This window comes from Diceros bicornis, chromosome 34 (assembly GCF_020826845.1).
Source record: "Diceros bicornis minor isolate mBicDic1 chromosome 34, mDicBic1.mat.cur, whole genome shotgun sequence".
NCBI lineage: Eukaryota > Metazoa > Chordata > Mammalia > Perissodactyla > Rhinocerotidae > Diceros > Diceros bicornis.
Genome location: NC_080773.1, coordinates 18,647,025 through 18,717,192, shown reverse-complemented (window position 1 = coordinate 18,717,192; position 70,168 = coordinate 18,647,025). Strand labels below are relative to the sequence as shown.

Here is a 70,168-nt window from a genome sequence, read left to right as displayed (position 1 = left end):
AACAGAATTAAAAAAAATAAAGACCAAAAATTTGCTAAATTTGGTGAAAGATATAAATTTACAGATTCAAGAAGCTTCTTGGATATGTAAGGACAGGGAAACCAGACCTACATACATTGTAGTCAAACTAATGAAAAATCAAATCATCAAAGCAGCTAAAGAAAAACGATATTGCAGAGAGAAACCAGGATTCCAATGATAGGTGACACTTAAAAAAATGTCACATTACAAAAACATCTAGGGCAGAAAAAAGAGCAATATCTTTAAACTGCTAGAAGAAGAAAAATCAACACAATTCTATATTCAAAGAAAATGTCCTTTCAGAATAAAGGCAAAACAAAGATTTTCAGATAAAGGAAAACAGAGAATTCACCGCCAGCAGAACTGCACTAGAAGAAATGCTCAAGGAGTTCTTCAGGCTGAACAGAAATGACACCAGAAACAGATCCCCAGAAGTAAGGAGGAACACCAGAAATGGTAAATATGTGGATAAATATGAAATACTATTTTTCTTCCTAATATACATATGACTGATGATGCAAAATATATAATGTATATAGATGCAATACATATAAAAATACATTATTCATTTTACCTGAAATGACACAATATTAACTCTAAGATGACTGTGAAAAGTTAAGGAAGAACATTATAATCATTAAAACAACTTTTAGTTACATAATGCAAAGAGGTACTGCTAAAAATGCCAACAGATAATTAAAATCGAATGCTTAAAAATATTTAATTAGTCCAAAAGATAGCAGGAAAGGAGGGTCAGAGGAACAAAACACAGGGGAAAAGGTAACAAATAGTAAAATGGTAGCCCTAAATATAACCACATAAAAATTACATTAAATGTTAATTGACTTTACAAAGGCAAAGACTGAATGAATTAAAAAGTAACTATGCTCTCTTCAGGAAACATACCTTAAACATCGAGAGAGAGGTGGGTTCAAGTCCATGGATGGAAAAGTCCACATGAACAAGAGAAAGCTAGAGCGGTTATGTTAATATTAGATAAAGTAGACTTCCTCACAGACTCTTATAGAGCTAAAACAGGGAATTTTTACAATGATAGATCAATACAGCAGTAACACATAATTTTTAAGTGTTTACGTGACAAATCACAAAGTTTTAAAAAACATGAAGCAAAACTTATAAAATTAAAGGGAAAAAATAGGAAAATCCACAATCAGAGGTCAAGATTTTAACCTCTGTCTCAGAAACTGTTAGCATTACTAGGCAAAATCAGTGAAGAGAGAGACGAACAACATCAACCACCTTGAACTAATATTTATAGAACATCACACCCAAGAACAACAGAACACACTGTTGACTGTTAATGGAGGGTTTAACAGAATAACTTTGTGACAAAAAAGGAAACTCTATTAATCTGGGCATGAATTACCTGAGTCATTTGACATAAAAAGACCCAAATTGTAGTTATAGTCCTTTGGTACATTATTCATGTAATAATTTGAAGATTAATAACGTTTGTTTCTTTTAAATCATTTTGACAGTTTATCTTGACTAGATATTCCCAGAGTGTGTGAATTGCAACTGAACGATATTTTTGATAATCAATCTCAAAAGTTTCACAAGAGAGGGGAAAAAAAGAGGAAACGGAACAAAAATAGGGAGGGGGGTGTTCCAGCTTCAGACAATTATGCAATTATACTGTAAAAGGCTAATAATGTTCTCTCTGAGAGGAGAGGGAAGAAAGTTTAGATGTAGAAAAAGATTTGGACATAGACCCACTCAAAAGAGGGTGACATACAGCTGGTTTTGAGAAAGCACGGGCCCCTGATAATTTTGTCAATCCATACAATGAAAAATCTAGCAATTATTAATTTCTGAAATACAGAAACAAAGGAGCAGATGTCTTCCACGTTAAACAAAATGCTCTCACTTCCAGGCAGAAAAATCTCATGAGTATATCTTTCCTTCACTTTGTTCTAAGGTGTCTCTCAAATGAACAATCTTATTCATGGTAAAAAGTTTCCCAAGGTGGCCACTGCAATTCCCAATTGTCCCTCATGAAATGGTGCCAGTTAGATGAGAGTACAAGTTAGCGTTATAGTGAGGAAACAATAGAGGGGGCAGGTGGTGAGCCTGGGTGAGCAAGTTTACATGGAAAAGACCCCATGAGATTTGACCAGTCTGTAAGCATGGTACTTATGTAACTTCGTGTCTCTGGAGCTTAGCCCAGGGCCAGTTACCACCAATCAGGGCAGATAAAACTAAACAAAGCAGTTCTCAGGGACACAAAGACCAGACAAAGGAAGAAGTTATTACAAGGTTGTGATGGAGTGACCTGAAGCAAAGTTTGTGTCCAAAGGACTTTGGTCTGAGACCTTCTGAACTTCCCAGTCTCTAGCGCAGCTTGAGAAAATGTATTGGACCTGTGTTCATTCTCTGTGAACTAGCAGACAGACCACAGGAGCAGATGTTAGAAAAGTAGAAAATTTCAGCAAGGAACAATTCCAATGTTATCAGATAACTACAGCAAAAAACTCCAAGGGACCTTAATCCTAGAAAAGCAAAATAGACCCAATGCAAAGGGTCAATGAAATCTCAGAGCCAAGTTCTGCATGAACTTGCCTTCCAGGCATAGAAAGGGCAGCACCTTGAACACCTAGGAAGAGACACAAGGGCCTCATATACACACACTATTATTGAGTAAAGAGTCCTGGTCCAAGACAGTGGGGCTTCAGTGGAATTACAGTGACTCTCCATTTCTGTCAGTGCCCCCTAGCCAAAGACCACCAGGAACACTCTTGCTGTGTAGCTGAGCAAGTTAGTTTTATTGCTCGCTGCAGCAACGTAGAGCAAACACCACAACCACAGGGTACCTCAGGAAGAGATGTGGATTTTGTTAGGTGATGTCGGGCAGGGGGTGTAATTCTGTGATTGGGTGTATTAATAAATCTTATGTAGAAGGAGGGAAAACTAGACCCAGGCTAACACTGTAATTGGTAAAGAAGCCGCAGTCACTCAGATCAGCCAGGAGAGGGGGCTGGTTGGTCATTTTTGTTGCTGGGATAATCATGTTTTATCCCTGTTGAGACATGATTGCAGAGTGGTCTTGTTTTTGCCTTGACATGGCATGGTAACAAAGTGGCCTTGTACGATGTTGATTTTCTGTGAAATTGTTTATGTCCAAAAGATGGGAGGAAAAGGCAAACAGAGGGAACAAACAGAAATAAAATGGTAGACCTAATTATAAACGTGAAGGAAATCCCAAATATTTCAATAAATATAAACAGTCTAAAAACACAACAATTAAAAGACAGAGATTGCCAAAATCAATTTTTTTAAATGACACAACTATATATTGTTTACAAGAGAAGCACTGCAATTATAATGATACAGGAAGGTTAAGGAAATGCAAATTAAAGCCACAACAAGACTCCTCTACACACCTAGCCGAATGTATAAAATGAAAAACACTGACAATATCAAGTGCTAATGAGGATGGGGAGGAACTGGATCTCTGATTAAAAATTGCTGGCAGGAATGTAAAATGGTACAGTCACTCTAGAAAAGAGAGTTTGGCAGTTTCTTTAAAAACTAAACATACAACTACCATATGACCTGGAAATTATGCTCCTGGGAACTCATCCTGGAGCAATGAAAATGTATCCACATGAAACCCTAAATACAAATGTTCATAGCAGCTCTATTTATAATAGCCAAAATTCTAGTAAGAGAGAACATATTAGGGGTTGGGGTTGGAGGCAGTGTCTGACTATAAGAGGATACCACAAGGTGGGGTTTTTTTTTTTTTTTTTTGCTGGGAAAGATTCACTCTGAGCTAACATCTGTTGCCAATCTCTCTCTCTTTTTTTTTTTCTCCCCAGAGCCCCAGTACATAGTTGTATATTTTCAGTTGTAAGTCCTTCTAGTTCTTCTATGTGAGCTGCTGCCACAGCATGGCTACTGACAGACAGGTGGTGGTGTTCCATGCCTGGGAACCAAACCCAGGCCACCAAAGTGGAGTGCACCAAACTTTAACCACTAGGCCATCAGGGCTGGCTCCAGTTCTGTATACTGCTTGTGGTGATGGTCACCAAAATCTATACATGGTGTAAAATTTCATAGTAACACACACACATGGTGCATGCAAACGCTGATGAAAATATGCAACTCCCATCTGACCCAGAAATTGCACTTCTGAGCATTTATCCCAGAGAAAATAAAACTTGTGTTCACACAAAAACCTGTATACAAATGCTCACAGTAGCTTTATTCATGATAGCCAAAAAATGTAGTCAGTGCCAATGTCCTTCAGCAGGTGAATGGCTAATCAAACTAAAAAAAAAAAAAAAACATGGTATGTGCATACCATGGAATGCTGCTCAGTAATAAAATGGGTGAACTGCTAACACACACAACTTGGATGAATCTCGTGGGAATTTTGATGAGTGAAAAAAAGCCAAATCCAAAAGGTTACATGCTGTAAGATTCTGTTTATATCACATTCCCGAAATGACCAAATTATAGAGATGGACAACAGATTAATGGTTGTCAGAGGTTAGGGATGAGGTCAGGGAATGGGAGGAAGGTAAGAGTGGTTATAAAAGGGCAAGAATTGTCAATATCTTGACTATAGTGGTGGATACATGAATCTACACAGGTGATAGAAATGTATAGCACTTAATTCACACACAAATGAGTACAAGTAAAATTGAGGAAATTGATTAAGATCAATGGATTGTATCAATGTCACTATCTTTCATGTAATTTATATACCACAGTTTTGCAAAATGTTACCATTTGGGGAAAGTGGGCAAAGTGTACAAGGAATCTGTCTGTATTATTTTCTACAACTGCAACTCAATAGAAGTTTCAATTAAAAAATAGATGAAAACCAAAAAAAGGTCTGTAGTTTAGTTAATAATATTGTATCAATTCCAATTTCCTGGTTTTTAAAGCCAGGAAAGTACAATGGTTATATAAGATGTTGTCATCATGAAAAGCTGTGTGAAGTGTACTTGGGAACACTTTTTTCAATTTCTTGTGTCAAAGTATTACAAAATTAAAAGTTTAAAAAATTACGAAAATTCAAAGTGATAATATCAATATAAGACACACTAGACTTAAGAGTAAAGAAAATTACCAAGGATATAAAGGGACATTATGTAGAATAAAAGGATCAATTCATTAAGTAAACATAATCCTAAATATATAAGCATCTCACAATAGAATTTCAAAATACTTAAAGAAAAATCTGACATAACTGAAATAGATAAATCTACAGTTATATATAGAGGCCTCAATATTCTTCGTTCAGTAATAGATAGAATTACTAGACAGAAAATCAGCAAAGATACAGAAGAACTGAACAATGCCATCAACCAACTGGATATAATCCATATTTGTGGAACATTCCAGCCAAAGACAACAACAGAGCAGATATTCTTTTGAAGGATGCATGGAACTTTCACCAAGATAGATCATATTCTTGGGTCATAAACAAATCTTAATAAATTTAAAATAATTGAAATCATACAAAATATATTCTCAGACCATAAAGGAATTAAACTAGAAACAAATAATGGAAAGAAAACAGAAACATGTCCAAACGTTGGAAATGAAACAATATGCCTCTAAATAATCCATGGGTTAAAGAAGACTCCAGAGAAATTAGAAAATGTTTGAATATTTTAAATATTTATGCAATGCAGCTAAGCAGTGGCTTATAGCATTAGATGCTTATATTATAAAACAAGAAAGGTCTCAAGAAAAATCAATAAAACCAAAAGATGTTTTTTCAAAAAGATCAGTGAACTTGATAAACCTCTAGCAAGAATGACACAGAAAAAAAGAAAACGAAAATAAATACCAGGAATGAAAGAGAGGCTATCATAACAGACACTGCAGACATTCAAAGGATAAAAATGTAATAATATGAAAAAATCCACACACATAAATCAATGACTTAGATTAAAGGGATCAATTCCTCCAAAACCACAAACCAAAATTTACCCAAGATGAAATAGGTAATCTACATATCCCTATAAGTATGAAATAAATTGAAATCATAGTTTTAAAAAGACTCTTCCAAAAAAGAAATATGCATGCTCAGATGATTTTACTGGGGAACTCTACGAAACACTTAAATAAGAAATAACACTAATTCTATACAATCTTTTCCTGAAAATAGAAGAGGACACTTCCCAATTCATTTTATGAGGCCAGCATTAGCCTGATACCAAAATCAGACAATGACAGTATAAAAACTAAACTGCAGATCAATATCCCTCATGAACAAAATTAGTAAATCAAATCCAGCAATATATAAAAATCATAATATACCATAACCAACTAGGGCTTATCTTGTGAATGCAAGGCTAGTTCAATATTTGGAAATCAATCAATTTACTAGTCCACTATATTAATAGTCTAAAGCTGGAGTTGGCAAACTATAGCCTGTTGACCAAATTCAGTCAACTGTTTCTTTAATCCCTGCAGGCCCTGTTTGAGGGGTCTAACACTCTGAGCCATGGAGACCAAGCCAGGGCATCTTTCTCCATCCTTGTCCTCTCTACTCCCAGAGCCTGCCTCCCTGATTGGCAGTTGTGCCTCAGCAATTCCCAAGGCCTGTGCTGTTCGCCATCTGCACATCAGGGACTCGGCTGTTTTCAGTGACTAAGTACCAAGCAGTGGCGTCACAGTCTAGGAGTCAGAGAGAAAGTGAGGTGCCTTGCCTCCAGTCAGCCACCCAAGTGGAGATGGCTGGGTTCTCTGGTAAGAAAGAAGGGAATGAAAAAATCTGGATGTCACAGGGGCAGAAAGTGAAACTGACTCCAGTCGCTGCCCAGCCAGGCCCCTTCTTCTCAGGCCAGATGCTCTACATCCTGATAATGTCTCCAACTGACGTCAACTAGGAACAAAGTGTGCCCCCTACCAGGGAAGCCCACCCAGGCAAATGGGGTGGGTTAAGGCAGGAATTTTCTTGTTTGTTATTTAAGTACTTGCATAATATCTTCCATTTTGCCTCTTGACCCTAAAATGTTTACTATCTGGTCCTTTTCAGAAAAAGTTTTCTAATACTGGTCTAAAGAAGAAAAAACACTTTATCATCTTGTGTCAATTGATACAGAAAAAGCATTTGCAAAAATAAAACATCCGGTAATGATAAAAACTCTCAGTAAACTAGGAAAGGAGGAGAACTTCCTCTACTTGATAAAAAGCACCTACTGAAAACCATCAGGTAATATCATAGTAAAGACTGAATCCTTTCCCCATGTGACTGGGAACAAAGCAAGGGTGTCCACTCTCACCACTTCTATTCGAAATTGTACTGGAAGTCTTAGCCAGTGCACCAAGGCAAGCAAAAGAAATAAAAGGTATACAGATTGCAAAGGGAGAAATAATTATCTACCCAGAAAATTCTAAGGCATCTACAAAAACCTAAAATTTGTAAGTAGATTATCAAGGTCATTCAATATAAGGTCAACACACAAAAAAATCAATATTTCTATATCCTAAGCAATGTAGTAATGTACAGTATTTCTATGCTCTAGCAATGTACAAAATTTAAAAACAATGTCATTTACCATCTCACCAAAGAATGAAATGCTCAGATATAAATCTAACAACATGTATAGAATTTGTGTGCCAAACATTACGAAGTATTGAGAGCAAGAAACCAAAGAACACCTAAATAACTGAAGAGACATACACTGTTCATGAATTAGAATATTCACAGTAAATATATCAATTATCCCCAAACTGATTTACAGATTTAATGCAATATTAATCAAAGTTCTAGCAGTATTTTTGTAGACATAGACTAGCTCATTCTAAAATTTAAATGGAAAAGCAAAAAAATTTAAATAGACCAAATTTTATTTTAAAAGAATCATACCGCTTGATGTTAAGAGATACTCTAAAGCTACAGTAATCAAGAATATGGTAATCGTGAAGGGACAGACAAATAGACTGATGGAACACAAATAGAAAGTCCAGAAATGTGTGCATATAAATATGGCAAATTGATTTTGACAAAGATGCAAAAGTAATTCAATGGAGGAAGGGCATTCTTTCAACAAATGGTGTTTGAACAATTGGCCTTCTGTGTGCAAAAGAATGAGCCTCAACCTAAACATAACACCTTATGCAAAAATTAACAATGATTTATAGGTCTGACTACAAAATGTAAAACAAGAAAATTTTAAAAAGAAAACATAAGAGAAAATCTTCGTGACCTGGAGTTAAGCAAAAAGTTCTTAGACTTGACACGAAAAGCACAATCCTCAGAAAAATACATTAATAAATTGGACCTTATCAAATTTAAAAACTTCTGTTCTGTAAAAGACAATGTTAAGAGAATAAAAAGATGAGCTATAGACTGGAAGAAAACGTTTGCAAATCACATATTCAAAAAATAACTTTTTTCCATAATATATAAAGAACTTTCAAAATTCAACAATAAGAACATTAAAGTTCACCAATAACAAATGACCCAATTAAAAAAGACATCAACAGACACTTCACCAATGCAGATATGATGATGGCAAATAAGCACGTGAAAATATGTACCTCATTAGCAATTAAGGACATGAAAACTTAAACCACAATTAGACTCCACTGTGCCCCTATTAAAATGGCTTAAATAAGAAATAGGGACAATATCAAGTTCTCATGAGGTCCCAGAGCAACTGGAACTCTCATATATTGCTGAGGGGAATGCAAGAGTACAGACACTTTGGTGGAAAACAATTTAAAATTTTATAACAACATTAAAAATACTCTTGTATGCTCTTCTCAGCAGTCTTCCCTACAGAAATGAGAACTTATGCTCCACTAAAACCTGTACACGAATGTTTATACCAGACCTATTCATAATTGTCAATAAGTGCAAACAACTCAAATGCTCTTCAGTGGGCGAATGGATAAGAAAACTGCAGTACATTCACACAATGGAATACCACACAGCAATAAAAAGGAACCAATTACTGCTATACACAACAACTTTGATGAATCTTAAAGGCATTATCTTAAATGAAAGAAGCCAGCCACATAACGTTATGTACTATATGATTTCACTCATACGGCATTCTCGAAACGACAATACTGTAGTAATAGAGAACATATTGGTTTCCACTGTGGTGAAGGGGACCATAAAGAGATAGCCTAAGGAAGTTTTTTGAGGTGAAGGAACTGTTTTGTATCCTGAGTATGCATACATGTGTTAAAATTCACAGACTTAGACACCAAAATAAAAAAGGTCATTTTCATTGTGTTATAATTTTTAAGTAAACCTTGAAGGGATAAATTGACTATTGGAAGCACAAATATTTTCTGAAGTTTATTGCATATGTAGAGTAAAATGTATAATGATAGCACAAAGGACAGAAGGGGGGAGCCAGAAGTGTACTGTTGTTAACAATCTGACACGACACTTAAAGCCATATGGTATTACTTTAAGGTAGATTATGATATTGGATATTGTAATGGTTATTATAAAAGCAAAAGAAAGGGGTACAGCTAATAAGTCAGTAATGGAGATAAAATGGAATAAAAAAAAAATACTCAATCCAACCTAGCAGGAGAAGAGGAATAAAGAACATATGAAACATAAAACAAATAGGAAGATGCTAGATTTTAATCCAAACGTGTCAATAGTCATATTAAGTGTAACTGGTCTAAACATCTGAATTAAAAGGCAGAGATGCTAATATTGTATTTTTGTTTTTAATTTCAATTCGTTTTTTGGTTTTTCTAAATATTTATTTATTTATTTATTTAATTTTCCCCCACAGCCCCAGTAGATAGTTGTACGTCATAGTTGTACAACCTTCTGGTTGCTGTATGTGGGACGCGGCCTCAGCATGGCGGGAGAAGCGGTGCGTTGGTGCGCGCCCGGGATCCGAACCCGGGCCGCCAGCAGCGGAGCGCACGCACTTAACCGCTAAGCCACGGGGCCGGCCCCGCTAATATTGTATTTAAAAAGTAAGACCCAACTATATGTTGTATACAAAAACCTATTTTAAATATAAAAATACAGATAGGAAAAATAAAAGGATGGAAAGAGATATATCATGTAAAAACTAGTCAAAAGAAAGCTAGAGTGTCTACATTATTATGAGGAAAAGTAGGCTTTAGAACAAGAAATATTAACCAGCATAAATGAAGACATCCTACAGTGATAAAGGGGTAGATTTATCAAGAAGATATAACAATTGTAAATGTGTGTACATCTGATTAAGGTGCTTCAAACTATGTGAAACATGCCCAAGTTGAAATCACAGCCATGCTACCACCTGGTCAGATAACTTTGGTTTAAGTTCATTCTGTCTTCTGCAAATTGAAGACAATAGCGCCCACCTCATAGGGTAGTTGTGAGGATTAAACATGTGGGTAGAAGAAAAGCTGTGATAACTCTCCCAGGGGCAGGGAGACCCCATTTCCTGGCAGCTGCAGAGAAGTGGATGCTGTTCTGCATCATAGAGCCATCGTCACAAAGGTGCTCATGAGGCAGCCAAACATCAGAGACTCTAATCTTTGAAAAGTGTGACATTCTGGCTGGCAGCCTTACTCACTTGTTGCCTAGTAATTTTTTTTAACATTCATATTGGGTTTTATAAAAAGGAATCATTGCTGGTGAATTTTCTTCCTGAAGCCAGAAGAAACTCAAAGGCACATCCCTCTTCCCCTATGTCCATGGACTAAGGAAAGCTGTGACTTTTCTTAATTCGTCACGTTAAATGAGAACTTTGTGAGTCTCTGGTTCATTTAACAATACATGAGTAGTGATGACAAAACCCAACCCAGAGAGCTGTTTTGGGGATTTTGTGAGCATCTCCATGTCAGGCCACAGCACAGGGCCTGGGACATTAGGTAAATTCTCAACAAATAACGATGATTATGATGACTGTTGCTCCCATTTAACAGATAGGAAGGCTGAGGCTCAGTGAGAATAAGTAAGTTACCTGGTCAGAGAGCTGGCAAGTGGCAGTGGATGGACCTGAATCCAGCTCTGACTCTAGGGCCATGCACTTCATTTTGTCACTGGGCTGCTCTAATGACAAACACAGATGGGGGGAGGATTCTCGTGGGATCATGAAATGACCATCAAGGAGTGTGTTAGTTTCCTATGGCTGCTGTGAAAAATTAGCACCAACTTAGCTTAAAACAACACCGATTTATTCTCTTACAGTTCTGGAGGTCAGAAGGCCAAAGCCAGACCTACAGGGCTAAAATTAAGTTGTCAGCAGAGCTGATTCCTTCTGGAGGTTCCGGGGGAAATCCCCTCCTTGCCTCCTCCAGCTTCTGGAGGCTGCTCGTGGCCTCTGCCTCCACCTTCAGAGCCAGCTGCAGAGCATCTTCTCTTCTCTCCACCCTGCTGCCTCCCTCTTATAAGACCCTGTGATTCCATTGTGCCCACCTGGATAATCCAGGCTGCTCTCTCCAGCTCAAGAGCCTTAACTTCATCACACCTGCAAAGTCCCTTTTGCCAGAGAAGGGAACGTATTCACAGGTTCTGGCAAAAGGACATGGACATCTTTGGAGGGGCACACTTCACCCCACACAAGGAGTAAAGGAGGGACACAGAAAAGAAGGAGAAGGCTCCTGTTGCCCAATGATCTGCTGGCGAGATAACGTCAGGTGGGGAAGGGTGTGGTTTCTGGGGCTGCATCTCTGTGGTTCTCACGCTGACTTGCTCCCTCTCTGTGCCTCATCGCCTCGTCTATGTAAAAGGAATGTAATCGTAACTTCCTCACAGGGTTGTTGTGAGTCTTAATGCAGTCAATACCCATAAACCCCACAGGACGGTGCCAGGCACACGGTCAGCATTCGAGACGTTACCTGTTACTGTTAGCTTCTCTTCCCGCTTGGAGAAGCGTCCCCTCACAGCCCCTCGGTTCCTCTCTCTGGCCCCAGCGTCGTCAGATGCCCTCTGCTCCGTAACCGGGAGTTGCACGGAGATCTGACAATCCCAGGGGTTCAGTGGGAAACACCCACTGACCAAATAAGGGCTGGTGCACCGGGCTCGGTTGTGTCTGTGACATCCAGCAGGGTCCCTTTTCTAGACCCGACTTGGCAGACGCGGCTTTTGCTGAGCCCTCAAGTCCTCTCACCCTTGTTCAGGCCTCTGCCTCCACCCGGAAGACCCTCTTTCCCTGTAGCTTCCTGGATGACTGCCACGTGCCCTTCAAAACCCTACTCTGTCTTGCCTCTGGGAAGCCTTCCATTCCCCCTCCCTGGATAGTTCATTAATTAACCTGCTGTGTTGCCTGAGAGGCGGTTAATTCTTACTCAGCTTCACATGGCCAGTCCCTGAAACATATGAAGGGCGAAACACACCATGAAGGAACCCACAGTTGGACGGGGGAGGTGTGGACGAGGCCATAGTTGAGGTTCCCGGGTCAGGGGATTTGAGAGCAGCAGTTTCATCGTCCAGGGGCATCTTCTGGGTCTCTCACCCTATCCACTGTTCTCCAGCATCTTGAGGACATCTGTGGCATGTCTTTGAAGACATTAAACATTTCCTGTCAGAGCCTTGATTTGGCCACCTGCTCATGCCCTCCTTCTCCCCGACGCTGTTCCCGCCAGCCCTTCTTACCCCACCTTATCAGAGAAAAGCCCTTTTCTGTTTAAATTTGAGACACTTGCAGATTCCTGAAATTGGAGCATTCTCCCCATTGCACGTCTTTTTTTTTTTTAACAACTGAAGCAATTTATTATTATTATTATTATTTTATTATTATTTGAGGAAGATTGGCCCGGAGTTAACATCTGTTGCCAATCTTCCTCCTTTTTCCCTTTTTTCTCCCCAAAGCCCCAGTAGATAGTTGTATGTCATAGTTGTACATCCTTCTAGTTGCTGTATGTGGGACGCTGCCTCAGCATGGCTTGATGAGCAGTGCGTAGGTCCACGCCCAGGATCCGAACCGGCGAACCCCCGGCCGCCAAAGTGGAGCACTGTGAACTTAACTGCTGCTCCACCAGGCCAGCCCCTTGCAAGTCTTTTTGAATGAAATCTCTCCTTGTTGGAGTCCAGATGTGTTTCCATCTGACAGACAGGATTCATGGTCAGGAATGCACTCAGTCTCTGCGTTAGACAGAGAGCCTGTCAGCGGCTTGGTTTCAGATGGTCCCATCAGACAATAAGCCCTTTTCTGGGAGCGTTTCCATGTGTCCCAGAGGGTCCAGCAGCATCCATGATGGGTTTTTTTCACCTTTTTTTTGTTGAGATGTATTGTATATACAACGTTGTATAAGTTTAAGGTGCACAGCATACTGACTTGAAACATTTATATTGCAATATGATTGCCATCATAGTGTTAGTTAACACCTCTATCGTGTCACATGATTATCATTTCTTCTAGTGTTGGGAAAAATTAAGATCTAGTCTCTTAGCAAGTTTAACGTTTATAGTGCAGTTTTGTGGTCTATAATCACTATACTGTGCATTAGATCTCCAGAACTTATTTATCTACTAGTTGCGAGAAAGAACTCTTAAACAACATCTCTCCCATTCCCCAACTTCCAGCCCCTGGTAACCACTGCTTTGACTCTGCTTTTACGATTTCAGTTTTTTTAGATTCCACATATAAGAGATAATCATACAGTATTTGTCTTTCTCTGTCTGACTTATCTCACTTAGCATAACGTGCTCAAGCTCCATGTTGTACCAAATGGCAGGATGTGCTTCTTTCTCATGGCTGAGTAATATTCCACTGTGTACATGTACCACATCTCCTTTATCCATTCATGCACTGATGGACACTCAGGTTGTTTCCGTATCTTGGCCATTGTGAATAATGCTGCAATAAGCATGGGAGTGCATGTGTCTCTTCAGCAACCTGTTTTCATTATTTCCTTTGGATATATACCCGGAAGTGGGAGCACCCAGGATGTTTTGTCACAGTTTAGGGTCCCCCTAGAAGGGCGTCTTGAGTCTGCAATAGTCGCGTGCTTTCTTGATGGAAGCAGTTCCATCCCATTTCAATTCCGCGCAGCACGTGCTGGGGCTGAAAGAGCTCAAGCAGACAGTATCAGGTTTCAGCTCAGAGCCAGATCCAAGTAATTAGGATCTGTGATTTCAGGATCCCAAAAGGCCAGCTGCGTTTCTTTGGCAGCAGCAAAGCCGAGACTCTACAGGGCCAGACGGCTGTGCTCCAAGTCCAGGGAAGGCCTTCTGCAGCCCTCTTCATCTTCTTATTCTCACAAGTCCACACTGACCCTCTCAAGACCCTGCACAGAAGCTGCAGAAGCACTGGCCTCTCAGGGTCAGACACCTGATTTTCCAAGAGCTCATTAGCAACTAAAAACTGCTTTTGAAAACTCCAAAATTGTATCTCCAGCTAGAGACTGCCTCTTTTCATGTCATCTCCCTTTTTTTCCCAGAGGGTCCAAGAGGCAAGACTCAGAGCAAAAATAACCAGTTATGGAGACTTGTTCTGTTCTCAGAGTCTAAATTTCAACCCACCCGCCGGCAGGTTGAATGAATAGATTAGAAATCCAGGAGTCTATGTTGATACTAATAGATCAATTAATGAGGGTTTAATGAAGAGCAGATATTTACATGAACTCAAAGTGCCACTCCATAAAATTCTTCTTAATTATGGTGGAGACGATTGAATTTAAGGGCCTAAGCACTGATTAAAGTTCTTTTATTTAATTCTGATTAATAAATCAGATTTATCAATCTGACAAATTCAAATCAAATAAGTCACCACACTTTTATTTACATTCTGAATACACTCTCTGATAACTTGTATGACCTTACTACATTTAGGTTATTTTTCTAATACGGTCTTTTTAATAAATCTGAAGACTCATCCCAATTACGATTTTCTTCCTGTGTAGATGGTAGGATAGCAGTTTGAGCTCTGATGATAGCCATGGCTACAACCATCACACTTATAGTTTTTGTTCTGCATAGATGTTTAATGATTGGGAAGACCAGAAGTACCACTTGAATCCTTGCCATTTATGACACCAATAGGGTCGATCAACTGTGTTGCAAATTAGTCTTCAAAGACACCAGTGCTAACTGTAGCCCTTCCTCCAGCATCACATATATGGATTGAACACAAATCAGCATGGACTTTGGTGTTGACTAAGACTTGAGGTGCAAATGAAGCCCTGACAGCACTATGCTCGACTGTCTGTTGTTGACTTGGCGTCATCACTTCTTTATGACTGGCTTTTCTAAGGTCTCCTGTGCTGGAAGAGAAGACAGGAACAGCATATCTCAGAATCCCCTTCCCCAGATGTCTCTTGGTTACAGTTAGCCGTTGAGAAGGTGCTCACACGGGATTCAGAAAGCATAAGAAGAGAGGGCATTATTCTCTGAAGGCAATTGCAGGCAGAGGCATGGGCGGGCAAGAGCTTGGAGGCAGCATCCAGGAGAGCTTCTTGGTAATCACCCACATTGGTGTCCATGACTGAGGTAGTTTGGGGGGCCTTCTCGATCTTCAGTAGCTTCAGAGAAAGCCCTGGAGTATCACCCACTTTGCTGCTGTAGCCTGAGCTTCTTGAGATTGGCAGAAGCTCCTAAGAAAGCTCTTGGGAATCCACTTTGGTGATGCAGGCTGGCGTTTGCTTCAACGGTCACCATTCCCTTAGCCCTTCCAACAGCTGCATGTGCCTCTGACTGCTTGTTCTGAAAGCATTCATACTGGAATATACAGAGCAGCTTCTGTTTCCGTATTGAGCTCTGAAAGGTCAAGTACTGACCATATTTATAGGATCTGTCCTCCTGTGCAGACTTTGATGAGAAGGTCTGAACTGTTATTGAAAACAATGAACTCTTCACATGTATATGGATTTCTCTTCTTCATTCATCTCTGATGAGCAAAAAGATGGGAGTTTCAATTGAAGTCCTTAATACCTTTTTTACATTTATGGAGCCTTCTCTCCCATGTGGATTCTGAGATGAACACGAAGATCTGAATTTCCAAACAAAGCCCTTACTCCACTCCTCACATTCACGGTCTTTTTCATTCTTATCACCTTCGTTATAGCTATAGGATTGATCCCCTGAGAGAACTCTCTGATGAGTGTGGAAAACTCGGCTGTATGCAAAATCCTTTCTAAATACACAGATTTGTAGGGCTTCTCTTCCTTGTGGACTCGAATGAATGTGAAGGTGTTTGCTCTCTCTCAAGCTTTTTCTACCCTTATTCACAGTAAGTCCTCTCTCCTGAGTGCAAACTGAGTGGACTGAAGAATATCACTTCAACTGAAACACTTTCCCCTCTCACTGCATTTTAGGATTGCTCTCCAAGGTGCATCCTCTAGTGGACAAGATGGGCGCTCTGATTAAATCCCTCTCCACACTCTTACTTGTTTAGAATTTCTTTCCTATCCTCCCTGATGAACACAAAGAAGTGACCTAAAACCAAATCCCTCAGCATGTACATTACACCTGTAACACTATTCTTCCAGTGAGAATTCAGTGATGGCTGTAAGAGATGACTTCCTTCTAAATCCCTTACCATGTGTGATATTTATGTTGTTTTCTTCCTGAGGGAATAAATTGATGTCTGGGAATATATGAGCTGATCAAAATCATAACAAGTATGTTCTCTGACTGTAACGGAATTAAACTAGAAATGAAACTAAAAAACAAAACAAGTTAAAAAAAACAAAACACAGGAAAATCTCCAAACATTTGGAAATGGAATGAAAATGAAAATACAACATATTAAAATCAATGGGTACTGGGGCTGGCCCTGTGGCTTAGTGGTCAAGTGCACATGCTCTGCTACTGACAGCCCAGGTTCAGAACCCCGGGCACGCACCGATGCACCACTTGTCCAGCCATGCTGAGGCAGCATCCCACATAGAGCAACTAGAAGGATGTGCAACTATGACATACAATTATCTACTGGGGCTTTGGGGAGAAAAAGGGAAAAAAAGGAGGAGGATTGGCAATAGATGTTAGCTCAGGGCCGCTTTTCCTCAACAAAAAGAGGAGGATTGGCATGGATGTTAGCTCAGGGCTGATCTTCCTCACACAAAAAAGGGGGGGTTACTGAGAGGGAAATTTTTGTCACTAAATGCTTACATTAGAAAGAGGAAAGGTCTCAGAACAATAATTGAAGCTCCCACTCAAGGAATTAGAAAAAGAAAAGCAAAATAAATTGAAAGCAAGCACAAGAAAGGAAATAATAGAGAGCAGAAATAAATGTAACTGAAAACAGAAAAATCAATGAAACTAAAAGCTGATTCTTTGAAAAGATCAGTAAAATTGATAAGCTTCTAGCAAGGCTGACAAAGATAAGACAGCACACATTACCAATATCAAGAATAAAATGGGGGATATAACTACAGATCCTACAGCTAATAAAAACACAATAAAAGAATTCTGTGAAAAACTCTACCCATGTAAATTCAACAACTTAAATGAAATGGACCAATTCTTGAAAACAAACTATCAAAATTCACCCAACATGAAATAATCTGAATAGTTCTATAACTATTAAAGAAATGTAATCCATAATTTAAAAGTTTCCAAAAAAGAAATCTCTAAGCCCAGATGTTTCACTCGAGAATTCTGCCAAACATTTGAAGAAGAATCAGCACCAATTATACACAATCTCTTTCAGAAAATAGAAGAGGCCAATATTATCCTGATACCAAAACCAGAGAAAGGCAATACCCCAAAAAAGAAAGAACAAAGAAAACTACAGACTAAATAAACTGTAAAGTGAAAATTTGAATCAATCAAAGAAATTTGATTATTTATTATGTTAGGTATGATAATGGCCCTGTAGTTTTGTTAAAAAAAAAAAAAATAGCCTGCAGTTAAGAGATGCCTATTGAAGTAGGTAGGTGTGAAATGATATATGAGGGATTTGCTTTTAATTACATGAGCATATGAGGGAAAAAGGGATAGATTAAGCAAATGTGGCAAAATCTTGATCATTGTTGGATTTGGGTGATGAATATTGGGGGTCCATTACATTTTTTCTTTTTGAGTATTTTTGAAATTTTTCATAAGAATTAAAATCTTGAATTTTGAGAACTGTTCAAATCCTGCTACTTGTGTGGACTAAGGCGATGGTTTTAACCTCCCTGAGCCATTTCCTCACGTTACAATGGGAATAACATCACTTACCTCCCTGAGGCTTAAACACACCAAGAATGGTGCCCCTGTAGTATCCCTTAATGGATGCTAAACTCCGTTCATAAGAAAGACATATCTATTCTCTGAGGATGAACAAGGTATTTAACAAAGAAAGGAAATCTCACTTCCCTGGAATTTGTTGAACTGCACCTTTTGGAACAGAAGGCAAAAATGACAGACAAGGATTCATAATACCAGGTCTGCCTGACCCTCCCCAGCCAGGATGGCATCAGTGGGGCTGAGTGGAGAGCAGAATTTCCACCTCCCCACCTCACCCCCACCACCAACAGAAATGAGTCCATCCCAGTCAGTGCTCCAATTCCCCCCACTAGGGTGGTGTCAGCAGACTGAACAGGGACATCTGAGTGTTCATCCCCATCCAGCAGCGAGGAGGCAGTGCCAGTTGGCTCTCTGCATCTTATCCCCACCCCCTACACACACACACACACACACACACACTGTGTCAAGGGGGCCCAGAGGACAGTTGAACTTCCACCCCACTTGGACCTATGTACAAAACCTAAACAGGGTGAACGCCTGCTAAAAAAGATTAAATGGAATCCAAAGTCTTGCAACATAATACCCAAAATACCCAGGAAACAATAAAACAAAAAAATCAATCACCATACCAAGAACCAGAACAATCACAACTTGAATGAGACAATACACTCAACAGACATAAAGACCAAGATAACTTAGATGTTGGGATCATCTGACAGGGATTTTAAAGTAGTAATCCTCCTTTTTGTCTCAGCTGGTTTGAGTTGGGTTTTCTATTTCTTACAACTGAAGACATCCTAGCTGACATAAACAACCATGAGCTGTGGTACTCACCCTCACGTCTGGTAATGACAAAGCAGAGCATTATTGGCCCTGGATTTCTGACGGTAACATGAAACCTGAGATAACATGGAACTTGAGTATCCAGCGTTGTGGAAGGTAAGGTTCAGAAAAAAAATTGTGGGAAACTGCCCCCTACCTCCAGTCAATTTAGAGTAAACCAGTCAACCAAGCAAATCTGAAAACCACTGAGGCACCTGAGAAGTATGGAGTGGTCCAAGATGCTTGGTGCCTTAATCGCTTCATTCAACATCCAAAATGCACATTATATGTTCCCTTTTTTGTTGTTGTTGTTGAGGAAGATTCGCCCTGAGTTAACATCTCTTTTTGTATGTGAGCCACTGCAACGGCATGGCAATTCACAGACGAGTGGTGTGGGTCTGTGCCCGGGAGCCAAACCCAGGCCACCAAAGTGGAGTGCACCAAACTTAACCACTACGCCGCTGGGGCTGGCCCTGTTCCCTCTTTTTTGCACAGTCTCTTCTCATGAAGCTTCATAGAATTAAAAATGTTTCTCAGGGCGGCCCCATGGCTTAGAGGTTGGGTGCGCGCACTCCACTGCTGGCGGCCCGGGTTCGGATCCCGGGCACGCACAGACACACTGCTTCTCCAGCCATGCTGAGGCCACATCCCACGTACAGCAACTAGAAGGATGTGCAGCTATGCCATACAACTATCTACTGGGGCTTTGGGGAGAAATAAAATAAATAAAATCCTTAGAAAAAAAAATAAGTTTCTCTTTTTCCATTCAGTCTGTTCCTGTCACAAAAGACCCCCCCCCCCAAAAAAGATAGTAAAACTTATGTGACGCACAATTGATGGTACACTGCACAGAGAAAGTCTCAATGATAAGATAAGAACTTTAGCCCATGACTGCTTGAAAAAAGAAACTGAGCAGAGGACAGGATCTAACTGCAAAAACCTTACACTCAAACTGCAGATTGCCTGATTTTATATATTTTTATTAAATTATCATTTCCTTGAATTAAGTTTTAAGGCTTCCTACAAGAATCCTTTTCCTAGTACAATTTATTATGACTAACTGGGGTTGAGCTCACTAAAAATTTAAAATGTTTGTCCTATTTATAATAGGTTTTCCTCTCTATCAAGTTAGACAATTCCAGGGCACCTACTATTTGTTAGGCACTGGTTCAAGGACCTGGTCATACAGCAGTACACAGACTTCCTGCCCCCATGGAGCTCACATTCCAGGGGATATGGATTTTGTCACATCCATCATTATATTTTGCTAAAGTCCCGCTCTTCCTGATCATTTTTAAGGCCTCCCTCCAGTGTAGATTCTATGGAATGTGGAGGTTCTGACAAACTTATTGTACCACTCTTGCAGGCTTTCTCTGTTGTGCATTCTCTTAAGAACTGTGACATTTTCAGCTCTGTCGGAAACAACCGCAAATAGGTTTCCTCCAATGGCATTCAGCTGACTGTAAAAAACTCAGCTCAGTCCTGAATTCTTAAAACACAACAATTTTATAAGTATTCTCTGCTATGTGGGTTTTCTGATGAAAATGAGAAGCCTAAGTTCTGAAGAACACCTTTATCACACTCATCAGGTGTATTGGATTTATCACCATTATGGACCCTCTGATGAACCTGAAGACATGAACTCTTACTAAAGCCCTTACCACAGTCAAAACATTTGTAGGGCTTCTCTCCAGTATGGACTCTCCGATGGGCTTGAAGATGTGAGGTCTGACTGAAGCTCTTCCCACACATGCCACATTTATAGGGTTTCTCCCCCGTGTGGATCCTCTGATGGACATGCAGATATGAGTTCCAGATGAAGCCTTTCCCACATTCTTCACATTTGTAGGGTTTCTCTCCTGTATGGACCCTCTGATGGGCTTGAAGGTGTGAGCTCCAACTGAAGCCCTTCCCACACACATCACATTTGTAGGGTTTCTCTCCAGTGTGGACTCGCTGATGGTCTTGAAGGTGTGAGCTCTGACTAAAGCCCTTCCCACAGGTCTCACATTTGTATGGCTTCTCTCCTGTGTGGACTCTCTGATGGGCCTGAAGATGGGAAACCTGACTGAAGTCCTTCCCACATGTGTCACATTTGTAGGGTTTCTCTCCTGTGTGGACTCTCTGATGGGCCTGAAGATGGGAATTACGGCTGAAGGTCTTATCGCACACATCACATTTGTATGGTTTCTCTCCAGTGTGGATTCTCTGATGGGCTTGAAGATTTGAGGCCTTACTGAAGTCCTTACCACATACCTCACATTTATATGGTTTCTCTCCAGTGTGAACTCTCTGATGAGGGCCAGAATTCTGATTAAATATCCTGTCACAGGCCTCCCATTGGTAGGTTTTGTCTCTAGGGTGGGCACTCAGATGGGCTCGAAGTTGTGATTTCTGACTGAAGCCTTTATCACACATCTCACATTTCCAGGATTTCTCTCCAGTGTTGTCTACACAGTGAATGTTAAGATCTAAGCTAGGACTGGAGCCCTTCCCACACCTGTCACACCCATACAGATTCTCTCCTGGGAGAGTGGGCTCATGAGTGGGAAGAGGGGGGTTCTGATTGAAGTTCTCAGCACACCCCTGACACATGTAGGCTTTCTCTCCTGGGTTGACTCTCTGATGAGTTCGCAGATGTGAGCTCTGGCTGAAGCCCACACCACACTCCTCATTCCTACTGCATTTCTCTCCTGTGTGAACACTCTGATGAATGCGAAGCACTGAGCTGTAACTGACGCCCTTCGCACACTCACTACATACATGGAGCTTCTCTCCTACATGCAATTGATGATGAAGTTCAAGATTAGAGCCAAGGCTGAAGCCTTTTCCATTCTCATCAGAGGTTTGCTCTCCTGCGTGGATTATACTCTGCTGAGACGATTTCTTCACAAACTCTTTTCCACAATTATTGTGGCTGTAAGCCTTCTCTCTTTTGGGTACTTCCTGATCATCATGGTGATGAGAGATCCTTCTCGTAACACAATGATCACATTTACACAGTTTATTTTTTACGTCAATTTGCTGACACCTACTCTGATAATTTTGTGACTCTCTCAGATACATTCTCTTCCAGAAATTCCAAGTGGTTTTAACTGGAAACTCTTGGTTTTTGATACCACTGGAACTCTCCCCTTGAAGCTTTCTTCTGTACTTCTCATCTTCACAAACCTGAGTAGATTCTCCTGCCCACACCTGACAGAGGGAATCACCTTGTTTTGGCGACTTGGACTTCTTGCCTTGCCGATTTATTATAGAGTCTTGATTTCTGGTTAACTGACTTGTAAATTGTTCCCATATTTGCCAAAACATAAGATCTTCATGTAAAAGGTATCTTAATCCTACTTCTTGAAGAGTCTCTAGCTCATGGTGATTCTTGTGTCCTGGAAGGATAAAGAGAATTCAGAGATGAAAATGGGGACAAGTGAATGCTTCTTCAGAGAGAAAAATATTTCACAGGTCCACCACATTGGGAGAGTTTATTTAATCAGTAGAGAGCTCAGCTTGACTTTACCATTGGTTTTTTTAATGCCTATGGAAACAGATGTGAAAAGTAGGCTCCTATCCACTAAGGGTTAATGACAGTCATTTAGAACTACACCAAGACTTACGTATGAGGTCAAAATTAGAAATACGAGGCTACAGAGCAGGGGACATTCTCAGCAAAAGTGAAAAAAATATATTTGCATAGGGAAGTATCTCCTCTGTTCTGATAATGAACTCATGAGATGATATCTTTATTACCTTAATTTAGCCAGTAAACACACATTAATAAATAAGCTAGATTTGAGAAAATTCCCCTTTATTTCAATGAAGTCCTAGTACATAATATTCAACGTAAACATTATAACTGGAAAAAAACCTAGAAAACTTATTCCTATAACTGACACAACTTACGGGAGTAAAAATCCTATGATAACTCTTGCCACTTAATTTGGCTCAATTTTGTGATGAATCTGAATGGCTAAAATTATCTTCCCGGTAGGTATGCATCTGTACATACTAAAAGGTACTGTGGTAGCCAGCACACAAGATGGTCCCGATGAGCCCTGCCTCCTGGCATCCACACCCCACTAAAGCCCCTCCCACCACGTAGCAGGTTTGGTCTGGGAAGCCAATAAAATATGGCAGAAGTGATAGTAGGTCACTTCCAAGGTTAGGTCATAAAAGACACTGTGGTTTCTGTCTTCCACTCTCTTGGGTATAACCAGCTTGGGAAAACCAGCTGCCATGTTTTGAGGACGCTCAAGCAGCTCTAGGGAGAGGCCCACTTGGCAAGGATCTGAGGTTTCCTGCCAACACCCAGTGAAGGAGTCCATCTTGGAAGCAGGTCCTTCAGTCCCACCAAGCCTTCAGAGGCCTGCAGCTCTGGTGGAGGACTTGACAGCAACTTTATGATATCCTGACCCAGAATCACCAAGCTAAGCTGACTCTAGCTTCCTCACAGAAACTGTAAATAAATGTTTCTCGTTTTAAGCCAAGTTTATGAGTAATTTGTTACACAGCAATAGATAACTAATAGAAATATACCATAGAAATTACACCATAACTAATTAATTTACCATAGAAATTATAATTAGGTTAGATATTCACCAGAAGATTAACAATGTTCTGAAATAATCCTTCAGTCACACCAGCTTTTTCTCCACTTGTGAGTTATCTCCAGGAGGAGGGAAGACAGATCCACTTAGCACCCTTCTTAGGGAGCTTCTGTTTGTAAGGATCCTCAAGGAAGAAGAAACCCTTTCGTTTGTGCTTCTGTGCAGTGAAAACAGGCCTCAAGGATATTCTTTGAGATGGAGCAGGGCACCTAGGTGCAAAACCCTGGGATATTCTGACATTTGCCAAAAGAACTTTTAATAAGGAAGTGGAAGGCAGAAGATGCTGTCAGATTTGTTCAGCTCTCTGAGGGGTGTGAGTTACAAAGGTGCATCCATTTGTCAAAACTCATCAAATTGCATACTTAAGATGTGCACATTTAAAGTTTACCTCAATATAGAGAGAACTGTAAAACAAATAAGAAGTCATTTTACACCTTGAAAATTCATGGAGCTGTACGTTTTATAATTTTGCTCAGTTGTCTGCATATAAGATATATTTCAATAAAAAGTCACCCAAAATTGAAAGCTAAAAATAAAGATTTGTTCAAGGAGGTAAAGCAGTTGAAGAGCTACCTATTAAGAAAAAAACAGACAATGGTGATAACTGGGATCAGAATTCCCAAGGTTAGGTTTGTACAGAAAATTAAGGTAGCGAGTCAAATGGACCCAGCGCCCAACACGCCTGACTGCATGAAACCTTCACGCAGCAGGAAGGTACGAGAAAAGAAAGGATCAAAGGACTGGAAAGATTCCCCCCACTCCTCACAACAGCCAGGGCCTAATCCATCAGACTAGCAGCTAGACTGTCATGGGTTTTTTGTTGGTTTGATTTAGCTTTTAGTGCTTATATCCAGTAGGAATGACTGTAATTACTGTATTTTAGGCTGGGTTTACCTGAGGGATACACAAAGATAGATGAAGGAAGGAGGGAGTGAAGAAAAGGGGGACACGAAGGGAAGGCAGGAAGGAGAGGTGCAGGTAGGGCAGGGGGACATCACTGGGAATCTGGACGAGGAGGCACTTACCAATGGCCATGCAGACAACACAGGTTAGGACATGCTGTGGGGGAGCCTTAAATGGGACCACCTACCCATTCATCCATCTATCCATCCATCCAGCCAGCCAGCCAGCCATGCATGCATCCATCCATCCATTCATCCATTCATTCACTCATTCATTGAACCAGTATTTAATGAACATATACTACGTGCCAAGTCTATTTCAGGCACTGAATATACAGCAATAAAGAAAACAGGTCCAATCCCTCCTCTTGTGAAGCTACACTCTAATGGGGAGAGAAAGACCACAAACAAGTAAACAAAATGTAATACATTAATATGTCAGCTGATTAATGATTAGACAAGAAATAAGGCAGACGGGTATTTAAACAGGGTGGTCAGAGCAGGCTCTGTGATGAGAGGACATATGAGCAGGCATGAGTGAAGTCAGGTGGGGAGCTGGGAGGATGGACGGGGAAAGAACATCCCGGGCAGATGGGAGAGCAAGAGAACAGCTGGGAGTTCTGCAGCAGCACGCTCGGCACGTTGAAGATACAGTCCCACGTGGCTGGAAGAACGAGCAAATGGCGAAGGAGAGGAAATTAATCCAGAGAGAGGGTGGTGGCCAGATCACGTAGGACCCTGGAGGTCTCTGTAAGGATTCTGGATTGTACTGAGGGAGATGGGAAGTCACGGGAGGGTGACCACAGGGGTGACGGGATCTGACTTACGTGATCTGGCTGCTGTGTGGAGAATGGACTGCAGGAGTGCAGAGGCAGGGAGGCAGTGAGGAAGCTGTGGCAATAAAGCAGGGGACTCAGCTGGGGTGGCAGTCAGGGGGTGGCGGGAAGGAGGGCACCTGGGCTGTACCCTGCAAGGACTCAGAGCTGCAAGATGCTCACCTGAACACCCATCTCCTCGGGTTTCTGTCTCCATCACCCAAAGCTTCTCTTCCCTCCCCAACTGTGCTCTCACGTCTAATTTGAAGGGCTGATATCCTGTGAAAAAGAAATGGCACATGTATAAGGTGAATACATTCAAGGCAAAAATTTTAATTCCAATACTATAATCTTCATGTGCTCTAAGTAGTATTGTTTCAAATTCTGATCCTGACCTGTTGCAATAAAGACCTTTCATGCTGTGACCCAGTACACAAACACACAGATGTACATCACTGAATCAGGTGATCAAATGATCTGATCCTGCCCATTATCTACTTTTATCACGTCTTCTTTCCTATTTTTCACTCACAATTTTTGTTGTACTGTATGCAGTTCCTGAGAAGGAGATATGATATTTCTGTACTATTTTATTAAACACAATAATGATGTAACCCCCCAATTGATTTTAAATCCCACCAAGATGTCACAACTGCAATTTGAAAAAAACAGACAAGGTATGGACAAGATGTCCCACAGGAATTAGGAAATTCAGATCCCCAGGCTCAGGGAAGCATTTCAAGAGTCCCAAGTCTTAAACATTGGAAACCAAGACACTCTAGGGGCTGGCACAGAGTTAGAGAGGGCGCCTGTCCTCACCCACTGAGAGCAGGTTCCTGAAGTTCTCCAGCATCACGTCTCGGTACAGCTGCCTCTGGGTAGAATCCAGCAGACCCAGCTCCTCCTCAGTGAAGGTCACAGCCACGTCCTTGAACGTCACTGCCTCCTACAACATCAAGCACGTGTGACCTCAATCTTATGACCAATGGGCACTGGGCGAGGGGCACCACTGAGTGGGTGGAGAGGATGAGTGGGAAGTTGTTCTTGATTCTGAGGGTCTGCAATCTACCTTACATAGTTTCCTCCTCTTCTCCATCCTCCATGTCAATTCCATACACTAATTTTCCACAGTCACATCAAAAGTACATGCAATTAAAACATAATCCCTGTATATTTAACTTGGTGTCATTTGTGATTATTCCTACAGTAACCACTCTAGAACTATAACTCTTGAATCTTGGGGTATATACATTTTATAATTTAATTGATACTACCAAATTGTCCCAGAAATCTCAGGTCAATTTAGTCCCAACAGGGTCTGATAGTCCTTGTCTTTCCTTTCTTACTCATACATTCATTAAGCCTGGGTACTGTCACTTTGTTACAATGTGACAAACCAACAGGTCACCCTTCCTGGGGAGCTATGAAATCGGTCCTCTGTGCTCTCAAGGCACTATGACAGCATCAATGACACTATGACAGCATTTGAAGTGTCAAAGTGCACAATTTTTCATGCCAGGGTACCTCAGTTTAAATCTCAAAGCTCCGCCCCTCACAAGCTGCATGACCTTAGACACACAAATCTCTTAATTTATTTCCTCATCTGTGTGATGGTACCCATATCAGAAGATTCTTATATATATAAATGAATAAATATACACAAAGTTCTTGAACTGTACTGTCCAATTCAGTAGCCATTAGTCACGTTGCTATGTAAAATTAATTTGAAATTACATAAAATTAAAAATTCACTCCCTCAGTTGTACTAACCACATGTCAAGTGCTCAAGAGCCGCAGGTGGCTAGTGGCTACCATATTGAATAGCACAATACAGAACACTTCCATCATCACAGAAGTTCTACTGGACAGCAGTCTTAGAACAGATACACCTGGCACATAGTAGGTCCTCAATGTATGTTAGCTTTTATCAATATCATTATGATTGGTATGGTTAAGTGTGTGATTACATTTTTATAGTAATTTAGTCACTCTTGCTTTCTTTTGATTAATGTTTGCATGGTATATCTCTCTCCATCCTTTTATTTTCAACCTGCCTGTACCATTATATTTGAAGTGAGTTTCTTATAGATTGCATATAGTTGGGTCATGTTTTTTAATCCACAGTACCAATCTCTGTAATTTAATTGGTGTATTTAGACCGTTTACATTTAATGAATTATTCATATATTAGGATTTAAGTCTGCCATTTTTTTTCTCATTTTTTGTTTCTGTTTCCCTGCTTTCCTGTGTGTTACTTCAACATTTTTAGAATTACACTTTGATATTTCTATAGTGTCTTTGAGTGTATCTCTTTGTATAGTTTTTTAGTGGTTGCTGTAGGTATTACATTATATACACATAACTTATCAGTCTACTGTTGTTGATAAGTTACCAGTTGGAATGAAATGTCGAAACCTTTCCTCCCTTTAAGTCCCTTCACCCTACCCCATTTATAACCATCTTAAATATTTCTTCCATATACATTTAGAACTACATCAGACTGTTATGATTTTTGCTGCAACCATCAAGCATAATAGAAAACTCAAGGAGAGAGAGATAGTCTATTATATTTATCCTTATTTTTACCCATTCCATTGTTCTTTCTTCCTCCCTGAAACCCCAAACCTTTTTCTATTTTCTTTCTTTTCTGTTTAGAGAACTTCCTTCAGCTATTCTTTTAGAGCAGGTCTGCTGGCTATAAATACACTTAGTTTCTTCCATCTGAGAATGTCTTGATTTTCCTTTCATTCCCAAAGGATATTCTTCCTGGATACAGAATTCTGAGTTGATAGTTCTTTTCTTTCAGAACTTGAAAAATAGTGTGTCACTTCTTTCTGGCCTCCGTGGTTTCTGATGAGAAAGCCACTGTCATTTGAATTGTTCTTCCCTTATAGCTAAGGTGTCAATTCTCTCTGACTACTTTCAAGATTTTTTCTTCATTGCCTTCATTTCTAGTTTTCAGAAGTTTAACGATAACATGTCTTGGTGTGATTTCTTTGGGTTTACCCTGCTTGGGGTTCACTCAGTTTCTTGAATCTGTAGGTTTATGTTTCTTACCAAATTTGGGAAATACTCAACCATAGTTCTTTAAATACTTCTTCAGTCCCATCCTCTTCCTCCTTTCCTCCTGGGACCCCGATAACATGAACATTAGATATTTTGTTATATTCCCATGGGTCCCTGAGGCTCTGTTCTTTTTTGTCCAGTCTATTTTTTCTCTTTTAATCATGTTAAATAATTTCTGTTATTCTATCTTCAAGTTCTTTCCTCTGTCCTTTCATTCTGCTGTTGAGTCCATCCATTGAGAGTATTTTTTAAATTTCATTTACTGTATTTTTCAGTTCTAAAATTTCCATTCGGTTCTACTTTATATCTTCTATTTCTTTGCTAAGATTTTCTATTTTTTCTTCGGTTTCTAACATGTCTGTAATTGCTTATTGAAATATTTTTATGATAGCTGCTTTAAAATTCTTGTCAGATGGATGAATCTTGAAGACATTATGCTAAGTGAAATAAGCTAGTCACAAAAGGATTACATATTATGTATATGATTGTACTTATAAGAGGTACCTACAGCAGTCAAATACACAGAGACTGAAAGTAAAACGGTTGCTAGAGACTAGAGGGAGGGGAGAGTAGGGAGCTACTGTTTAACAGGTACAGAGTTTCAGTTTGGGAAGATGGTAAAAGTTGTGGAGATGTGTGGTGGTGATGGTTGCACAACATTGTGAATGTACTTAACGCCATTGAATGGTACACTTAAAAATGGTTGTAACGCCACTGAATGGTGCACTTAAAAATGGTTAAAACAGCAAATTTTATGTTACGTATACTTTACCACAATAAAAAAAAAAAGCCCTTGTCAGATAACTAATCTCTGTTTCATCTCACTGTGTCTGTTGATTGTCTTTCATATAAGTTGAGATTTTCCTGGTTCTTGCATAACAAGTGATTTTCCATTGAAACTTGGACATTTTGGGTATTATGGTATGAGACTTGGGATTTCATTTAAATCTTCTGTTTTACTAGGTCTCCTCTGACACCTGTCTGGAAGGGGAAGGGAGGCAGAGCTTTGTCACTGTCGGCTGGGGGAGGGAAGTCCGGATTCCCTGTTTGGCCTTGTAGACACTTGGTAGGGTGAGGAGTTCCTTACTCCTGGGCAGGGGGAGAGTTCTGGCTCTTTACTATGTCTATGCAGATATTATCCTGGCCAGAGTGGCTGAGGTGGTTTGTTACTGGCCCCCATTTGGCTTTTACTGGCATAGGGAATGGGGGTTTGGCCTCAATTCCACTTGGCAGTGATGGAAGTCTTGATTTTCCACTAGGCCCCCTCTGACACCCCCAAGATGGGACAGGAGAGGTGGCTCATTACCACCAGGTGGGGGTGGAAGTCTAGGCTCCCACATTGTCTCCACTGACACCATAGTGGTGGGGGATGCTCATTGCCCCCTGGCAGGGAGATTGCGTGGCTGGTTATCACCTGGTGAGGCAGGAAGTCTAGGCTCATTACAGCCTGGCAGGGGTGGGGGTAGGGCTGCAGGGGTTTTTTGTGTTATTTGACTGGAGAAGAGCAGTTACTATCTAAAAGTTTTCTGTCTTGCTAGGCTGCCCCTTTCCTGGCCTTCTGACTAGACAGAGAAGGCTTTTTTTGGTCTCTTTTGGTCTGCACCCATTGGTATATTCATGTTGCTGTCTTCTCCAGCACTCAGTCTGGGATATATGAGGCAAAAAGAAAACTCAGTAACTCATTGCCTTGTCATTCCTTGAGTCTTGAGGTCCCTGGCCAGTCTGCCTTCTCTCCATCTTTCAAGTTTGTTTTATATGCAACGTCCAGGATTTCTACTATACTTAGCAGGAAGACTAGGGAAAAGTACACCTCCTCCATCTTTCCAGAAGTGGCAGTCTCCAGAATTGCCTTTTGGGAACAGAGCTTATATGTAAGAAAACTGTTCTAGTAATGTTCTCTAAAACATTAAAAAAAAAAAAATCTTGAACTACCTAAATGTCTAGGAAAAGGGAATTTTTTAAAGGAACATCAATTCATTGAAACATGATATAGTTGTTAAAAATGCGGGTGATAGGGACCGGCCTGGTGGCATAGTGGTTAAGTTAACACGCTCCACTTCGGCGGCCTGGGGTTCATGAGTTTGGATCCCAGGTGTGGACCTACACCACTCATCAAGCCATGCTGTGGTGGAGACTCACGTACAAAATAGAGGAAGATGGGCACAGATGTTAGTTTAGGGTGAATCTTCCTTGCCAAAAAAAAAAAAATGCAGGTCATAAAGCTTCTGGCTGTAATAGAGTAACTGGTATGAGCAGGCCCTCCTACCATAAACAAGTAGGAAAATAGAGACAAAATATATGTAACAACTGTTTTCAGACACTGAAAGCATAATACTTTGATCTCTGAAATGAAGGAAACAAATGAGATGAGCCCTATGATCACCCTAGATTTCTGCCTATAGATAATTTTTGAACTGCAGGTGCAGAAGGGGGAACCCAAACAGAGTCTTGCTGAGCTGAGGAGACAGAAATCAGAGAGTGGGGAGGCTGAGGTAGCTGGAAACTGCAGGGCAGAGCTCCAGCAAGAAGAGAGTTACGCAGAAGAAGAGCACTGGGAATCTGCCCAGGCATCCCTTTGCGTCTACTGCTGGAAACTCACCTGTGCACGTAGAGGATGAAACTCCCCGGGCCAGGCAGAGAGCGGCTGGGGAGCTGTGGGCTGAATGGTTCCCAGAGCTGAGCAGAACTTAGAGGCATTTGACTTCCAAACAGCCAAAGTGGAAAGCCCTCACTGATCACTAGGGACGTTTGGTAGCAACTGAAGGGCCGTGCTTTATTAGAAGGGCCAAATCATCTCCAGAACAGAGTTTCTCAACAGCGGCACTGTTGATACTTTACACCAGGCAATTCTTTGTTCTGGGGGCTATTCTGCGCATTATAGGATGTTTAGCAGCATCCCTGGCTTCTGCCCAGTAGTTGTCAGTGGTACTCACCCCTCTAGTCATGACAGTCTAAAATGACATTGCCAAATGTCCCACACTCAGGCAAAACTGCCCCCAATTGAGAACCACTGCTCTGGAATAAAGGTTACTCTAGACCCACCCTAACAAAGCTTAAAAACAAGGCTCAAAAGAATCAAACTGAACCAAAGGAACATATGACTATCTGAGTATAAAAACTCTGAGTAAAGTAGGAGTAGAAGGGAACTTCCTCAACCCCAATGAAGGACATCTACAAAAAGCCCACCAGGTAATGGTGAAAGACTGAAGGATTTCTCCCTAAGATTAGGAACAAGCAAGGATGGATATGGTCAGTACTCCTATTCAAAATTATTCTAGCAGTCCTAGCCAGTGCAATAAGAGAAGAAAAAGAAGTCAACAGAACGGGGATGGGAATGGAAGAAGTACAGCTCTTTATTTACTGATGACCATCTATGTAGAAAATCCTGAGAGGTAGGAAAATGAACTAATATGCAAATTTAGCAAAGTCAAGATACAAAAATCAATTATATCTCTGTATTCTAGCAACAAACAAATAGAAATTGAATTTCAAAAACAATACCATGCAGAATAGCACCACAAAAACATCAGGCACTTAGGGATAACTGTAACAAAATATGTGTAAGAAACCTATAAATTGAAAACTATAAAATGTGACTGAGAAAAATGAAATAGGACCCAAATAAATGGAAGAAGATGTAAATGAAAGAAGATCTAAATGTTCATGGGTCAGAAGGACTTGTATCCAAAAAATAAAAAGAACTATTAAAATTCAATAATAAGAACACAATTTAATTTAAAAATTGTGCAAAAGAGTTGAACAAACACTTCCACAACAAGACATACAAATGGTCAAGAAGCAGAGGAAAAGATATTCAACATCCTTAGGCATCAGGGAAATGCAAATTAAACCATCAATGATATACCACTATACTATGTCATTAGAATGGCTAAAATTTAATAGAGTTTCTTTTTTCTTTTTTTTTTTTTTTTGTGAGGAATATCAGCCCTGAGCTAACATCCAGGCCAATCCTCCTCTTTTTGCTGAGGAAGATTGGCCCTGAGCTAATATTCGTGCCGATCTTCCTCCACTTTATACGGGACGCCACCACAGCATGGCCTGACAAGCGGTACGTCGGTGTGCGCCCGCGATTTGAACCCGGGTCGCCAGCAGCGCAGTGCGCGCACTTAACCACTACGCCACAGGGCCAGCCCTCAGAATGGCTAAAATTTAAAAGACTGAAAATAACAAATGTTGGAAAGGATATGGAACCACCTGAAACTCTCACACATTGCTAGTGGGAATTTAAAATATACAACCACAATGGAAAAGGATTTGGCATTTTCTTAAAAAGTCAAGCATATGACCCAGAGATTCTCCTCCTAGTTATTTACCCCAAAAAAAGAGAAAACCTGTGGTCATCCAAAATCTAGTACACAAAGGCTTATAGAAGTTTATTTACAATAGCCAAAAACTAGAAAGAACTCAAATGCCCATCAACAGGTGAATGGATAACCACATTGTGGTATACCCATACAGTGACGTACTATGCAGCAGTAAAAAGGAACAAACTATCGATATGTGTTCAAAAATATGATGATGAACAAATGAAGCCAGACACAAAAAGAGCCCATACTGTATCATTTCATTTATGTGAAACTCAAGAAAAGACTAATCTAATCTACAGTACTATAAAGTAAACAGCTGTTGCCCACAGCCAGAGGTGCGGGATTGGGATGAACTCGGAGGGGGCACAAGAGAGCCTTTCGTGGTGATGGAAATGGTCTACAACTAGATTGTGGTGATGGTCACATGGGGATGAATATTTGCCAAAACTGATTGAATGCATTTATTATATGTAAATTATATGTAAATTACAACTCAAAAAATGATTTTAAAAGACACAATTAACAGACAAACCACAGAATGGAAAAAAATTATTCACAGTATATATATCTGACAAAGGACTTGAACTCAGAATACATCAAGAACACCTTCATTAATGATAAGAAGTAGAAGCCAGTTTTTTATAATTTTTATTTATTTATTTTTTCCCCCAAAGCCCCAGTAGATAGTTGTATGTCATAGCTGCACATCCTTCTAGTTGCTGTATGTGGGGCGCGGCCTCAGCATGGCCGGAGAAGCGGTGCGTTGGTGCGCACCCGGGATCCGAACCCGGGCCACCAGTAGCGGAGCACGCGCACTTAACCGCTAAGCCACAGAGCCGGCCCGAGAAGCCAGTTTTTTAAACGGGCAAATGATTTCAACAAACTTTTCCTAACGGTTATACAAACGGTGAAAAAGCACATGAAAAAGCATTCAACACGATTTATCATGAGAGAAATACAATCACAGTGAGATGTCATTTCATGAGAACGGCTAAAATAAAAAAGGTTTACAACACCAAATGAGGGCAAAGATGCAGAGCAACTGAAGCTCTCACACACTGCTGGTGGGCTCGTGAAATGGTACAACCACTATGGGAAACAATTCATATTCATCTACCCTGCAAACCCAGTTATTCCACCCCTGCATGTTTACCTAAGAGATAGGAAAACATGCGTCCCCAAAAAGACCTGCACAAGAATGTTCACAGGAGCCTTATGGCTAACGATCAAAAGCCGGAAAGAACCCAAACGTCCTTCCAAAGGAGAATTTTGTTTATCCTTTAAAAGGATAAACTGTGATATATTCATAAAAAGGAATGAAGTACTGATACGTGCAGCAATGTAGATGGATCTCAAAAACATTAGGCTGAGTGAAAGAAGCCAGACACAAGAGTATATGCTTCCATTAATTACATTAATTTTTAAAACAAGCAAATCTAATCATATGATGATAGATGTAATCTATGCAGAAATAGAAGTATAATGATGTACACCTGAAATTTATACAATGTTATAAACCAATGTTACTGCAATAAATAAAAATTAAAAAAAAAATAAAATAAGAATTAAATGAAAAAAAAAACAAACAAAACAGTGGCTGCCTCTCTGGGGTTGGGAACCGACTCGAAAGAGAAATGAGGGAACTTTGTGGGGTAATATAAATGTTCTGTACCTTGTCTTAGGGGGTGGCTGATGCAATTATACAACTTGCAAAGTGAGGTCTACAACTGTCATTGACCTGACACTTATGATCTAATTTTTGTAAGTAAATCATATTTCATTTTTAAAAGCCCCATGCACAAAGTGTTATAAATCACAACAAAGTTTATTCAGAGGCACAGCAGTGTGTCCATTCGCTTGTAGCTTCTGAAAGTTCAGACAAAAAATGAAAACCCTTCTGAGAAAACTATATAAAGGAATCATAAGAAACTCAAGCGATAACATTAAGTGAAAAAACAAGACTGAAAATTGCACAAATATTGTGATTGTAATTGTGTAAAATACAGCATGGAGAAAACGGCTGATTTATAAGCAGTGTAGTAACGTGGGGCTTTTATTTTTTGATATCTATGAATTTCTGCACTATTTGTGAAATAAAAATGATGATAAAATAAAACAAACCAAAACTAAAAACAGAACAAAAACTAGGGGCCGGCCCCGTGGCGTAGTGGTTAAGTTCATGCACTCTGCTTCCGTGGCCCAGGGTTTACAGGTTCAGATCCCTGGTGTGGACCTACACCACTCATCAAGCCATGCTGGCAGCATCCCACATACAAAATAGAGGAAGATGGACACAGGTGTTAGCTCAGGGCCACTCTTCCTCACCAAAAAAAAAAAAACCCAGAACAAAAATTAAAGACCAAAACGAAAAATTGAATCAATACACAAGCAAGTAACTAGTGCATAATGAGGACATTTTCCTCCTTTATCCTTCCCCTGGAAGACAAAAAAAAGATGTGTCTAATCTTTGAGATGTAATTTTAAGGGATAAAAATCAAAACTCAACTCACCTGAAACTTGGTCATTTTCTCCTGCTCCTTCTGGGGAAGGGCAGAGTCCTGGGAAGGCAGGGCTGACAAAGGAGAAAGAAGCCATGAGACACAAGCCCTGGCCCCTGGGCTGCTCTGTGTGAATTTTAAAAAGTGACCCCTGGTTTGGCACACAGCACTAGCCCCTCAGCCAGGGGCCCTTGTGCAGTGAACAACCTGCCCAACTGTAAGCAGCAGGGCTAACCTAAGAGTCCCTTGCAGCTCCCAGGGTTATCTACTCACCCTGGGTATCGTGGAAATGGCAGTAGAATGTACTGGCTAAGTGAACTCTGGGGCCAAAGGTCTGGGGCCAAATCCTGGTACTGCTACTCAGTCTGTTTAACTTAATTAACCTCCCTGTGCCTCAAATCTGTCACCTGCCAAATGAGAATAATAGTGCTTCCCTTACAGGATTGCTGTCAGTGTCAATCGTGTGAGCAGACAGACACTCATCATTGATCTCAGGCAGCTGCAGAAATGCAGGTGGTATTATGCGTCGTCAAGCTCTCCTTGCAAATATCTTTTGCCATCATTTCCAAAAAGGGAGTCTTCTATGACATCCAGATTTCAGAGACTGTAAATACTTTGTCTCAAGAAATTCACCTTTATCTCTGAAAAGTTCATAATTCTGATTAGCTATATTACTTAATAATCTGTTGTCCTATAATGATATTTCATTGAAATTAGTATCTGGTTTTGTAAAAGGTACAGTCATGCATCGCTTGACGACGGGGATACATTCTGAGAAATGCGTCACTAGGCAATTATGTCATGATGCGAACATCACAGCTCTGACTCCAGAGCCCCTGCTCTTTTTTTTTCTTTTGAGAGGAAGATTGGCCCTGAGCTAACATCTGTGCCAATCTTCCTCTATTTTGTATGTGGGATGCCGCCACAGCATGGCTTGCCGATCGGCGTGTGGGTCCACGCCCAGGATCTGATCCCACGAACCCTGGTCCGCCAAAGTGGTGCACACAAACTCAACCACTACGCCACCAGGCCGGCCCCCAGAGCCCCTGCTCTTAATCTGGTCTCCACATCTCTAATCATAAACTCAAAGAGATGGGAGGGGCGTCCTCAGGGATGAAAGGAAGGGAGTGGGAGGGTACAGACTCGGCTGAGAGTGATCAGCTGGGAGACGCTGGCGCCAGATCATCAGTATTCCACTATTGACTCTTCCGACTTACCACCACTTTGTGCCTATTTCCACATTGACAAATGGGGATGATAATATCTAGCTCATAGGGTTGCTGAGAGGTTTTGGTGAATACTTATAAATAAGCCTTCAATCCATGATAGCTACTCACAGTCGTGGGTCCTCCTACTTGAGACAGAAGCAATCTAGTATGGACGAGAGCCACGTATCCACTTCTCAAAGCTGGGAAGAAGTATTGGTTCTTAACATCCAGTTCCCTTGCCCTGGCCCTGTATCTACTGCACTCTCCTGCTCTGCGCAGTAACAGGGTTTTGCAAGGAGATTTGACATCTCACAGTATTTAGCGGGAGAAAGCAAGTGGGGTCTGGGGTGTCTGGCTTGGCTCTGCTGGCGACCTGCTTGCTACTCACCCTTCAGATCCCTGCTCCGAGAAGCCTTCCATCATCTAGGGGCAGCTGGAGGATAACGAGCTGCTAATTATCTATTTTGCCTATGAGAGGATCAACACAGCTTTTTATCCCCAGCACCCAGAACACTGCGAGTACTCAGAACACATGGAGTCAGAGCATGACTGCAGACACACTCGGGCAAGGACACAGGGCTAATCGACCTCCAAGCTTCCTTTGAGCTGTAAAATTCTGAGGCTGTTCCTCATCAGGAGGAGGAGAGGATGAACTGTACCTTCCAATTTCTTCCTCTGGGTTCCTTATTTTATTTGCTTTGCTCAAGCAACATGAAGGCCACTCTTAAAAGTGAAATATTCATAAAAGGGTCAATCATGGGCTCTGGATAAGGCAAACCCTATCTATCTATCTATCTATCTATCTATCTATCTGTCTGTCTACCTATCTATCTAACTAACTAACACCATCAGGTATTTACACAAATGTCATTCTCCTCAAAGAGTTCTTCTATGGATGTGCTTTATATAATTGAAATCTCTCACCCCATCACTTCCCTTCTGCTCCCATTCACTCCCCTTTTATATTCTAATATATTAATGTATGGTTTAGTTATTGATCTTGCTTATATCTATCCACTTTTTAGACTGTAAGCCCCATTGTCTTGGTCACTACTCTTTGTCCAGTGCCTAGAACAGTTCATGGCATGTAGCAGGCACTCAATACAGATTTGTCAAAAAAAAACCCCACATGAATGACTCAATGAACAGTTGTACTTTTTTTTGTGTGTGTGAGGAAGATCAGCCCTGTGCTAACATCTGATGCCAATCCTCCTCTTTTTGCTGAGGAAGACTGGCCCTGGGCTAACATCCGTGCCCATCTTCCTCCACTTTATATGGGACGCCGCCACAGCATGGCTCGATAAGCAGCGCGTCAGTGCACGCCCGGGATCCGACCCGGCGAACTCCGAGCCACCACAGCGGAGCGCACGCGCTTAACCGCTTGCGCCACCAGGCCGGCCCCTGAATGAACAGTTGATAAATATACACCCTGCATTATTAGCTGAGAGCCCCATTACTACTCCCCAGGATCATTCATTCATTCAACAAATACTTATAGAGCATCCAGCATGTGCCAGGCACAATTTTGTTTATTAAAGATACAGCAGTGCATAAAGTCCCTTCTCTCATGAAGCTGATGTTACAGGAGAGGTGACAGGTAATAAACCAACCAACAGAGACGTATATAATGTGTTAGCTGGTGACAGATACTGTTAAGAAAAATTTGGGGGGAAAAGGGAAGAAAGAGAAATGGGGAGGTGCTATTTTACAAAGGATGGTTTCAACTCTAGTGCTGGAGATCCTTGCTGAGTGACCTTTCGTGTATCAATTATCCTCTTATGCCTCATCTGTAACACGGGAATAGTAACAGGGTTCTTTTGAGGAATAAACGAGTAAATGACTCATAACAAGCTCTCAATAAATACTAGTTATTGTTAGTACCACTTTCGTTATTCTGACCTGGTGATGAATGCAGAAATGAAGCATTGGTTTTGGTTTGTTCCTAAGCAAATTTGTTTTAGGACATGAGAGTACTATCAGTAACTATACATCAACTTTTGAATACTCTGGGCAAGCTGTGGTTTCTGTATACAGCCAAGAGTGAGTGAGACAAAGTACAAGAAATATCCACATGGGTCGTTTTTATTGTTTGGTCACCTAATCCATTTTCAGGAATTCAAAAAGCGGTCTCTCAGTGCTGCAGGCCCTGGTATCCAGCAGCCAGCTGGACGCCTGCACCAGCCACAATCACTTAACTGAATAACTTCTCTCTGTAACCTTGTCCCAGTGCTGGGCATGCCGGAAAGAGGACACAATTCCCACAACACAGGGATCTGCAGCCTGGGAGGAGAGACCGATTGGAAACCTAGAGCAAATTAAATTCTGAATGAGTAAATAAAGTTCATCACCTGTTTTCCTTAACCGCACCTCTTTTGGGGGCTGTACCTTTCTCTCTAACCACCGTTCTCCTAGTTACCACGTGCAAACTTTGGAATTGTGAATGTCCTCTCTCCCTTGACCTCCATATATTCATGATAATCTCGTATAAATCCTCTTGACTCAATGCCTGGATTTTGCGTTAAAATACTCAAGCCAAAAAAAAAAGGGGGGGAGGATTACATGGCAAGAATGACAAAAAGTTGACAGCAGTTGAAAGTTGACAAGGGTTGATGGCTATGTGAGAATTCATTATATTATTTTCTCCACATTTGTGTTTGAAAATGTTCGTAATCACACGTTACCACATATAAAAGTACTACAAGTAGGGGCTGGCCCCATGGCATAGTGGTTAAGTTCAAGTGCTCCGCTTCAGCAGCCTGAGTTCGCAGGTTTGGACCCCAGGCACGGACCTACACCACCCATCAGCCACGCTGTAGCAGTGACCCACATACAAAGTCAAGGAAGATTGGCACAGATGTTAGCCAGGGCTAATCTTCCTCAAGCAAAAAATGAAGATTGGCAACAGATGTTAGCTCAGGGCAAATCTTTCTCTCACATACACACAAAATACTACAAATATGATACAATTTTTGAGAAGTACAGAAAAATATACATCCATACAAACAACTAAAGAGAAATACATTAACACGTTTACAGGTATCTCTACATCCTGGCATTATGGATAATTTTTGGCTTTCTTCATCTATTTCTCAAATTCTCTATGATGAGTACAAATTACTTCTATAATCAGAATATGAACATAATGTCACATAAAATAACAAGAAATTAATTAAATGAGCATAGCCTTCAGGTCCTCTAAGGTCCCAAATTATGACCCTCCCTCCTTCAGTCATTGGCATACAGGTCAAGAACCCAGGCTGCCTGGGCTCAAATTCCCAGTTCTGTCTCTTCCCTGCTGTTTGACTTTGGGAAAATTACTTAAATTCTTCACTTTTCAACATTCTCATCTGTAAAACACAGATAACAAGAGTATCTTTGCCTGTAATGAGGATTAAGCTAATTAACGCATATAAAGCATATAGAAGACTACCTGGCACTCAAGTTAACCAACTAGTATTACTCATTCATCAACACACGTCTCATCCAACCTCCCATTTGTTCTATAAACATGTGAACACTTGACCAGTAGAAAAAATTTGCTAACGAGCAAAAGAAGTCTGTTCCTCACTGCGAGCAGAAATGCCATGGCGTGTTAAATTCTCTCCGGTTGGGACAATGTTACCAGGAGCCCAGAAGTCACTCCCTCCTCCCCTCTGCACCCTCCTTGAGAAATCGGGGCGGAGAAAGGAAAGGAGGTTGGAAGATATCACAATTGTGTCTCTGGTCCAGGATAAATCCCAGCGGACATACCCAGGCACCAGCTGGGGGTGAGACCACTCCTTCCTTTAAAAAAGCGGGGGAAGTGGGGCGTCATTAGGAATCCACGAACAGCCCCGCGGGCCGCAGGGGTCAGAGAAGCAGCCGGAGCTCAGAACCCACAGCCGCTTTCAGGGACCGAGGCTTCTCGGAAAGAAGTAACAGACTGGTAACAGCCGGCCACCTTTCCGCACGTGTCAGGCTCGGGTCTATGCGTTTTTACATCTATCACTTCACGTAAGGCTCACAACGCGCCTACTAGGGAGGTACTGCTATTAACTCCACTTTACAGAGGAGAAAGCGGAATTTAGTAACTTGACGAAGATTACAGCGTGGGGGAGGCGAGGGAAACCGAGAGCCCGGGAGACCCTCAGACCCGGCGATCGCAACCCCCGCCCGCCCCCGACTCGGGGACGCGCGAGCCACCCTAACGCCGAGGTGAGCCACCCATTGCCCCTGTCCTCGTGGCTTCCATTCCCCGAGGTCGAGGGCGGCACCTGCGGATCCCCGTCCAGGCGAGCTCGGAAGAGACGCAGGGCTCTACACTGACTCACCTCCCAGACAGAGCTTATGACCGCGGCCTCGCCCTCCTGTAGCGGAAGTGCCCGGACCATACGCCGCTCCTGGACTACACTTCCCAGAATCCCCGAGAGGGGCAAGGGCGGGAGCTCTTCCCTTCGAAACCGGAAGTGGCTCTGACTGGCCGGCGCTCCTGGACTATACTTCCCAGAATCCTCGGCAAGGTAGCGCTTTACTTAGGGTGCCGCCGTGTTTTTTTTTGTTTTGTTTTGTTTGTTTGTTTTTTTATAATGTATATAGGGTTCAGTTCAGTCCGTTCTCAAGCGCTATTAGCGCTTGACCTTTCTTTTCTTTTTCTTTTCCTTCTTTCCTTTTTCCTTTTTTTTTTTTTAAAAATTGCAGTACTAGTAAGTGTGACTGAAAGTAAATGTGGCTGTATAGGAGAGAAAGGCAAAGAGAGGATCCCAAACTTGGTTTGATGCTATTGCCTTCTTTACGCTACTTGTGCCTGGATGCATCTAGACCTGTGACAATGTTTACCTGGCATGATCTATCATTCCAAGATGCTAAAGAGTTACAAGAAGGAAAAGTAACCTCTTGTCAGCCCACAAAATGAACGTTTCCCACTTTTGTTGGTTTTAATTGCTCATTTTGAAATGTGGGGTTTTTTAGCAAATGAAAGAAGATGCACTGGCAAGGAAGTGAGGGAAATACTGTAATTTGAGAAAGAAAAGCCGAGAATGTATCTTGAAAATGTTTCTTCTTTTAGTTCACCTTCAAACATCTCATCATCTGCATCTAGACTGCTCTTGACGTAAATACAATAGAATGTTTTATTTTTCTACAAGGTGGTTGAAATCAGTGAGTCATAATTATTCAAAAAGTAGGTGTGGAAATGGGGGATCCTGCTCAGATAACCGTAACAAATTCAACTCTTTTTTTTCAGCTTTATTGAGGTATAATTGACAAATAAAATTGTAATATATTTAAAGTGTATGTGATGAATTGATACACATATACATTGTAGAGGATACCCACAATCAAATTTTTTTTTTTATGGTGAGGAAGATCAGCCCTGAGCCAACATCTGATGCCAATCTTCCTCTTTTTTTTTTTTCTGAAGAAGACTGGCCCTGAGCTAACATCTGTGCCCATCTTCCTCTACTTTATATGGGACACCACCACAGCACAGCTCAACAAGCAGTGCATCGGTGTGTGCCCGGGATCTGAACTGGCAAACCCTGGGCCGCTGCAGCGGAGCACACGCACTTAACTGCTTGCGCCACCGGGCCGGCCCCCCAACAATCAAATTAGTTAATATATCCATCACTTCACACTTTTTGTGTGTGAGAACCTTTAAGATCTACACTCATAGCAAATTTCAATTGTACGATACAGCATTATCAACTATAGTCACCATGCTATGCATTAGACCCTCAGACCTTATTCATCTTATAACTGAAAGTTGGTGTAAGCAACCTTTTCCCATTTTCCATACACCCCCAGCCCTAGGCAACCACTGCCATTCTATCCTCTGTTTCTATGAGTTTGGTTTTTTTTCCCCCTTAGATTCCACATATAATTGATACCGTTCAGTATTTGTGTTTCTCTGGCTTATCTCATTTAGCATAATGCCCTCTAGTTTTGTTACCACACAAAATTGGGGTTCTCTGCCAGATGTGCATAAACAAGCCAATTAATTATGGCGCCAGCCTTTGAGGGGAGAAATCAGCTTTATTCTGCAAGATCGATCTCCAGGGAGACGGGGCGTGTGCCCTCAGATCTGTCTCCCCGATTCAGGATTCGGGACAAAATTTAAGAGATTAAGGAGAACACGTTGGCACACGGAAACGTTGGTGGGACAGGTTTTGATTGGTGGGCTTCAGATATTTACAGTAAGGTTTTAAACATTTATGATGAGGTTCTAAACATTTATGATGAAGTTGGGAAGGAATTTTAATGCCAGATCTTCCTGAATGAGGGACCCCTTGTTTCTGATAAGAGTCTGGCTTTCAAGTTCCACTCACGTCCCGGTCCTTGGGTTCCATAGAAGAAGGCTCTTTGGTTCTGAGGTAATTTCAGGTCATGATTTCTTCTTTTGCGCATGCCCTAGCTACGTGACTTTGCAGTTTTTCTGAAAGACACTCCTTAGTCACTTTGTTGATAAGAGATAGGATCTGTTCGAACTGGCTCTAAATGGGCTCCTGGTTACAGTTTCATTCATGTTGTTACACATATTTCTCCATATATTCTGTATATGAATGGTTAGATTTAGAAGTTCAATTTGATTCAGGTTCATTTTTTTAGAAAGAACACTTTGTGGGTGATTCTCTTTGTATCTCCAATTACCCTTACTGGAAGCTGCCAAAACACCCTAAAAGAGAACAAAATGAGAAGACGTCCTCTACCAAATATCAAGATTCATTGCAAAGCTATGGTAACTAAAGCAGTGTAGTGTTGGTAAAATTATTGAAAAACAGACCAATCAAAGGGAATTGAGAGCCAAGACATACATCTAATTATATATAGATTCTTGATTTTCTTCAAAAGTAGCACTGCAAAGTAGTGGGGAACGAGGAAAACTTTCAGTAACTGGTATAGGAACAACTGAATATTCATATGGACAAAATTAATTTAGGTGACAGGCAATAGATACCTTTCTTTGAAGAGTCTATAAGTTGATTTTAATTCTGTCACCTACCAAAAAGTAAATAAAAAGGAAATAGAGAGAAAGGGAGGGAGGGAGAGAGAGGGAGGGAAAAGGAAGTGGAGAGAGAGAATTAGAGGATTCAGTCAATTAGAAAAAATAAATTCTCTATCTATCCACAGGTTTCAAAGAAAAGTGCAGTGACAGTGGAGGTGGGTCTTCCCTGAACTTCAATTTATATGTGACTACAATCACATCACAATGACATCTGGGTCAATGCAGGACACTGGGCTGTGGCCAGAATGGGGGATGTGGTGGGGCAGAGCCAGTCCCAGGACAGCCAGGACCAAGCAGCGCTGGTGGCCTGGAGGAGGGAGGCGGAGGATCAGTCAGAGGAGCCACAGCAACAGCTGCCCCACCTCCCAGGCTGAGTCAATTTTAGGAAAGAAAGATGGATCAACCATCTTTTATGTGAAAAATACAGCCCTGAGAACTTTCCTTACCACTGTGGACCTACGTTTTCATCTCAAAATCTTTTCTAATTTCCCTGTGGTTGTTTTTCTTGCCCCATTGGCTTTGCAGGGTGTGTTGTTTAATTTTTCAGTTTTCCTCTTGTTATTGATTCCAGTTTCATTCCATTGTGGTCAGAGAATAAGCTTTGTATGATTTCTATCTTTTAAAATTTATCGAGATCTGTTTTGTGGCCTAATAAATGGTCTGTCCTGTTCAATATTCCACATCCACTTGAGAAAAATGTGTATTCTACTAATTTTAGGTGGAGTGCATATATACGTGGATATATTTGTTACGTGTTTGGTTTATAGTGTTTTCAAGACCTCTATTTCCTTATTGATCTTCTATCTGGTTGTTGTATGCATTATTGAAAGTGGTATATTTGAAGTCTCAAATATTGTTATAGAACTGTCTATTTTTCCCTTCATTTCTGTCAATTTTCACTTCATATATTTTGGGTTGCTAGGTGTGTAATGTTTATAACTGTTATATCTTCTTGAGGGATTGACCCTTTTATCAGTGTACAATATCCTCCTTTGTCTCTTGTAAAGTGTTTTACATAAAGTCTATTTGGTCTGATATTAGTCTAGCCACTCTGATTCCTTTTTGGTTATAATCTGCATGGAGTATCTTTTCCCATCTTTTCACTCAATCTATTTGTATCTTTGGCTCTAGAGTGAGTCTCTTGTAGACAGCATATAGTTGGATCATGTTGTTTTATCCATTTTGCCAATCTCTGCCTTTAAATTGGAAAGTTTAACTTGTTCACATTTAAATTAATTCCTGATGAGGAAGAGAACTTCTGCTATTTTGCTACTCATTTTCCATATGTCTTATCTTTCTGTTCTCAATTCCTCCGTTAATTCCATATTTTGTGTATCATTGATTTTTTTGTAATGTATCATTTTTATTTCCTTCTCATTTCCTTTTCTGTATGTTTTTAGTTATTTTATAAATACTCTGAAGTTACAGTTAATCTCTTAGATGTATTACAATTTATTTTGAATTAATACCAACGTAGCTTCAATAGTATAGAAAAACTCTGCTCCCATACCCCTCTTTTTCCTTTTAGGTTTTTGTTGTCACAAATTACATCTTTATATATTGTATACCCATTAACATAGATTTATAATTATTGTTTCATGCATTTTATTTTAATGCATTTAAATCATATAGGAGTTATGAGCCAAAGATAAAGTAATACTGGCTTTTGTAGTATTTACCTATGTAGTTACTTTACCAGTGTTCTTCCTTCATTCATATGGCTTCAAGATACTATCTAGTGCCCTTTCTCTTCTACCTGAAGGACTCCTTTTAGTATTTCTTGTAGGGCAGGTCTACTAGTGATGGACTCCTTCGGCATTTGTTTATCTGGGAATGTCTTAATTTCTCCTTCATTTTTGAAGGATTGTTTGGCCAGATGTAGGATACTTGGTTGACAGTAAACTCTTTTAAAAACTGTATTCTCTGTCTTGTATGGTCTCTAAAGTCTCTGTTCTTTTCGTTTGTGTTGAGCTAGTGTGTTAACAGAGGTTTCCTGGGGTTGGGGGCAGAGAGAGAGAGAGGGAGGAAGAGGAGGAGGGGTGGGGAGGAGGAGGTGGTGAAGGAGGAGGGGGAGGAGGAAAGGGAGACAGGGAGAAGGGAAGGAGGAGAAAAAGAAGAAGAAAAGAAAAAACAAAGGAAAAAATCCTCTCCCAATCTTTGCATAATGGCTCTGTGTTGTCTTTTAACACTTAGCCAAGCCATTCACAACTCTGCCTTAGCCTTCACTCTCTGATTCGCTCAGCCAAAGATCAGCCAGAGGAGAAAGGTTGGGGTCTTGTCAGGTCATTTCTGAAGTCACGTCCTACCCTGGACATGGGCATGGCTCTCTAAATTTCCTGGTATACATAGGGAACTTTTCAATGCCCTACTTCCCCCACAGAATCTCTCTCTCCAGCTTTTCCTCCCAGGCTCTCAGCCTATCTATTGTTCGCCTCAACTGTAATCTCTTCCCACAGATGGCAGTGGGTTGTCGATTTGCCTTTCAATATTTTCAAGGAATATCCTCCATTTAGCTGCTTTTCCACCATGAACAAGTTCCAAGTTAGGTGAAACAAAATCAAGCACCGTGCATCAGTCCTTCAGGTAGCCCCAGGCAGTTCAAAACAGACAAACACAATTCTTTGAGAACGAGATTCAGCTCTGCCTCCTCTGAAGCCAAAGATCAGGGTCCTACACTGGGAATGTAGGCTGTCACCTTCCAGACCATCACTCAGCTGGGGAGGAGGTGAAGCAAAGGCAAGTAAAAATGCCACAGAGCTCCCCTACCATTTTTAAGTTGCTGTTTTCTCAAGTCAGCATTCGCTGGGTTGTCGTAAACGTTTGGTTATTTTCCAGAATTCCAATGAAGTTGATTCCAACAATTTTTTATCTGTTGTTGTTGTTGTTTCTGTGGAGGCTGGGCCCTTGTAGGTACCTACTCCATCATTTTCACTGACATCACTCTGCAATTCTTAAAGCAGTTTACCTGGTTTAAAAATGGGAATATTTTCAAGTACAGTTGGAGTGGAATGGGGAGCAGAATGTAGCAATAACTCCTGTAGTTTAAACACCTGGTGATATAGAGTTCTCTGTAACCCCAAGGAGGAGGGAATACAACTGAGTGCGGGGGGAACATAGGCATGGACAAGTGAGCTAACGCTGGGGAGAAAAAAATGAACAAATGTCCTTGGTGTCAACTTCAAGTTAGTTCTAATAATGGGATTCAGGAAAAGAAACCATATCTTCACTGCTGTCCATTGTGAAGGCTGGAGTTAGTTAATAGTAGAGATGGGCTCTTTAAGAACTCTCATTCTGGATGAAAGCAGAACTAGGGAAACTGAGGCTTTGCTGAAATATATTAATATTGGGCTAAGAGAAGAACTGTTGATAAGAAAGAAAGGTACAGTAATCCCTCAGGGATGAAAGTATCATTTGGAGTAGCAGTGTATCAGACACATGGGGTCTGTAGATTGGATCTTGCTTAGGTTTTGAAATTGTGTTGTTAAATGTGTGTTTAATTTTTGCTCTTCCAGTGGGGAGTCAAAACATAAAGGCCAGTTAGCAATACTGTTCTTGTGGAGCGAAGCTGTAGGGAAATGGAAATGTCTTTCTAAATTTGTGTAAATTTGAAAATATGCATGTATATCTGTCTTATATGTTTTATAAAGGAGAGAATACTGAAACTCTAATCAAGTAATTCAACTGTTCAAATGGAAAAACAAGCTCCAATATTGGAATTTTTGGAGAATTGTTTTTCTTTCCAGTTAATTTTTTTCTACACTAGGTAGTACAGTCATATGGTTCAAAATTAAAATGATATAAGCAATTCATATTGAGAATTCTTATCCCATCCGGACCCCAGGTTTACCTGTACCAAATGCCCATGCATCACATGTAACACTTCTGTTAATTTTTTTGTGTGTGCTTCCAGTGTTTCTTTATGCACATAAAACAAATTCAAGAAATATTCATTTAAGTTAAAACTCAACTTTAAAGATTAAGCATACATGACTGTTCTATGTGAAAGTGTGAGTTATTTTTCTGAATTTGCTCTTTGGTTGTGAATTAAAGTAAAAGGGTTTAAAAATGAATGATATTATTGAACTACAAAATATAACTAATGACAAAGGGTATGCAAACAAGGCTCTTCTAATGTAGTAAAATATACACCCTTCAGTCATTTGGTTTATTACATGAAAAGTCTTACTGGTAAGAGATAAAAGAGTTTCTAGATGAATGAGTATTTTTCTGTGGTTTTCCATAGTTGTATTTGTAGTTTTACCAATAAAAAAGGTTAAAAAAAACCCACACAGCTAGACACATCATATTCAAACCACAGAAAATTCAACATCAAGAGAAAATTTTGAAGACAGCCAAAGAGGTGGGGAAAGACACAAACATACAAAGGAACAAAGATAAGAATTACAGAACACTTCTCATCAGAAACAATGCAAACCAGAAGACAATGGAGTATCGAAAGAGAAAAAGAAAACTGTCAACCAAGAATTCCATACCCAGCAAAAATACCTTTCAAAAATGAAGGAGGGGGACATCCCGGTGGTGTAATGGTTAAGTTTGCACACTCCACTTTGGCGGCCTGGGGTTTGCAGATTTGGATCCTGGGCATGGACCTACACACCGCTCATCAAGCCATGCTGTGGTGGCATCCCACATACAAAATAGGGGAAGATTGGTACAGATGTTAGCTCAGGGCCAATCTTCCTCAAGCCAAAAAAAAAAAAAAACAGGACATCCAATTAAATTTTAATTTCAAATATAAAACAAATAATTTTAAAAATGAAGGAGGAATAAAGACTTAAGACAAACGAAAACCGAGAGAATCCATTAGCAGCAGATGAGCAATACATGAAATATTAAAGGAAGTTCTTCAGGCAGAAAGAATAAGATACTATACAGAGATTTGAACCTACACACAAAGAAATGAAGATTTACAGAAACAGTTAAAATTTTAATTTAATTTGTATTTTCAATTGCTCTGAAAGATAATTAACTGTCTAAAGCAAAAACAGTAGCAATGTATTGTAGCTTTATAGGACAGGCAAAAGAAAAATGTTTGATAACAAGTGCACAAGAGTTTGGAGGAAAGAATTGGTATATGATTGTACAAGTAAAGTAATATACATTATTATTTTTTATTTTTTGAGGAAGATTGGCCCTGAGTTAACAGCTGTGGCCAATCTTCGTCTTTTTTCCTTTTTTTCTCCCCACAGCCCCAGTACATAGTTGTACATATTAGTTGTAGGTCCTTCTAGTTCTTCTATGTGGGACGCTGTCTCAGCATGGCTTGATGAGCAGTGAGTAGGTCTGCGCCCAGGATCCGAACTGGCAAACCCCGGGCTGCTGAAGCAGAATACGCGAACTTAACCACTACAGCACCGGGCCAGCCCCAAGTACACGTTATCTGAAGAAAGACTGTGATTAGTGAAAGATATATATTGTAAATCCTATGGTAATCACTAAAAGAATTATAAAAAGAGATATAAATAATAGACCAATTGTAGACATAATATGAAATCATAAAAATTTCTCAAATTAATCAGTAAAAAGCTATAACATGAGAAAAAGAAAAAAACAATAGATAATTAGAAATGTAGATTTTATCCAAGCATATCAATAATTGTATGAAATATAAATTACATAAACACACCAATTACAAGATAGAAATTGTTGGATTGGAGAATAAAGCAACAATAATCAAAAGAAAACTGGAATGGCTATATTATATCAGGCAAACACTAATTTTAAAAAAAGACAGAGTGGTGGTATTAAAAGCAAAAAAGTAGACATCAAAACAAAGAATATTACACCAAGGAAAAAAGGGACATTACATGATAATAGAGGGGTAGTTTCACCGTGAAGACATAAAATGTGTATGCACAAAGAAACAGCTTCAAAATGTATGAAGCAAAAACTGATAGGATTGAAAGACTAAAAATCTCCACAGTTACAGTTGGAAACTTCACCATTCTCATTAATCAACAAGCAGAAAGAAAATCAGTGAGGATACGGAAGAGCTTGACAACATTATTAATCAACTTCACTTAACTGACATTTATAGAATACTCTACCCAACAATAGCAGAATACACTCTCTTTTCCAGGGCATAGGAACATACACCAAGATGGATCATATTCTGGGTCATATAACTAACTGCAATAAATTTAGAAGAATTGAAACCACAAAGCATGTTCTCAGACCACAACAAAATTAAGAGAATCAGTAACAAAAAAGAAAATCTCAGGAAAATTCCCAAATATCTGGAAGTTAAATAACTCATGGGTCAAAAAGGAAGTCACAAGGGGAAATGGAAAATAATTTAAATCAAATCAAAATATAAAGATAACATATCAGAACTTGTGGGATGCAGTTAAGGCAGTGCTTAGAGGGAAATTTAGAGCATTTTATATTGGAAGAGAAAAAAGGATCTTAAATCAATTATTTAAGCTTCTACCTTAAGAAACTAAAAAAAGAAGAGAAAATTTAACTCATAACAAGCAGAAGAAAGAAAATAATAAAAGAGGAAAACAGAAATCAATGAAACTGAAAGAGGAAAAATAGTAGGAAAAAGCAATAAACTCTGAACATAACTACAAGAAAGAAGAAATTACTAATTGCAGGACTGAAAGATGGATGTGATTACAGATCCTAAAGACATTAAAAGGATAATAAGAGAATATTATACAGAGCATTGTACCTTATGTGACAACTTAGGTGAAATGGACAAATTCCATAAAAAAGACACAAACTTACCAAAATTTATTCAAGAAGAAATAGACAACCAGAGTATTCCTGTATCCATTAATGACATGGAATTCAAGACTAAAAAACTTCTAAAACAACAACAAAACCAGGCCTAGACTGCTTATATCTGCCAACATTTCAGGAAAAAAAATCCAATTCTACAAAAACATTTTGAGAAAGTAGAATAGGAGAGAACACATCCCAGCTCATTTTATGAGCCCAACATTAGCACGTTACCAAAACAAGAAAAAGGCATTACGTGAAGTAAGACTACAAGCCATTATCCCTCATGAATGTAAAAGTCCTCAACAAATATTATTAACAAGTAGAATACAATAGTATTTGAAAAGAATAATACATCATGACCAAGTGAGTTTATCTCAGGAATGCAGTCTTGTTCCAACATTTGATAACTAATGTAATTTACCATGTTAATAGACTAAAGAAGAAAAACTATACAGTCATGTGTCACTTAACGATGGGGATACTTTCTGAGAAATGCATCGTTAGGCAATTTCATCACTGTGTGAACATCCTAGAGTGTTCTGAAGGGGAACAAAACTTGCCACCCCAAAATGTGTCTTTAACATGAGGATGATTTGGGGCTGATTACTTTTAAGAAACAAGACACTCAGAAAGTTTTTCTTGATACTTCCCCTTTAACTGCCTAAAAGAATTCAGATTAAAAAACCTGTCTCAGGAAGCAAGCTATCACCTTAGCATAACATGAACTAGGTGGTAGTCAGGGAGCAACCTAGAACCTGTTTGTTGGGACCCCCTCTGTGTTCTTCTGTTTCTGTGTGGCCAAACACATGTTTTACAAATGTTTGCTCCTTTTCACCTACCTGTGAATTGCCTTCCTTTCCTTCAAGTCCTTGACTCTCCCCATCCCCAACATTTTCTTTCGTCTTTAGCTGAGAATGGGGTTTAGATGAGGGCTTCAGCCATTTGGGAGAGTTACTCAGTTTTCCTGGGTTTCTCCCATGTATACATGTTATTAAACTTTTGTTTGTTTTTCTCCTGTTAATTTGTCTCATGTCAATTTAATTCTTAGATCAGCCAGAAGAAGCTAGAAGGGTAGAGGAAAATTTCTTCCTCTCCTACAGTACTTAAACAAACCTAGATGGTATAGCTTTCTACACACGTAGGCTACATTGTACTAATCTTATGGACTATTGTCATATATTTGGTTCATCCTTGACTGAAATGTTGTTATGTGGTGCATGACTGTATGACCACCTTAAAAGATGCAGAAAAAGCACTTGAGAAAATTTAACATCCATTCATGATGAAAAACTTTCAGCAAACTAGGGATAGAAGGATTTTTCCTTAACTTTATAAAGGCATCTACAAAAACCTACAGTTAATATAACACTTAAAAGACTAAATGCTTCCCCCTAAGACGAAGAAAACAGCAAAGATGTCTGCTCTCAACACTCTCATTCAACAGCTTTCTGGAGGATCCAGATAGTACGATAAGGAAAAAACACACAAACAAAAAACCAGATCGGAAAAGAAGTTACTGCCTCTGTTTGCAGACAACATATTATAAAGAAGCCACAAATAACAAAAATTTCAGGAAATACTTAAGCAGAGATCTAGCAAAACACAGACAACATTTGTTTTCTGAAAACCAAAAATCGCTGATGAAATCAAAGACCAAAATAGACAGCTATGCCATGTCCATGGACTGGAAGACTTAAATTAAGATATCAAATCTTCCAACACACTTGCCATCAAAATCCCAGCAAATATTTTTTTTTCTTTAGAAATCAACAAGTTGATTCTACAACTTATATGCAAAAGCAAAAGAACTAGAATAGCTAAAGCAACTTTGAAAAAGCAAAGTTGTAAGACTCATGCTACCTGATTTAAAGACTTAATATAAAGCTACAATAATCAAGTCAAGCGGTATTGATGAAAGAATAAATACAAAGATCAATGGGACAGAATAGAGAGTCCAGAAATAGACCCAATCATATATGGTCAATTGCTTTCCCATAGAGGTGCAAAGATAATTCAATGGAGAAAGGTTAGCCTCTTGAACAAATGGTGTTGGAATAACTGGGCATCCACATTTTTAAATGAACCTAAACACGCCTTGTACCACACACAGGTATCAAAAATGATCAAAATGGATCATAGACCTAAATATAAAACCTACTTATAAAACTTCTGGAAGAAAACATAGGAGAAAATCTTGGTGACCTTGGATTAGGCAAAGATTTCTTTGATACGACACCAAAAGCATGAATATAAAAGAACAATTTGATAAATTGGACTTTATAAATATTTAAAACTACTGCTTAAGCACAAACTTGGTCAAAATCTTTGCAAATCACATACTTGATAAAGAATTCGTATCAAGAATATACAAAGAATCCACAAAACTCAGTAGTAACAAGCAACCCAATAAAAAATGGGCAAAATATTTGAACAGACTTCACCAAATATATGCTAATGGCAGATCCATTTGTGACAACATGGATGGACATTGAGGGTATTATTCTAAGTGAAATAAGTCAGAGAGAGAAGGTCAAATACCGTATGATCTCACTCATAAGTAGAAGATAAAAACAACAACACACACGCACACATAGAGACAGAAATTGGATTGGTGGTTACCAGAGGGGAGGAGGGGATGGAGGAGGGCAAAAGGGGTGATTAGGCACATGTGTGTGGTGATGGACTGTAATTAGTATTTGGGTGGTGACCATGATGTAATCAATGCAGAAATAGACGTATAATGATGTACGCCTGAAATTTATACAATGTTACAAAACAATAAAAAATTTAAAAAAAGCATCATATGTTTAGGGAAATGCAAATTAAAACCACATTGAGATACCACTACATACCTGCTAAAATGGATAAAATTAAGACAGACCATTACAAGTGTTGACAAGGATGTGGAGGAAACTCATACACTGCTGGTGAGGGATGTAAAATAGTAAAACCACTTTGGAAAACAGTGTGACATTTTCTTTAAAAAATCATATATCTACTTATGATCCAGCTAATCCATTCTAGCTATACATCCAAGATGAAAGAATTATTTCTCCATACAAAGTCTTCTACACAAATAAATGTTCGCAGCAGGTTAATTTGTAATAGCCAAAAGCTTGAAAAAAATCCAAATGCCCATCAACAGGTGAATGGATTTTTAAAACCTTGTGGTCTATCCATGCAATTGAAATACTACTCAACAATAAAGAATGAATCTCTCTCTGGGTGGGGGGGGGGAAGAGTATACTATATTATACGGTTTCATTTGTTAGAATTCTAGAAAATGCAACTAGAGTGACAGAAAGCAGATCAGTGGTTGCTTGGGTATGGAGGAGGAGCAGGATGGAGGGATTTTAAAAGGGGATATGAGACGACTTTCGGAAATGATGGATATGTTTGTTATCTTGATTGTGGTGATGATTTCAAGGATACATTCATATATTAAAACTTTAAAAATTGAACACTTTAAAAAAATGAACACTTTAAGTATTTGCAGCTTATTGTATGTCAATTATACAATAATAACAAAAATAAGCCAAACAGCAGGGATGTGGGTCTGAAGTGCTAAAAGATTTAGCAATTTAGAACTTTTAAGTGGAAAGTTACCTGACAGCTGCATATTTTTAAAGAAACCTCATTTTGTGGGGGGAACTACCAAGTAAACAATTCTAGATAAGTCCTTCTAAAAAGGATTACCAAAGTCACAAATTTCCAGTTCTGAGAGGTATATTCAGTTAGGTTACAACTGCTAAGTTACAGCTTTAAACATGGCTGTTCTTTTTCAAAGTTTGAGTTAATTTTCAGAATTGGCTCGTCGGTCATCAAACAAAAAAGGTTTGGAAATTAATTGCATTAATGAGGTCAGAAACGTAATCAAGGAAATATAAAATCTATCCCTTAGATTATTGATTGATTATAAGTAAAGCCCACACAGAAATGGGACAAAAGGCTTCCTAGGTAAATTTGGTATTTTTCTACGGATTTCCCATTCTTATATTTTTGATTGATTCACGTTGGACAGGGTGAATGCTCTATAGATGCAATTTTAGTGGATCTGGCCTTGCAATTAACTCATACAGATGGCAGTTAAGAGTAGCTCTGAAGTCAGTCAGACAGACCTGAGTTCAAACTCTGGCTGTGCTATTTATTACCCACTGTCTTGGGGAAGGTACTTAACCTCTTGCAGCCAAACTTTTCTTACATGCAAAAATGAAGAATTTTTAGGATTTTAGGATGTGGATTAACTAGACATTAATAACAGCATAATAGCATATTGCTTCATATATGGTCAGAACTTTGCATGAGAAGTGTGGTTGTGTTTTCTGATGTTGATTGGAGCATTTTTTAAAACCTCCAAAAGATTAAAAGTGGTAAGAGTTTAAGTCCTGCAGTTTAAGTGCTAAATTGAGATAATACATATTTGTATTATCATGTATTATGTGTATATCTCAGAAGCAAGGGTTTTTGAGAAACTGAAGTTTGCTTAGACCAGGGGATGGCAAACTTCCTATAAAGGGCCAGACAGTAAATGTTGTAGGCTTTGCATTCCACATACAGTCTCTGTAGCATATTCTTTGCTTTTTTTTCTTACGATTCTTTAAAAATGTGAAATTTTAGCTCTCAGGCCATACAAAAATAGGATACAGGCCAGATTTGACTAGCAGGCTATAGTTTACTGACCTCTGGGTTAGAATTTTATAATATAAAAATATACTAATAATGACATCTACGTTGAAAATAACAGCTAACACGGTATGGCTCTTACTGTACGCGAGGCATATAGTTTTAACCCTCACAACAGAACTAAGAGATATTATCATCATCCACAGTGACACACAAGCAAATTGAGGAACAGAGAGGTTAAGCTTCTTGTCTTTGGTTACCCAGCTAGCAAATGGATGAACTGAACAAGAAAGTCTAATTCCAAAGTCTCCTTTTTAATCATTACACTATACTGCTCTGCAACCAATATTCTAGTTTGGTCTCTTTAACATGAGTTTCTCCTAAAATGCTTTAGTTCTCTCCAGAAGCAATGGAAGGATGTGGTCCTTGATGGTCTGAGAACTTTGTCCAACTCCCTCTGAGAAGTATAAGGCGGGATGAGGGGTAAACAGATGAAGCAATGCAGGGCTCATCAATGGCATCAGCTGTGCCCACAGACCAGGACTCCTCCCCAACCTACACTTCACAAGGAGCCATTCCTTCACACCAGCTGCACTAGTATCTGCAAGGAATCCTGAATCGCAGGGTTCTCACCCAGACATGCCCATCTTTGGATTTCTTTTTCTACCAGGTACTTTTCTTCATGGTCTACTAGGATATTTTATTTGGTTTAAAGAGTCAACGCCCTGAGAATGGGAAAAGTTATAATATTGGGAAGACTATGCCATTCAAATACCATCTCTGGCGTTAGTTGTCCAAAACTCCAGTCTCTCCTTCTGTGAACAACAGAGCCCCCAAGTTCTAGCTGGGTGCATGTCCACATCCTCCAGTAAATATGTGGACAATATTGGGAGCCAATTTTCTGATTCTTGGAGAACGAAGATGCAATTCGGAATGGGGGAAGGCTAGGAAGAAATTAGGATGTTGAATTAACAATTTGTGGTAAAAGTATGAACTCCCGATCATTCTTTCTATCTATGTACCTCCCTACCTACATCCCTATCTACCTACCTATCTACCCGCCTATCATCTCCATCCTCTCAGTAGTCAAAGAGCACATCTATTACCCAGATCTTGATTTCTAAGCACCATTCCCCACTACGAGGCACCAGGGATCCTGAAGAAATAGCCAATTCCACAGCTGGGGCAGAGGAGTACAAGATGAGTATGGAGCATCGTACCATGCCAGAGAGTAAGGATGTGCTCAAATTTATGGAAAGTAAATGATGGGCAAACACGACAGGTTTTTGTTAACAAATATTGAGGGAATGATGCAGGTAGAAGCAATGGATGCTAAAACTGGTGGGGGAAAGTTTGTTGAGAAACAAGCTATTTACAGAACCAGAAAATATCTCCCCACAAATTATTACAAAGGTAATTAACAAAATAGTAATTACACAGTGGAAAAAACCCAGCTCACATTGACCTTAATCAAGTTAACCTCACCTACAATGGGACAAACATATCATGTTTCCTTAGGTGATGCTCCAAGGACACATCACTTATGGAATCCTTGTGCCAAAAAAATGCCTGATTTAAATCAAATAATGAGAAAACCTCAGACAAATCCAAATGAAGAGACACTCAAAAATATTAAGATCATTAAAAGGAAGAATGAGGTAGTGATCCAGATTAACAGAGTCTAAATGCAATGTATAATCCTTGACTGGATTGTAGACCAGCAAAAATGTGAAAATATATTATCGGGAGAACTGATAAAATTGGAATAAGGTCTATAGGTTAGATAATGTTATGTATCAATATTAAATTTTCCTGAATGTTATACTTGTACTGTAACTGTGTAAAACGTCTGTAACATACTCAGGGTTAAAAAAATGTGTACACGTAGGTATTAATATGTGTGTGTACACACACATTCACATACATGGAGAGAATAATGTTCAAACATGTTAACTGTGAATCTGAGTAAAGGGTATATAAGAGATTTTATATAATTTTTACAACTTCCTATTTTTCCTAAACAAAATAGGAAGTTTAAAGAAATGTAAAAATAAACATGAAGCAAAATCTCATCATTTAGAGTTAACCAGATATAAATACCTACCTAGTCATCTATACCTTTCTTTTAAATAAGATGACACAAAAATCTCATGCTTTGTGTTTTTTCCAGGTTAATATATTCTGGACTTCTTCCAATATCCATAACTACAAATTTACCTTCTCCCATTTGATGTTTGCATAGTGTTCCACTGGATCAATAAATCATAAAATACTTTGGCAAGCTAATGGATTATTCTATATTTGCTATTATAAACAACAATGCAATGAACATTCTCTTATACACATCTGCGGCAGATACACATTTACTGTTTTTCTTTTTTGTGTGTGTGAGGAAGATAAGCCCTGAGCTAACATTCATGCCAATCCTCCTCTTTTTGCTGAGGAAGACTGGCCCTGGGCTAACATCTGTGCCCATCTTCCTCTACTTTATATGGGACACCGCCACAGCATGGCTTGACAAGCAGTGTATCGGTGCCCGCCAGGAATCTGAACCCTGGCCACCAGCAGTGGAGCTCGCGCAGAGCACGCGCACCTAACTGCTACGCCACGGGGCCAGCCCCAAATTTACTTCTGAAGATCAAAGATTCACCTCTGGAGATCTATTCCTTAATATTAATCCAATATACCACATGAAATAAAGCAATCATATTATGAGTTCTTGGCTACAGGAAACTTTTAGTCAGTAATTTTATTCATTTCATTTTTAATAGCTTTACAGCTTTAGTAAAAATGATGGTCACTGTAAATAAGTCTACAATGGAAACTAAAGAAAAGGAAAAATAATCCAAAACCCTCCCTGACCCCCAAAAAACTAGCTAGTATATGGCAAATATCCTTTTCACACATTATCTTTAGGCATATATTCACTTTGAAAGATCATTTATATCAACTGGATCTTACCAAGAGGGTAACAGCCTATCTCCCCTGAATATGAGTTCTATTCCTGTTACTACGGTTGTACATCATCGTTTTGAGTGAGGATTTGTTAGAAAGATTCCATCTGAAGAAACCCCTTTCCACTCTCAATAACTTTATAGAGTTTATCACCAGCACGGACTCTCCAAAAACTTAGGATGTGCATCCTCACTGAAGCCATGAACACATTTATCATTTCTAAAGATTCTTGCTGGTGTGGACTTTCTGATGGTACGTAAGACGTGAACGGTGACTGAAGTCCTTACCACACACATCACATTTGTATGGTTTTTCTCCAGTGTGGACTCGCTGATGGGCTTGAAGACGTGAACTCTGACTGAAGCCCTTCCCACACTCCTCACACTTAAACAGTTTCTCTCTAGTGTGAACACTCAGATGGACTCTGAGATTTGAGGGGAGACTGAAGGCCTTCCCACACTCCTCACATTTATGGGGCTTCTCTCCTGTGTGGACCCTCTGATGATGGCGAAGATTCAAGCTCCTCCCGAAGCCTTTCCCACACTCCTCACATTTGTAAGGTTTTTCTCCGGTGTGGCCTCTCTGATGGTATATAAACTGTGAACTGTATCTGAAGCCCTTTCCACACACATCACATCTGTATGGCTTCTCCCCAGTGTGGACTCTCTGATGGGACTGAAGACCAGAGGACTGACTGAAGCCTTTACCACACTCCCCACATTTGTATGGTTTCTCTCCAGTGTGGACTCTCTGATGTACCCGAAAATCTATGGCCTGACTGAAACTCTTATCACACTCCTCACATTTATAGGGTTTCTCTCCTGAGTGGACTCTCTGATGAGCATGAAGATTTGATCTCCAACTGAAGCCCTTCCCGCACTCCTCACATTTATATGGCTTTTCTCCAGTGTGAATAACTTGATGCAGTTTCAGATTTGAACTATAACTGAAGTCCTTCCCACACACATCACATTTGTAGGGTTTCTCTCCAGTGTGGACTCTCTGATGGGTCTGCAGCTTTGATGACTGACTAAAGCCCTTCCCACACGTTTCACATTTGAATCGTCTCTCCCCAGTGTGGACATTCTGATGGACTTGAAGATTTGAAGCCTGACTGAAGCCCTTCCCACACTCCTTACATTTGTAGGGTTTCTCTCCTGTGTGAACTCTGAAATGGATATGAAGATCTGTGTTACGGGTAAAGCCTTTCCCACACGCCTCACATTTGTATGGTTTCTCTCCGGTGTGGACTCTCCGGTGGCATATTAACGGTGAATTGTGACTGAAGCCCTTCCCACAGACGTCGCATTTGTAAGGTTTCTCCCCCGTATGGATCCTCTGATGGATGTGATAATGTGCAGCCTGCGTGAAGCCCTTCCCACACTCTTCACATTTATAGGGTTTCTCACCCCTGTGGACCCTCTGATGAACACGAAGATTAACACTCCAGCCAAAGCCCTTCCCACACTCTTCACATTTGTATGGTTTTTCTTCGGTGTGGACTCTCTGATGGCACTGAAAGTTTGAGCTCTGACTAAAGCATTTCCCACACTCTTCACATTTGTAAGGCTTCTCCCCAGTGTGAGTTCTATAATGAATGATGAGACCTGTGCTGCTACTGAAGCCCTTGCCACAACTGTCACATCGATAGGCCTTCTCTCCTGTGTGATGAGACTGATGAGAGTGAAAAGAGCTCTTGTTGAAGCAATCACCAGCGTCGTGACATTTATCGAGATTCTCTCCCGGGTAAGCTCTCTGAAGAGTCTGCAGATGTGTGCTCTGACTGGAACATCTCTCTCCTGGGTGGACATGCTGATGAACTGGAAGCACTGGGCTGTAACTGAAGCCCTTCCCGCCCTCACTACATGGATGGAGTTTCTCTCCTACAGGTAAATGCTGACTGAAGCCATCACTAATGCTTTTGCCACATTCATTACATTTGTAGGGTTTCTGTTCTGTGTCAGTTTTAATATGATCACTAAGTGACCATTTCTTCATGAAGGCTTCACATACATATGGGTTATTCTTCATGTTGATTTGTTTACCTCTACTCCGATTCTGTGACTCACTCAGATATATATTCCCCCAAGAATCTTGGGTTCTCAAAATGGAAAACTCTTGGTTTTCAATGTAACTGGAGCTATCTCCTTTATGGTTTATTGTATCGTTCCCGTTTTCAGAAACCTGAATAGAGTTGCCTTGTAGTAACTGAGACCTCTTCCTCTGAAGACACCTGGTTAAATCACTTGCAACCTGTTTCCAGATTTGCCAGCAGGATAGCTCTTCATGCGAAAAGTATTTTAATGCAACTTTTTGAAGAGTCTCCATCTCATTTTGATTCTTGCTGCCTATCAGGAAAAGCAATATTCAGAGATGAGGACAAGTAAATGCTCTGTTCAGAAATATCAGGGTTTCACACTGAGGCCTTAATAAACCAGGGGATGGGTCATGTCTAGACATCATTTATCCTTTTCTTATGTTTTCCAGCAAGTGGAAGCAAAGAATGGGGTCAACAGGCTCTTATCCACTAAGTGTAAATGTGACCCATTTAGAACCACAAGTCTAACAGTTTAATATGAGAGCTGTTAGTCTGAAATCAGATGGCTGCAGGGCAATGAAGTCAATCCACATTCCAACCTACAGTGGCATCAATTAAAAGCCTACTCACCTTTTCCTCAGTGGGCTTATGATGAGTGGGATTCTACCCAATTAGGTTGCAAAAGCTCAGAGTGTAGGCAGAAAATAGTGTTCTAGGTCCTGATAGAAATTACCTTCCACGAGTAAATTTGGGAAGCTGCTGGAATGATAACATTCACTGTTCTAAACCTGGTAGTAATTCAGGTCTCTGTAAAAAGAGGTGGAAAAGGGAAAACTAATCCCGTACAACTGAGAAAGAACATGGGAGACGGAAACAGAACATAGTGCAGACTTTCAAAGACAACGCTGAAGAGGAAGAGGGAGAGTTATACACAGTGTGGAAAGCTTTCTCCCCAAAAGCTGTGCAGCCTGCCTTCTGTCATTCTCTTCAGGTCTCTGCTCAAATGTCACTCAATTGGGTGACGCCTTCCTTATCACTCAATATGAAATAACTCCTCCCCACCCCCACACACCTGTGATTCTTCCCATCTGCCTTTTCCTGCTTTATTTCCTGCCTTTTCCCCACAGCACTTATTATTTGATTTACTAGCTACTTCCTAATTTTTTCTTGTCTTTTTATACCCACTAGAACGTAAGTCATGAGGAAAACATGTACTTTGTTCTCCTCATGGCTTTATGCCCACTGTGACAGAATTTTTCAAATTGTTGGGATATATTAGTGAACTCTGAAAGCAATTCCATAAATTGTGACAAATATTAAAAACAAGAAGAAATAGGATAAAAACATGAGAAGTGTATCACAAGCAGTAAGGGTACCACTCCATGAAATGCTTATTTCAGCTGTAGACATGCACATACATTCTATTTGTGCTGGGTCAAGATGTGAAATATGTCTTATTGACAGTCATGGTTAAAAATGTATGGAAGCCACTGGCTTAAAATGTTTAAGGGGATTATCAAGTCCTTAATAATTAATTTGCTTAAATGGAAAGTTATTCTAATAATACAAACTGAAAAAGTCTCAACAGGTATGTACACATTTCTGGGTACAGTAGGCAAATCGAACGGCCCCCTAAAGACGTCCATGTCTTAATCCCTGGAATCTGCGAATAGGTTAGTGTATGTGGCAAAAGCGGCTTTAGATTTGATTAAATTAAGGATCTTGTAATGGAGAGGTTATCCTGGATTATCTGGATGGGCCCAATGTAATTATAAAGGTCCTTAGGAGAGAGAGGTGGGAGAGAACTCTCCAGATCTCACCCTATGCATCTCTCCCTCTTGCTGGTTCCAATTTGTAACCTTCCTGCTTAAGTATAGCATTTTCCTGAGTTCTGTGAGTCATTCTAGTGAATTATCGTGGGAACTCCCAAATGTGTAGCCAGCTGGTCTGAAGTGAGGGTGGCCCTGGGAACCCCAGCTGGTGTCTGGTCTTGGCGGGCAGTCTTGTGGAGGACTGTGCCCTTAACCTGTGAAGTCAGGGCTAACTTTGGGCACTTGGTACCAGAACTCACTGCCACATGTAAAAGGCCCCTCACATTGCCTGTGATATCAGCTAGTTAATACAATTAGGATGCAAATACACTGGAAAACTTATTTAGAAAATCTGTAATTTTCTTTCCTTATCATGCCTCTCTTCATCTCCACAGTATGCCAGTGCCTTTTGATTTCTGGAAATGTGCAGCCTGAAACCACTAAACAACTACCATATATAGGTCATATGATGGTTTAGGTATCAGAGGGAGGGGATGGTGGTTAGGTGGGAAGCTAGTGTATGGATGAGGCAGTTTTCACTCATATGTAGCCAACCTGAAACTGTTACATGAGAACTGATAAACTGTAATGCCTGGCACACTGGTATTGATAATTTTTGGTAACCATACATTCTGATAATTGTGAATAGCTCTTATTTTCTAAGGTTAATAAGTATAATCTCTACATATTCAAAGACATCTAAGAAATTAGTATGTTACACATTCACTGGCAGATAAGGTTCCAAAGTAATCCATCAGTCACACTGGTGTGCTCCAAGCCTCGGAGCCATGTCTAGGAGTAACAGAGGCGTGAGGCCCACTTGCCTCCATTATCTGTAAGCTTTTTGTGTTTAAGAATCCCTATAAAAACAAGCCCTTTAATTTGTGCTCCTATGACCTAGAAAGAGCATTTTAGGATAGTATTTGTACATGGATCATGGTTGCAAAATCCTGAAACACGCTGATGTTGAAAAGGTCAAAAAAAACTTTGGGAAAGGGTGGCAGAAAGTGCTACAAGGTTTATTAAGAGAGAGACTTGGGCTATTACGCAAAACTGAAAGGTGACAATACTTAGGATCACAATTCCTGAGGTTAAGTTTGCATAGGAAAATGAGACTCAGCACAGGGAGGCAAGTATCTAATGTTCCTGAATGGCTCGAATGTGAGGCAACATGTAGACATAAGAAGGAAGATGGACGAAAGAAGACGGGTGACATCCATCAGTTACTCACAGAATTCAGGGCCTAATCTATGATGTTTGTAGACAAGCTTCTCTGTTTTGTTTTTCAGGTTGAGGGAGAGTATAAAAATTTACATTCCCTAGCAATATCTAATTTTTAATTTTTAAATAGGTACAACTGAGGAATATGCAAACTAAAGGAAAAGGAAAGACAGGAGAGAAAGGAAAGGAGGTCAAAAAAGAAGGGCAAAGTGAAGAAGTGAGAGGGAGCAGGAGAAAGGAGGGTAGCGAGAGGCCAGGTGGGGAGGGAGACGGCCGGCTGGGGACATGGAAGAGGACTCTGCACGGATGGGAAAGGCTGCGACCAGAGGTTGGGAGAACCCGCGAGAAGCTCACTTCTATTCAAAGGAACAGTAATTATTTAAATAATTTATTCATTCAACAAGTATGTACTGAGCACCTATTGTGCAGAAGGCCCACTGGAGGCTCTGAGTAGACAGAGCAAATAAAACTGCCAAAACTCCTCCTTTCGTGGGGAGATAGCTGATGAACAAGTAAATAATATGTTACTACGTCAGGAGATGATCAGAGCTCAGACACAAAATAAGGCAGGGGAAATTTTAAATAGGGCAGACACAGAAGGCCTGTCTGATGAGATGAAACCTGAGCAGAGACCTGAGTGAGTAAGAGAGTGGTTGGGGGATTCCACATGGAGACAGAGAGGAGAACTAGTCAAAGGCCATGGCATAGAAGAGAACACTCCAAAGGGGCCAAGATGGCAGGAATGATCTAGGCAAGGGTAAAAGGATAGATCAACAAGAAACAGGGGGAGGAGGCCGGATCAGGTAGGGTCTTGTGTCCACTGTAATGACTCGAGTGAAATGGCAAGGCTTTGGAGGGTTTTGAGTGGAGGAATGGCATGATCTTACTTGCTTTGTAAAGAACCACTCTGGCTACCAAGCGGAGAATAGATGATAGAAGTGCAAGGGAGGAAGCACGGAGACCAGTGTGGAGGCTGTTGTCACAATCCAGGCAAGAGATGACAGCACTCGGACAAGAGCGGGAATCACGGACGTGGAGAGCAGATTATCCAGTACCTGAAAGAACAGCCACACAGTTCTCACTGGAATACCCATTTCTCTGGGTGTCTCGTTCCATCATCCAAAGCTTTTCTTCTGCCTCCAACTGGGATGCCATATCTGGTTTGAAGGGAAGATGTCCTGTGGAAAGGCGGATATATATATTTAAGATGTACACCCAGCTAAAATACATTTTTGTCCAAATTCTATAAACCTTACAGCCTTTAAAGTGATATTTTAAGAACTTTGGTGATCATGAACTGTAATAAGAAATAAATTTAGGTCATGACCTAGTTCATGCCTATATGGAGATAAAATTAGATTTAGCTAATGTCTGTTTTCATCATATTTCCCACACTCTCACACCACTCAATGCAAATGGTCAGTTTTGCTGCAATGTGAGGTCTTGATAAGGAACTCTGGCCGTTTCTATCCTTGTTCTATTTTATTCTACTTCACTGGGGAAAAAAAATGCCAGTACAATGTACTAAGTTGATTCCACGACCCACCAGTGGGTCACAACCATAATTTGAAAGACAAAGTATAGAAGCTAAGCTGCCCATTAATAATTCATTTAAAACAGGGTTTCTCAACTGAGGCAATGTTGATATTTTGGACTGGCTAATTCTTTGTTGCAGGGTTGACCCATGCATTGTAGAAAGTTTAACAGCTTCACTAGCCATTAAATGCCAGAAGCAGCCCCCTCCAGTTGTGACAATCACAACTGTCTCCAGACATTGCCAAATATCCCCAGGGGGCAAAAATCACCACTGGACAGAATTTTGCCTGAGCAAAAAAGACCAGAAAAACCTACGCCTATAGACCCAGGGATTAGAAAAACTTGTGTCTTCAAGGTCAGGGAACCATTTCAAAAGGTCTGAAGCTTTGAACAACTGTGGACACAGAGACTCTCAAGGGGGTTGAGGTTCAGTGTCAGAGGGCGCCTGTCCTCACCCACAGAGAGCAGGTTCCTGAAGTTCTCCAGCATCACGTCTCGGTACAGCTGCCTCTGGGCGGAGTCCAGCAGTCCCAGCTCCTCCTCAGTGAAGACCACAGCCACGTCCTTGAAGGTCACTGCCTCCTACAACACCAAACACACGTAACCTCAATCTTGCAACAAAGGTCCACTGGAAGGGCAGCACTGAGAAGGATAAAGAGGATTACCAAAAACACTGTTACAGATTCAGAGGGATCCAGGCAGTTGTCCCTCTCCCACTGTCTCCTCTCCGCCTCCCCCAAAGTTGGACTCAATCACTGTTTTTAATGTTTACAAAGCTCACAGGCCTGCAGCAACCCTCCAGGACAGCCGTATAGCTCTTTCGCTGTGTTTTCAAGGCGCATGCCACATCCCCCTTCTGCAGCATTCACCGCTGGTTAGGCACAGGCTGAGCTCAAATTTCAAGGTAATTAAAGGAGCCTGGGCAAATTCCTTAACCTCTCGCTATCTCAATTTCCTCTTCTCTGTAATTGCGTCTAAATCACAAGGTGTTTGAAAGGATGAGATGAGTGGATATATAGAAAGCACTTAGAACAGGGCCTGCCACATCACATCTTCAATAAATTAGAACAGTTAATATCATTATGATCTCCTTCATCCCATTCTATGACTGCATAATGTAGTACTCCTTAGAACTGATGATTTACCTTTAACCAATCAAAATAATGTATAATTAGTTACAGATCTTTACTTATAATCAACGCTGCATAGATCCTTTTACAGAGATTTTGGCCAAGAAGTAGCAAATGCAAAGTCAGAGAATACGCACTTTAAATATTTTGAAAGCATAATGGCAGATTTCCCACTCAAAAGGTTTTCCTAATTCACGTCCCTTTTTTTTATTTTTTTGTGAGGAAGATTAGCCCTGGGCTAACATCTGTGCCCATCTTCCTCTACTTTATATGGGATGCCACCACAGCATGGCTTGACAAGCAGTGCGTTGGTCCACACCTGGGATCTGAACCCGTGAACCCTGGGCCACCGAAGCGGAGTGCGGGAACTTAACTGCTACGCCACTGGGCTGGCCCCCTAATTCACATTTCATGTGAGAGAGTACAAGTGTTCCTAAATCGCTAGACTCTAGCCAAAACAGGACATAATTCTTTTTTTAAAAAAGTCTTTGACAATTTAAATGAAATAAATAAATAGAAAGGATTTATTAATGTTTGCACACATTTAGTTATTAATGATCATTATTTTCTTCATAAATTTACTTTCTGTTTTTGTGAAACTCTTATCCATTTCTTTTACTCATATTTCAATTGGGTTTTTCTTTATCTTACTAATCTTAATAAGAATTAGAGATATTAAGCCTTAATCTAATATATATAAGTATATCCCATCAATCCTAACATTGCAAATATATAGTTATGAATGCATGTGAAAAAGAATTATGGGAAAGTGCAAGGAGCTAGTCTGTAAGCAGGGTAGCAGTGTAAATTATTTTTGTCTATTTCAAAATTCTATTATTTTTTCAAAGACCGTTTTGTGAAATAATAAAGATGATAGAAAACAAAGCACACACAGCATGGCACACAATGTGCACTCAAGATCTGCTGTTTTCCACTAACCTTTCCAAGGAAGAGAAAAAAAGATGTGCGTAATCTCTGAGAAATAAAATCACATCTTAAGAGACAGAAAGGAATGCCTTACCTGAAACTTGGTCATTCTCTCCTGCTCCTTCAAGGGAAGGTCAGAGTCCTGAGAAGGCATAACTGGGGAAGGATAGAGAAGCCATGAGATGCAGGCCAGGGCTGCCATTAGACCACATGGATCTTTCTACAAATTATACAAGAGTGCTCCTATTTCTAGGCAGATGCAGCCACATACAGCTTGGGAAGCAGAACATGGACTAGATTCTAGCTACTCATTGGTCTATCAGCCAAGGGCCATTGCGCAGGGAACAAATGCAACATCCCTACTATAAGGATTTCTGATCCTGGGGATGATAGGAACTGAGAGGCATTGTAAAACGTGGGTTTAAAAAAATGGGCTCTGGAGTGAAGGGCCTAGGTTTAAATCCTGGAGATGATACTTACCATCAGTGTAACCTCGGGGACTTTAAAAAACCTTTCTGTGCCTCACTTTCCTCAGCTGCACAATGAGGACAGGGTAAGAACTGTAAATCATACCCACCTCACAGGGTTGTTCCAAGGATTAAATGAGTAGATGGAAAGTTCTAAGAACCAGGAGTCTCTTTTTCGTGTAGCTGCAAAAAGGCAAATAATATTTGGCATTCTAAACTGTATTTGCAAATATCTTTTCAAACAATGACAACAATGAAAAAGACATAAAAGGTACCCAGACTTCATTTATTATTGCTCTCCTAAGAAAGTCACCTTTAATCTCTGCAAGCCCTCATTCTGACTTAAAATTTCTTCTTATTTAATAATTTGTTGCCCAGCTAATAACATTTTATTGACACCGGTATTAGTTTTCTAAAAAGTATCATTGTGGGATCATTTACTTCATGAAGCCAGAAAAGGCTTATTGGTAAAAAGCCTTTTCTCCTACATGCATGGAGATAAAGAAAAACACATAGGAAAGGGAAAGACTCAAAATAAAAATCAAGAAACATGGAAGATAGGTTGAGAGGCCCCAACATTTGTCTAATGTGTGAGAAGAAGAGAATGGAAGAAATGGCAGAGAGATCTTATTTCAAGAGATAATTGCTGAGTTCATATACAGAAATTCTGAACAGTATAAATAAATTTACTCCTAAACAAATCATAGTGAAACTCAGGAATGCAAAGAACTAAAAAAATACGAATAAATAAAAAGAACTAAAAACAACAACAAAATCCTTACAGCTCCCAGAAAGAAATATAGTTTATCTAACAGAAATGACAACTAGATTGACAGAAACAGGGAAAGAGAACGAAGATCTAAAACAACTGGATAATATCCCCAAAACGAGGAAAGAAAATAATTGTCAGCCTTGAATTCTACACTCAACTAAATGATTATTTACATGAAGGAGAAACAAAGACATTTTAGCTGAACAAAAATGAAAGAAACTTATGAATGAATGAACCCTGAAAGAAGCAATGGCAAGAAAACATCTGTAAAAATATGTTGGTAATATCTTTGTTTAAAAAAAGCCCAAGAACCATATGATGAATTTGGAGAGTGGTTATAATAAAAAAGCAGACATATAATCTAGCCTACAGTTAAAAAAGATGGTGGTGGGGAATCATAATCAAATTTCAAGTATATTTTCAGTCTCTATATTTTGTTGAGACAGGTAATCATTTTTAAAACTTAAAATATTGGTGGTTACCAGAGGGGAAGGGGGGAGGGGGGAGGGAGGAGGGCGAAAGGGATAGTTCAGCACAAGTGTGTGGTGATGGGTTGTAATTAGTATTTGGGTGGTGAACATGATGTAATCTATGCAGGAATAGAAGTATAATGATGTACACCTGAAATTTATACAACGTTATAAACCAATGTTACTGCAATAAACAAAAAATTAAAGAAAGAAAGAAAGATTAGAGGAATATGAATGAATTTCAGGCAAATACCTTCTGAGGAAACAATACTTGAAAGAATGACAGATAATAATTAGATTCCCAGTGTGATACAATGTCAAGGCAGCAAAACTCAAATGACAGAATCTAATGAGTTCCAGGTGTTGGTTTGGTAGATTTTTTTCAGCAGGTGAAGCTGAGTTGAGGTGGCTACTGTCAATGTCAATGCCCTATCCGAACAAGTTTTAATTTAACTTTAAGCAACAAATAAATAGAATTTTGTTTAAAAAAAAAAAAAAGACACACGGGGAGGGGGGTGGGTGGTGGGCACAAGGGGTGAAGGGGTGCATTCATATGGTGACTGACAAATAATAATGTACAACTGAAACCTGACAATGTTATAAACTATTATATCAATAAAAAAAGGAAATAAATTTTTAAAATTAAAAAAATTTAAAGAAAAGATAATAAATGAAAAAAAAAAAAAGAAAAGATAATGAAGTTGAAAAGAAAAAAAAAGTTAAAAGAATAATACAAGCCCATATAATTTCCAAACCAGAGCAAATCAAAGGGAATAAACTGAACTAAAGATACGAAAGGAGAACAAAAGGAAGAAATGTAAAGGATGATACATTTAAAAATAAATATATACTTAAAATAAATATTTAAAAATACATATGTATGGGGGGTAGAAATACACACACACGTATTAACAAACAGATTAAACATTCTCAGGTTTATTCGATACATACTTGAACATCTTCCCAGTAGTAATTTACAGAGGGAAGGAAATCTGATGAACTGAAAACAGCGATGACAGAAGAAGAAGAGGCTCAGTAGTCTGTACCTGGGGCTGCGCTGTGAGAAGCCAAGCCCTCCTTCCTGCCCTCTCCGCATCCAGGGGTGAAGCAAAGGATGCGGTGGGACAGCAGGACTCTGTCTGTCTCCGGATGAACTGCTGGGGACATCCCCAGGCACTAGCGGGGTGACTCAGTCCTTCCTAGAAAAGAGATCAGTAAAAGTTCGCAACGAGCTCGGCCTCCGGAAGCAGGGCAGAAGGGCCGTGGCCTCGCTCCCAGGGTCCCGACCTCATCTCTCTCTCCACTGGGGCGTCCAGTCAAAAGGGCGCTGGTGAGGGGCTTAATTGGATCAATCGCAACAGCCAACCCAGTATCATGTGCCACCACCGTTCTAAGCTGTTGACACGCATTGCCTCATGTAACTCAAATCACCACCCTACCCGGTCGTTACTCTCTCGCTCGCTGTTTTACAGGGGAGGAAAGTAGAGCGCAGAGGTGACACACAACTCGCCATACATTGTACCGATAGCAGGAGCAGCGGCGCTTCTAAGTGGGGGACGAGAGCTGGGGGGGGATCCACACTTCCGCCCTCCGCCTCTCAGGCTCCGCCGGGGCTGCCGCTTCTCCATCCTAAGCCGGCCCTAGGTAGCGACCAGTCCCACGCTCAGGCCGAAAATGCTCGGCGGGGTCGTGGGGGCGCACGGGGGACTCACCTCCCGGACCGAACAACGGTAGAGGCCTGGCGTTCCCGAGGCGGAAGTGCCTCTGACTGCAAGGCACGCCGGCACTACACTTCCCAGAAGCCCCGACGGAACTACACTCCCCAGAAGCCCCGCGGGAACAAGCGCCTGGGCTCCTTGTTCACGGACAGAGGTCAGGAATACATTTCCCAGAATCCCCAAGAGGAGGAAGGACCACGTCCTGCTGTCTTAGAGCTTAAACAACGGTAACAAATTTCCAACTCTCGGAGTTCCCGGACTGCAATTGACAGAACCTCCTTCGTGGCTTCCTGCCATTTTGCCGGACTGAAGCAGTTCTCTGACGCCAGTAGAGTTTAGCTTTTTCTCGTTGACAAAACATAATAGCAAATATTTGAAGAGTCAGTCTTTAAAGAACGACTGTAAGAAACAGATCACGTGATCCTCTACTAATAGAACTGTAC

General features: G+C 40.2%; 1 protein-coding gene across 1 annotated transcript; it reads right to left on the bottom strand.

Moving 5' to 3' along the window:
• Positions 1–19,537: 19,537 nt before the first annotated feature.
• Positions 19,538–69,769, bottom strand: LOC131397585 (zinc finger protein 227-like). The gene is made up of 12 exons (XM_058530697.1): positions 69,720–69,769; positions 69,054–69,206; positions 66,876–66,948; positions 66,393–66,454; positions 64,697–64,823; positions 63,761–63,883; positions 57,861–59,983; positions 40,642–40,762; positions 35,136–35,197; positions 26,051–26,177; positions 25,415–25,510; positions 19,538–22,296 (listed from the first exon to the last, which is right to left on the bottom strand). Exons 4-12 carry the CDS (start codon positions 66,450–66,452, stop codon positions 20,420–20,422), a joined length of 4,716 nt encoding a protein of 1,571 aa, XP_058386680.1. The 5' UTR covers positions 66,453–66,454; positions 66,876–66,948; positions 69,054–69,206; positions 69,720–69,769; the 3' UTR covers positions 19,538–20,419.
• Positions 69,770–70,168: the final 399 nt, after the last annotated feature.

Excerpts from the sequence above, each read along its gene's own strand:
- LOC131397585 (XM_058530697.1), bottom strand. The coding sequence starts at position 66,452 with ATGCCTTCTCAGGACTCTGACCTTCCCTTGAAGGAGCAGGAGAGAATG. Across the intron at positions 35,198-40,641 it reads TCATAAGCTCTGTCTGGGAG|CCCTGCCTTCCCAGGACTCT; the intron begins GTGAGTCAGTGT and ends CTCCTTTGTCAG. Across the intron at positions 25,511-26,050 it reads CAGGAACCTGCTCTCAGTGG|GATATCAGCCCTTCAAATTA; the intron begins GTGAGGACAGGC and ends TCTTTTTCACAG.